At 57.2% G+C, this 53925-nt stretch overlaps 3 protein-coding genes and 1 long non-coding RNA gene across 36 annotated transcripts in view; 3 read left to right on the top strand and 1 right to left on the bottom strand.

Annotated features, from left to right (window-relative positions):
- Nucleotides 1–9453, top strand: part of CLIP3 (CAP-Gly domain containing linker protein 3) — a 26762-nt gene extending 17309 nt beyond the window's left edge. The window contains exons 8-14 of one of the 2 annotated variants that reach the window (XM_065571797.1): nt 192–327; nt 535–663; nt 2905–3039; nt 3193–3316; nt 3878–3942; nt 4534–4606; nt 6245–9453. In XM_065571797.1, coding sequence (XP_065427869.1) covers nt 192–327; nt 535–663; nt 2905–3039; nt 3193–3316; nt 3878–3942; nt 4534–4606; nt 6245–6299 — 717 coding nt within the window. In that variant the 3' untranslated portion in view covers nt 6300–9453. Of the gene's footprint in view, nt 1–191; nt 328–534; nt 664–2904; nt 3040–3192; nt 3317–3877; nt 3947–4533; nt 4607–6244 lie in introns of both variants that reach the window. The other variant, XM_065571798.1, reaches the window with a different exon arrangement.
- Nucleotides 9454–11575: 2122 nt separating this feature from the next.
- ALKBH6 (alkB homolog 6) lies at nt 11576–21744 on the top strand. 21 transcript variants are annotated; one of them, XM_065571782.1, is made up of 8 exons: nt 11671–11756; nt 12009–12041; nt 13083–13189; nt 14863–14931; nt 15801–15861; nt 17365–17516; nt 18203–18319; nt 20786–21744. In XM_065571782.1, the coding sequence occupies exons 3-8, from the start codon at nt 13136–13138 to the stop codon at nt 21056–21058; spliced, it is 726 nt and encodes a 241-aa protein (XP_065427854.1). In that variant the 5' UTR covers nt 11671–11756; nt 12009–12041; nt 13083–13135; the 3' UTR covers nt 21059–21744. The 21 variants fall into 21 exon arrangements, with proteins under 21 accessions (XP_065427853.1, XP_065427849.1, XP_065427860.1 ...); XM_065571779.1 differs by lacking the exon at nt 11671–11756 and adding an exon at nt 12189–12370; XM_065571789.1 differs by lacking the exon at nt 11671–11756 and adding an exon at nt 12189–12370 and having other exon boundaries at nt 15801–15931.
- On the bottom strand, nt 17897–27802 carry LOC135976395 (uncharacterized). 2 transcript variants are annotated; one of them, XR_010593538.1, is made up of 4 exons: nt 27465–27802; nt 26596–26985; nt 20697–20857; nt 17897–18406 (listed from the first exon to the last, which is right to left on the bottom strand). It is a non-coding gene; the product is annotated as an uncharacterized LOC135976395 (long non-coding RNA). The 2 variants fall into 2 exon arrangements; XR_010593537.1 differs by having other exon boundaries at nt 20697–22886; nt 27465–27604.
- Nucleotides 25975–51028, top strand: LOC103306542 (nesprin-2). 11 transcript variants are annotated; one of them, XM_042859248.2, is made up of 13 exons: nt 25975–26656; nt 29382–29516; nt 35602–35865; nt 36440–36590; nt 38019–38201; nt 39470–39607; nt 42129–42323; nt 43868–44150; nt 44671–44777; nt 46086–46191; nt 48006–48160; nt 48971–49032; nt 49831–51028. In XM_042859248.2, exons 3-13 carry the CDS (start codon nt 35729–35731, stop codon nt 50036–50038), a joined length of 1725 nt encoding a protein of 574 aa, XP_042715182.2. In that variant the 5' UTR covers nt 25975–26656; nt 29382–29516; nt 35602–35728; the 3' UTR covers nt 50039–51028. The 11 variants fall into 11 exon arrangements, 10 of the variants coding, with proteins under 10 accessions (XP_042715182.2, XP_065427844.1, XP_065427841.1 ...); XM_042859249.2 differs by lacking the exon at nt 25975–26656 and adding an exon at nt 26703–26839 and having other exon boundaries at nt 35606–35865; XM_042859250.2 differs by lacking the exon at nt 25975–26656 and adding an exon at nt 26703–26839 and having other exon boundaries at nt 46113–46191.
- Nucleotides 51029–53925: the final 2897 nt, after the last annotated feature.

Raw genomic sequence — 53925 nt, 5'->3', positions numbered from 1 at the left:
CGCTGACCCCAGTATGGCAGTAGGGGGCGCTGTGTGCAAGGAGCGGGGTGGGGGCTCAGTAGGGGGCGCTCTCCCCTCGGTGCCTGCGCTGACCCCAGTATGGCAGTAGGGGGCGCTGTGTGCAGGGAGCAGGGTGGGGACTCAGAACGGCCCCAGCGTCTGGCTCTGACAATCTGTTTGCGTCTCTGTAGCTGGGCACCCTGCGTTTCTGTGGCACGACGGAGTTCGCGAGTGGCCAGTGGATTGGGGTGGAGCTGGACGAGCCAGAGGGCAAGAATGATGGAAGCGTTGGAGGAATACGCTATTTCATTTGCCCTCCGAAGCAAGGTAAATAGAGCCCGGACGCCTGGGTTCTGTTCCCAGCTCTAGGATGGGAGTGGGGTCTAGAGGCTATGGGGTGGGACTGGGAGCCCGGACGCCTGGGTTCTGCTCCTCTCTCCAGAAGGGAATATGGCTTAGTGGATACTGGGCTTTACAGCTAAGTATTTTCTGAGTCCACCATTGACTGTTGGGTTTTTTTCTCCATCTTCTCAGGGGTTTTTGCCTCTGTGTCTAAAATCGCCAAAGCCACAGACCAGATGCCGTCATCGGTGACGTCCACCCCAAAAACCCCCCGCATGGACTTCTCCCGCATGACCGGGAAGGGCCGGAAGGACAAGAAAGGTAGCGGGGCAGTTCTAGCGGCTGAAGCAGCAGGGGCTGGGAGCCAGGACTCCTGGGTTCTCTCCCCAGCTCTGGGAAGGGAGTGGGGTCTAGTGGTTAGAGCGGAGGGGAGGGGGCTGGGAGCCAGGACTCCTGGGTTCACTTCTATGCCCAGCTCTGGGAGAAGTGGGGTTTAGTGGTTAGAGCTGGGCGGGGGGAGCGGTGCTGGGAGACAGGACTCCTGGGTTCTCTCCCCAGCTCTGGGAAGGGAGGGGGGTCTAGTGGTTAGAGCGGGGGGGGGGAGGGGGCTGGGAGCCAGGACTCCTGGGTTCACTTCTATGCCCAGCTCTGGGAGAAGTGGGGTTTAGTGGTTAGACCTGGGCGGGGGGAGCGGTGCTGGGAGACAGGACTCCTGGTTTCCACTCCCAGCTCTGGCACTGATTCTGGGCGTGACCTTGGGTGTGCCCTTTTCCTCCCATGTCTCATTTGTCCCCATCTGGAAGGGTACTTGGCTAATTAACCCTGAAGACCCTTTATCACCGGGGGTGGGTGGAAAGAGCTGACCTGGCCTTTGGATCTCAAATCTCATCAAGGGGCTTGACACGGCAGCCGATTAATCAGGGGCGGCTGGGGCAGGACTGTGCACCGGGCTCTTTGCTAGGAGATAAACCAGGCGCCTCCTGGCCCTGTCCTCGGATCGTGCCTGCCCCTCCGAGTCTGGCGGGGGAGAGGTCAAAGCCCCGGCAGACTGGCCGGCTCTGGTGCGGCAAAGAGCGGAGGGGAAAATGTGCATGCTATTTACATATGCAAATTAGAAAGGCCCAGCCTCCTCACAAACCAATCCCACCAGTTCTCCCCACCCATATGCCTCACTCCTCCCCCATATTCTAGTCAGTCTTCTCCTCTCCACCCCCTGCCCCCTTTCCACCCCCTCCCTCAGCCAACCTGGGCTTGGCATAGAATCATAGAATATCAGGGTTGGAAGGGACCTCAGGAGGTATCTAGTCCAACCCCCTGCTCAAAGCAGGACCAACCACAACTAAATCACCCCAGCCAGGGCTTTGTCAAGCCAGGCCTTAAAAATCTCTAAGGATGGAGATTCCACCACCACCCTAGGGAACCCATTCCAGTGCTTCACCACCCTCCTAGTGAAATAGTGTTTCCTAATATCCAACCTAGACCTCCCCCACTGCAACTTGAGACCATTGCTCCTTGTTCTGTCATCTGCCACCACTGAGAACAGCCGAGCGCCATCCTCTTTGGAACCCCCTTTCGGGTAGTTGAAGGCTGCTATCAAATCCCCCCTCACTCTTCTCTTCTGTAGACTAAATAACCCCAGTTCCCTCAGCCTCTCCTCGTAAGTCATGTGCTCCAGACCCCTAATCATTTTCGTTGCCCTCTGCTGGACTCTTTCCAATTTGTCCACATCCCTTCTGTAGTGGAGGGACCAAAACTGGGTGCAATACTCCAGGTGTGGCCTCACCAGTGCCGAATAGAGGGGAATAATCACTTCCCTCGATCTGCTGGCAATGCTCCTACGTATACAGCCCAATATGCCGTTGGCCGTCTTGGCAACAAGGGCCCACTGCTGACTCATATCCAGCTTCTCGTCCACTGTAATCCCCAGGTCCTTTTCTGCAGAACTGCTGCCTAGCCAGTCGGTCCCCAGCCTGTAGCAGTTCATGGGATTCTTCCATCCTAAATGCAGGACTCTGCACTCGTCCTTGTTGAACCTCATCAGATTTCTTTTGGCCCAATCCTCCCATTTGTCTAAGTCACTCTGGACCCTAACCCTACCCTCCAGTGTATCTACTTCTCCCCCCAGCTTAGTGTCATCTGCGAACTTGCTGAGGGTGCAATTCATCCCATCCTCCAGATCATTAATAAAGATGTTGAACAAAACCGGCCCCAGGACCGACCCCTGGGGCACTCCCCTTGATACCGGCTGCCAACTAGACATGGAGCCATTGATCACTACCCGTTGAGCCTGACAATCTAGCCAGCTTTCTATCCACCTTATAGTCCATTCATCCAAGCCATGCTTCTTTAACTTGCCAACACCTCCTGCTGTGGGCTCCTCCCCCTGTTCCCTCCAAGTCACTCATTGGAGGAGAGCGGAAAAGTTGAGGGCGGGGAGATGGCAGGATTGGCTTAGAGATGGGCAGGGGGCAAGGTTTCAATCACCGCTCTGGCACCAGGCTAACGCAGCTGCCGCTGGAGGTCTGGGCAGCCCTGGGCTGGTCTCACTGCCTCTCCGTTCAGTTCTCAGGAAGAAATCTCCCTCCGTGGGCAGCCTGGACCGAGAAGGGCTGAAGATCGAGATCGGGGACCAGGTGCTGGTGGCGGGGCAGAAGCAGGGCATCATCCGGTTCTACGGCAAGACGGACTTTGCGCCGGGTAAGGTACCCGGCTGGCGGGAGGGCAGAGGTGCCGATTGGTGGGTGGAAAAGACTGTAACAGGGTCTTTTAGCTCTGGCGTGGGAGTCCGGGGTTTGAGCCCGCGTCTCGTGCTGGGAAATGGACTCTGACGGCTTCTTATCCCTTCGCCAGGTTACTGGTTCGGCATCGAACTCGACAAGCCCACGGGGAAACACGATGGCTCCGTCTTCGGGGTCCGGTATTTCAGCTGCTCCCCTAAACACGGAGTCTTTGCCCCACCTTCCAGGGTCCAGAGGTACGTTTCTCCTGGCTTTAGCTACGTGTGAGCATGAGCGATCGCCTTTTGGTGGCTGACCCCACTGAGGGTGGCTGACCCCACTGACCCCCACTACTGCTACTTTAGCTCAAGGGTGGGAACCTGCGGTTTGTTGTGCTGGGTTCAAATCCCGCTCCCTGAGGGGCGCATGTATGTGGGAGTACAATTTCCTGACGCTTCTGACAGCTCTGATTCTAATTGGCAAGGACGCGACAGCCTCCAAATCATCCTAACGAAGCCCCCTTGAGTGGCAGATATCCTCCCCGTAGAGCAACGGGACTCGTCTGAGGCAAATGGCGCAGAAGTGGCTTCCCCCGGATTATCCGCCTCCCGTTTTTAAGAGGCTTTGGGACGGCTCTCAGGCCTCGCCTGTGCGGAGGGTTCGCCCTGATCCCAGTCACCAGTATGCGAGCAGCCTTCCTTGTCTATCACCGGTGGTTGGAATCTGGGCAACTCCCTGGCGTCGGTAAGGTCCTGCCTGCTCCACACCTCCGTGAACAAGCCTCTCTTCTCTGCCTTTTCCCTGCCCCTCCCTTGCAGGATCGGCGGCCCCAAAGACTCCCAGGGAGATAGCAGTTCGGTGAAGAAGGTGCACCAAGTCACTAGTAGGTATACTCGGGATCCTCCGCTTTTCCCTTCCCCACAGCGACGGGAGGGACCAGGGGCGAAGCCCACCCCACCTGTGACTCCACTGGCCTTGCACTGGGGGGTGACTTAACTAGTGAGGCCATGGGGACATCCAGTCTTCCCCAGCGATTCCATCTGTGCCCAAGTCATGGCCCCATGGAATCTCTCTTCGGTGCTTATGTGACCCCCCCTCCTTCCCCGGCACTGTCCTCTCCGAGCATCTCACAATCGTTAAGATGTGTTCAGCTTCACATTGTCCCTGGGAGGCAGGGCTATTTAGCCCCCTTGCACAGATGGGGAAACTGAGGCACGGACTTGCTCAACGTCACGCGGGGAATCTGTGGCGTAGCAGGTCGTGCTCCAACCCCTGCTCTACGCTCCCCTCATTCTGCCAGCGTCGTTCCCCCAACACACACTGCCCTCATCCCAGGCGAGCAACCTAACCACGAGGCCTGTGCCCCCTCCTGGGTTTGTTGCCCTGTCATTCCACCAGGGTTTGTTAGAGGGCGTCGGTTGCCCCCGGGTACAGTACTCCATTTAAAGCGACGGCGTTCTCCCTTCTCTCGCAGTGTCACAGCCAAAGCGCAACTTCACAGCAGTCAGGACCCCAAAAGACATCACGTCAGAAAACTCCATCTCTAGGTAAGGTGGGGAAGGAGCTGGGGGCAGGGCGGGTGGTTTGGGTGGGGAAGCAATCGCCACCCTGACTCCCAGACACAGAAATGACCCTCTGCGTACCCCCCCCCTTCCTGACACTCTCCTGGGTAAGTAACACGTACCTGAAAAGCAAGGGGGGAAATTCCCTGTAGCATCCCCTAGCGCTACTCCCAGCTTAGAACTGGAGCCAAAGGAAAAGAGAGAAACACCATTTCCTGTGCTGGAAGCTGTTCTCGGACAGGGGCTAGGCAGCCGGATGATCCGTGGGTCCCTTCGGCACTTTAATTTAGGGGGTCCCGCTCAGGCCCCAAGCAGAGTGCACTGGATGGAAATAGCCCTCCGGGACCCCCCCGCCCCCATTGCTGGCCCATGTGGAGCTGGTGTAAGAACCCAGCTCCCAGTGTAGGGCATGGGTTGGGGCGTAGCTGGAGCACCCTGCGCTGTGGTTATTCTCTGTCCACCAGGGCCCATAGGGGGCCGATTGGGGGTGTGGCCAAAGCACCCTGCTGTTTCTATTCTCTGCTCCCCAGGATCCATGGGGGGGGGGGGCTCAGGAACGCGGGGGGAGTGCACCGCGCTGTGGCTATTCTCTGCCCACCAGGCCCCCTGAGGAGCAAACAGGAAATGAGTGCAGCCTCAGCGCTAACTTACTGCTAGAGCAGCCCCGAGGCTGCTCTGACTTTACAATGCAGGCCGGGCAGGGCCCTGCACAGGAAGCCTATGGGGAGGACAAAGCTGGCTTAAAGCCATTGTAAACCACCTTCCCTGTCTCAAGTGAGAATAACAGCCCCAAACCCCTGGGATGTGCCAGCCAATCGGGAAAGAGAAGCCAGCACCAGTTGTTTCAGAGGATGATTGATAGAGTCGAAGCGGTTAAGGCCAGAAGGGACCGTTAGACCATCTAATCTGACTCTGCAAGCCCTTCAGTTTCACTCGATACCGCTGTATCAAGCCCTGACTTTAGCTAGACTTCGGAGTTTCAGTCTTCAGGAGCTTAACCTGTTGTGAGCCCCACACAGATCTAGCCGGGGGGGGGGGGGGGGGGGGAATACCCTTTCCCTGGCTGCCTACATAGCTGTGGTGGTTATTTATTATGTGAATTACGGTAGTGCCAAAAAACCCCAGTCACAGACAAGGACCCCTTTGTGCTAGGGCTGTACATTTGTATTGCTATTAAGTGTATTACGGTAGCTCTCAGGCACCCTAGTCCTGGATCAGAACCCCATTGTGCTAGGGGGCTGGACATTTTATTGCAAGTAAGTGTATTACGGTAGCACCCCCAGTCATGGAGCAAGACCCCATTGTACTAGGTGTTGTACATTTTTATTGCTATTAGGTGTATTATGGTAGTGCCTCGGTGCCCCAGTCACAATGGTGAGAGGTGCTGCACAGTTGTGTTGCTATCAGGTGTATTACGGTAGCGCCCCAGTCTTGGACCAGGATCCCGTGGCGCCAGGCGCTGTACATTTCTATTGCTGTCAGGGGCTGTACAAACACAGAACAAAGAGCCAGTCCCTGCCCCAAGAAACTGACCTGCTGCCTTCTCATTTCCTCTCCCCCTGCCTTCGGGGTCCCTGCTGTGAGCTGCCTGGCGAGCGCTCCCCCCTCTCTCGTCTCTTTCAGATTACTCTTCTGCTGTTGGTTCCCCTGGATGCTGCGTGCAGAGATGCAGTCCTAAGGCCTCGGCGCGCGCCTCTCCCGTCCTCCGCTCTGTCCTCTGTTCTCCAACTAACCGAAAGACTGCTCTCCCCGTTGGGCTCTCATCTCCCCCCCTCCCGCCCCCGAGTCGCAGTTCTAGTGAACCCCAGTGCCTTGGTACCATTGAACGTCGCCCCCTGTAGTCCGCGAGAAAGGCTGCACTAACCCCCCCCACCCCACCGCGCGTATGCACCCCACACCCCGGGTAGACGTGACATGGGCTCGGAAGCTCCCCTCGTTGATTTCTCCCCGACCCCCCTCCGGGGCGCAGTGGCACGAACACAAAACCTCTTTGGTACAGATTTCCCTCTGCGGTTTGATTGCTCTGAGCCTGACGCTCGGGGTAAGGCGGATCCAGGATCCCCAGAACCTGGCCCTTTGAGTTGCTCCCCAACTAAACGTAATCTAACCTGGCCTCTCTCTACATCTCTGTAGCAGCGTGGACAGGGTCAGGTTATAACACGCCGAGTGTGGAAGTAGTGATCCTCCCCAGTTTAAGCCGCCTTTTTCTCTGGGAATCATGTAATGCTCACCTTCCAGGATCAATGCTATTCGATTGCTCAGTTCCTTCCAGGGAGGAGATCTGGCTTATAGAAACCGGTCTCATGCTGGACCTTAAGGAGCAGTGAGATTTGGGGGGACCTTCCTCTCTGGAAGTAGTGCGGGCCCCCTTCTGAGAAAGCCCCTGTCCCCCGGGATTCACTCTGGGGCCCACTGTTCAGTTACCAGGGGGAAAATCAGTGCATGAGTGTATTTCTAAGGTAGATCAGCGCTTACTGAAATTGCTAAGCATTCCCCTTGAGACACAACTGCTCCAAGGACCAACTGATGTTGACTTCAAAGCTTGGAGCAGTTTGTACCGGGGTCGGGGGTCTCTTAACACGGCGGTTGTCTGGTGCTCCTCTGTCCCTCTTTCATTCTCATCGATGCGTTCCCCTCGGCGCGATCGCTCTTTGTTGCAGGCAAACCTGCCGGGCTTTTTTCCTTTTGAGCTGTTTAGAAAAAATATATATTTTTAAAAGAAAATGACCCTTAATAACTATCTTAAAAGAAAAATTAGCCGTGGATGGCATGTTGATGTTCCCCACCGAGCCAAAGGTCTGTCTAAACGTGAACGTTGTCCTGTTTAACTCTCCCGGTTAGAGCAGTCCAGTCCCAGGCCAGTTAAAGCAGTACGGTGGATTTATACTGGGATCAAGGTGCTTATATCAGTCTAGCGGAGAGAAAGGGGAATAAACTATACTGGCTACAAGACACCTTTATCCTGGTATAACTAAACTCTACACAGGGGTTATATCAGTGTAACGGTATCAGTTAAAAAAAACACCTCTAGCCCACACGCTTGTGCCAGCACAAAATCCGTGTGTGGAACTGGTGTAAGGGAATGAGGTGCCCCCTTTCCATGTGGGAATAGCTATCCTGGTGTAAGCACACTGATCCTGGTAAAACTGCGTCCACACTAGAGGGGAGTTGTACCGCGTTAGCTGGTGCGGTCTAGTGAAAGGGGGACAGCGTTTGGGGGCAGGTCTCGGGAATGCTGGGAAGCCGGAGGCATTTGGGATGTTGACAACCGCCTCCGAGTGGCTGCTTTTGGGAATGGCGTAGAGCTCCCTGTCTGAGTGGCTGGGCTCGGCTACGGGCAGCAAAAGGTACTGTGGCCTGCTCTCGTCGGGGGAGAGCTACAGATAGTTGGCTGGGTACTGCCCAAGACAGGGCATGGGTCATTGCTAGAAACCAGGAACAGCTGCATAGAATCTATCCCTCCATCCATCCCACTGAATCCTTGGATCCATCCGTCTTATCCCTCCACCCATCCTTCCTGATCCCTCTATCCTCAGATCCATCCATCCATTTTCTCCCTCCATCTCTCCGTTCTTCTCCCTCTATCCTCAGATCTATCCTTCCCTCCATCCCCCACCGCTGCTGCCATGTCCCCCAATGTCACAAACTAGGAAAGCGGGAGAAAACGACTGGTCAACCTGCTTTCTCTGGGGTGTCCTGTTAGTAAGCAGAGGTAGCCTGGTCCAGTGGTTAGAGGTGGGGAAGCCAGGACTCCTGGGTTCTATTCCTGACACTGGGAAGGACAAGGGAAAAGGAAGCCCAGACACCTGTTCTATTCCTGACACTAGGAAAGGTGCGCTGGGCAAAGGAATAGAAAGCCAGGACTCCTGGGTTCTGTTCCTGGCATTGAGAAGGAGCGTGCCACTGACACTATGGGCAAGTCCCCGTGCCTCTGTGTGCCTCAGTTTCCCCCAGCTACAAAATGGGGATGAGGATATTGACCCACCTCACTGAGGGGTCATGGAGCTTGAATAACGAAAAGGCTTTGAGCAGCTCCTCCTGGAGACACGGCGCAGTATCAAGCAGTGAACAAAGGACCTGGGCCCAGCGTACTTTAAAACGCCTCCAAATGGAACAGCTTCTTGGTCACCAGGCCAGAATCCTAACCACCCTCTCCAAATCCTCCAGCCTTCCTCCTTGTCTTTCTGTTGCATTTTGTGAGAGCTGGGAAAAGCCAGGACTCCTGGGTTCTATTCCTGACACTGGGAAAGGAACCTTGCCCCCCACACGTATCGCCATCCCTATCAGCTGTTATGAGTACGAAACACACGCATCGCCTCATCCTCTCAGCTTCCTCTCTAGCCCAATAAAAAGACCCCCCCGCTTTCTCATTTTCTTTTTACTAGCAATAAAACCTCCCCCGCAATTGCTCAGTTTCACCGTAGTCACGAGGGGGTATCCTGGGCCTTCCCCCGTTTCATCCAGACCCCGAGTCACCCCGGCCGGGCCTGCGTTTCCGATGCTAACCGTCGTCGGGGACCGCTGTCCAAATGCTAACCTGGCCCCAGTCCGGCTCGGACTCCTTTGCAGCGGTCCCCGCCATGGCCTCAGTGTTTGTATAATAGAAATCACACGTCGGATGGAGTTTCTTTAACACTATTTTTAAAATTTGTAACCCATTCTCCTTGTAAATTGTTTAGCGAGTGGCTTGTTACTCCCGCTGACGATCTCGCTGTTAACTTTGCATGCCTTGTCCCTTTCCCCGTCCATCCAGGATCTCTGGAAAACTCAGCATGAGAAGAAATCAGTATGCCTATTGCTTATCTGTCATTAATAAAGAGTGTTTCTATGTGCATTGTGTCACAGGTCTCTGGCTTTAGGGTGACCAGACAGCAAGTGTGAAAAATCAGGACGGGGGTGAGGGGTAATAGGAGCCTAGATAAGAAAAAGCCCCAAATATCGGGACTGTCCCTATAAAATAGGGACATCTGGTGACCCTACGTGGCTTCCACTCCTCAGAGCGCTGCTTGGTCCCATCTCCCCCACCAGCTCATCTTTGGAAGTAATATGAGGAGTGGCAAGGTGGCATCTCAGGTCAGCGGGGCATTTCAAACTAAAGCCTCTGCAACCTCTAAGTTTCGAATCTGCTTTTTCTCTGCAACTGCGAGGGCTAGAAAATGAACTTTACAAAAATAAATAATTTGAGAGTCTCAGCGGAGGCTTTAAGATGCCACCGTCTCGCTCTTTCTGGAGTATGGACTTAAAATCTCTCTTTCGACCCGCTCCAGCTCTGCCTCGGAGCTCCCCGGCCGCTCCGCCGTCCTTCCCGGCAGAGCATCTTCGGAAGTGAGGCCCTACCTTTGGAACGCTGATCAACCCCAAAGTTTCAGGGATTGTTCTAGGCGCCAATGAGCAGAACTCCACCGATGTGGGGCTGGGGGAGTGGAGGGGACACGAGGCCCCTATTGGAGTTTAACGCAGCCACATCTTCAAGCCCCTCTGCAGCTGGCTGAAGATTGCAGCTGTTCGTGCCTTCCAGCATAACAGGCCCCCATCTCGGCTCTGCCTGTCCTCCCAGTAGAGCTGACATCCTGAGTGACTTATCACTCCGACAGAAAGAAGAGTGGTAATGGGGAGGGGAGAGGAGGGGATGAGAGTGCACACACAGCCCTTGCCATGGGGCAGAAGAGGGTGCACACTGAGCTGTTGGCATAGGGGGAGAATGGGAGACCCTGGTATGGGAGGAGGAGGGAATGGGGGGCACACAGAACCCCTGGCTGGGGGGATATTGGGCAACAGGGGATGGATCACTTGATGATTCCCTGTTCTGTTCACTCCCTCTGGGGCACCTAGCATTGGCCACTGTCGGAAGACAGGACACTGGGCTAGATGGACCTTTGGTCTGACCCAGTATGGCCGTTCTTATGACCCTGTTATGGGGGGAATGGGAAATGGGGGACACAAGCCCCTGGCATGGATGGGGAGAACAAGAGACAATGTTATGGGGGGGCAGCCCTGGGGAGGAATGAGAGCACACAGAGCCCCCAGGGTGGGGGGGAGAGAACGGGGGGCACACAGAGCCCCCAGGGTAGGGGTGAAGGAGAACGGGGGGCACACAGAGCCCCTGGGGTGGGGGGGAGAATGGGGGGCACACAGCCCCCAGGATGGGGGGGGGAGGAGAATGGGGGGCACACAGAGCCCCCGGGATGGGGGGGAGGAGAATGGGGGGCACACAGAGCCCCCGGGATGGGGGGGAGGAGGACGGGGGGTACACTGATCCCCGGGGTGGGGAGGGGGAGAATGGGGGGCACACAGAGCCCCCGGGATGGGGGTGAAGGAGAACAGGGGGTACACGGAGCCCCCGGGGTGGGGGGGGAGGAGAACAGGGGGCACACAGAGCCCCCGGGATGGGGGGGAGGAGAATGGGGGGCACACAGAGCCCCCGGGGTGGGGGGGAGGAGGACGGGGGGTACACTGATCCCCGGGGTGGAGGGGGAGAATGGGGGGCACACAGAGTCCCCAGGGTGGGGGGGAGGAGAACGGGGGTCACATGGTGTGATGTAGGGGGTGTAGGTCGCAGGGAGACCCTGAAATAGGAAGGAGCGTGTTGGGGGGAGGAATAAGAGCACCCAGCTGGTGGGAGCGGTCCCCCCGGGCCATGCTGGGTAAGGGGTGCCACCCCCCCGCCCCCTGGCGCAGTCCCCGGGAGGCGCTGGAAGTGACGCCGGGCGGGGCAGCCCTAGGAGCGGGGGCAGCCGGTAGCTGTACTGGGGGGGGGGGGCTGTGCTGCTGCGGTACCCGCGAGCGGCGCGAGGCCACGGGGATGGGCTGACGCGCTCCCCCACGTGGCTGCAGCTGGCCGCGGCGGGGACGGGCGTGTGACGACACCGCCTAGAACCTTGAGGCTCCCAAGGCCCGCCTCCGCCCCTAGCCCATTGGCTGAAGCCGGCCCCGCCTATTGCAAAAGCCGATTGCCCCTTCGCCCACCGCTGATTGGTTGAGCCGCGGCTTCTCATTGGGGGGCGGGGACCTCGCTCTAGGTCAGACGGAAGTGGCTTTGCTCGTGCCTCAGGTGGGGGAGTGGGGCAGCAGAGGAGCGCTTTTCCCGTGAGCCTTTGCGACTCGCCCGGTGGGCCCCTGGGTTCTCTCCCTGGTGAGGGGGGCTGGGAGCCCGGACTCCTGGGTTCTCTCTCTCTCTCTCCCTGGCGAGGGGGGCTGGGAGCCCGGACTCCTGGGTTCTCTCTCTGCCTGGTGAGGGGGGCTGGGAGCCCGGACTCCTGGGTTCTCTCTCTCCCTGGTGAGGGGGGCTGGGAGCCCGGACTCCTGGGTTCTCTCTCTCTGCCTGGTGAGGGGGGGCTGGGAGCCCGGACTCCTGGGTTCTCTCTCTCTGCCTGGTGAGGGGGGGCTGGGAGCCCGGACTCCTGGGTTCTCTCTCTGCCTGGTGAGGGGGGCTGGGAGCCCGGACTCCTGGGTTCTCTCTCTCCCTGGTGAGGGGGGCTGGGAGCCAGGACTCCTGGGTTCTTTCTCTCTCCCTGGTGAGGGGGGCTGGGAGCCCGGACTCCTGGGTTCTCTCTCTCTCCCTGGTGAGGGGGGCTGGGAGCCCGGACTCCTGGGTTCTGTTCCTATCTCTGGTAGGGTGGGAGGAGGCATGGGGTTCAGAGGTTAGTTGTCCTGGGAGTCAGGACTCTTGGGTTCTGTTCTTGGCTCTGCCCATTTGACCCTAGGACAAGTTGCTTCCTCGCTCCCTGCCTCAGTTTCCCTGTACGTAAGGTGAGGATAACCCTGCCCATTAGCAGCGTGGGGACTGCAAGGGTTGGTCCATTCACAAGGCTAAAGCCTGTGTGTGCTGTAGATCAGTGGTTCTCAACCTTTCCAGACTACTGTACCCCTTTCAGGAGTCAAGCCCAAGCCTGAGCTCTGCTGCCCGGGGCTGAAGCATGTAATATAGCTTTACAGGCTCCCTGTGGCATAGGGCCCTGGGCAGTTGTCCTGCTTGCCACCCCCTAATGCCGGCCCTGCACTTGAAAACTCTCAAACCCTGTCCTGTGACCCCTTGGGGGGGGGGTGGGACCGCCAGGTTGAGAAACACTGATCCAGATGAGTTCATAGAATCATAGACTATCAGGGTTGGAAGGGACCTCAGGAGGTGATCTAGTCCAACCCCCTGCTCAAAGCAGGACAAATCCCCAAATGGCCCGCTCAAGGATTGAACTCACAACCTTGGGTTTAGCAGGCCAATGCTCAAACCATTGAGCTATCCCGAGTTGACATACCCCCTGGAAGATCTCTGCGTTCCCCAGGAGTACGTGTACCCCTGGTTGAGAGCCACTGTTGCAGAGTGCCAACCATTCCTGTTGGAGCTCTCCCGGCAGCTTGGAGACCCTGATGGTCTCGTTTCTGTTTGCAGTGTGCGCTTGGCCAGCTCTCGGGTAGGTAATGGTGCTTCTTCTGCTTCCTTTCCATGGATCTGCAACGGTTCCAGGAGGGGGACCCAGAAGACTGGACCTTCCAGCCATCGCAGGCCCCTTTTTTGACATGGAGGAGCCACGTGCCAAGATCCTGGCGCTGGAGACATTTTGTGTAGAGCAGGTAACCAGGCACGGAATGTAGCCGGGAAGTGGCAGGAGGAGGAACTGGGGGGTTTATCTGCTTGTTTCGCACTGGGGCAAAACCCTAGTGTTCATTTGAGAGAGTTGTGATCGTCTGGTTTTACTCACTTAGTTGTTGGGGCATGTGTAAGAACCATGGGCCTTGAAAGGTGTGTTGGGGTGGGAGGGAATATAGCAGTAGAGATATGCCTGCAGGTTTTGCATCTGTTGTTCTGGTATGGTCTGGTGCCTCTTGGAGTTGGTGGGTTCTGGTCTGGGGGGAACTTGCTTCTGAATTGGCAAGGTTGGGGTGAAAGCCAGAAGAGGGGATTTGGCCAAGGTTGCGATCCCCGTCGAGTATGGGTTGGAATTGTTTAGTGTTAACCTGTAGGGGTTCTAGTGTGGGTTGGTAGGTGACAACTAAAGGGGTATGGTTGGAGGGGGTTTTGTTCTGTACTGAAGCAGGTTCTCTTGGGATATTTGGGTGGCCCGTTCCAGGATACGATCTACTTCTCTGGTGGAGTGTCCTTGTTCGGTGCGGGTGGTTTTAAGCGTGTTAAGGTGTGTATCCCGGACTTTCTCCTTGGAGCTTATTCTGTGGTGTCTGAGGGCCTCACTACAGAGAGAACCGATTTCTTGGTGTGTTTGGGGTGCTTACAGGATCTGAGAAGGCTGATCCGTGGGTTTCTTGTAGATAGTTGTCTGTAGGGTTCCATCGATAAAGTGGATCATGGCATTCGGGAAGTTGATACTGGTGCAGGAGCGTTCTGCAGTTTGATGATTGACGTTGTGATGGAAAGCTGTGTGGGAGGTCAGGTCGTCTGCCCAAAGGATGAAAATATTGATGTGTCTCAGGTACATCATTGGTTCTGTGGTGCCTTTGTCCAGAAAATCTTCCTCACAGTGGCCCATGAAGACATTGACGTACTGGGGAGCCATCCTAGTACCCAGTGCCGTGCCCATGGTCTGGACAAAGTGGTGTTGAATGTAAAATGGTTAAGGGTGAGGATGACGTGGATGAGTTTGCCGATGGGGGTGGGTATCTCAGTTTTGTCCATTGTCTTGTAGATCTATGAGGCAGGCGGTCATGCTGTCGGTGTGAGGGATGTTAGTGAGGAGGGAGGTCTCTTTTGCTGTGTCTGGGCAGCGCCTGGCCCCGGTCTCGGCTAGTGCCTCTAGATACTGCTGTCATAGACATAATAACATTAAGCTTCTCCCTTGCCTTGCCCTGGAGGGAGGCCCATTCTGTGGGTTGGGAAGGGAGTTCTGGCTGCGAGGTGCGTACAGCCATTGGGTTCTCTGCTGACGTGGCCCTCACCTTTGGGATGGGTGGTGGGACTGGAAGGGCAATTAGCATGGATCCTACTGGTGGTTTTGTGTAAGGGGGCACCTGTTCTTCTGAGACCCAGCAAACTCGTTGCACAGTTTTTTGCAGGGGTGGCATATGGCCTATTGGGTAGAGCACTGCACTGGGACTTGGAGGACCAGGCTTCTGTTCCTGGGTTGGCCACTGGCCTGCGGGGTGACCTCGGGCAAATCACATCCCCTTTCTGTGCCTCAGTTTCCCAGTCTGGGAAACTGAGCATAATGATACCGACCCCCTTTGTAAAGTGCTTTGAGCTCTACTGATGAATAGTCGGTGGTGGTGGTGTTATTAGAATGTTTTAATTGCAGGTTCCGCCAACTGTCTATTATGTTCCAAACTTCATCTCGAAGTCGGAGGAGACCTATCTGCTGCACCAGGTATGTGAGATTTTCATTCAGGTTTATTATTCGCATAGCACAAGAAGCGAGTGCAGCGCTTGGCGGACGCTGCTCTTGCAGTGAAGAATTTCCTGGCTGACTCGGATAAAAGCAGGCGGTTTGTGTGTTAGTGTCACTTCTCTGCAACGGAGATCTCGGTCCCAGACCCCGAGTGCTTTTGTAGATCTGGCATCTGCATGACACCCCCCGCTCAATGTAGTAGGACCAGCATAGATCTTAAATTCCTGATGCATATTATGGGAGCACCTTGAGGTCCCAACCGAGATCAGAGCCCCATTGTGCTAGGCGCTGCACAGACCCAGAGTGAATGACAGCCCTTGCCCCAAAGACCTTGCAGCCTCAGTAGGCAGGATGGATTGTTATGCCTGTTTTACAGATATAAGCATGAAAGTGCCTTGCCCACAGGGTCTGTGGCGGAGACAGGAATTGAACCTGGATCTCCTGAGTCCCCACAGGGCCAGCCTTCCTCTAAACATTCAGAGTTCTGGGCCCCATCGCCCAGTCCCTGCGCTTCAGGCCCATCCTTACTTTCCTGTTTTTGTCCCCTCCCCTCCCCTCCCCTTGGACAGGCTCGTATAACGTGATGCCCTGGTTCAATTCCCTCCTCTGCCACAGACTGCCTGTGAGGTCTTGGGTGGGTCACTTAGCCTCAGAGCCTCAGTTTCCCCTCGTGCCCTTTGTCTGCCTTGTCTATTTAGATTATAAGCTCTGCCTGGCAGGGACGGTCTCTTTCCCTAAGCGCTAATGTAAATAATACTTTGTGCCTCCCGTACCGTTTCTCTGTAATGTTCTTCCTCTCAAGCAAAGCTTTCCGGCATCTCCGCCCGTCCCTGTGTTCGCCCCCTCAGGTTTACGCTGCCCCCAAACCCAAGTGGACCCAGCTGTCTGGAAGAAAGCTGCAGAACTGGGGTGAGTTCTCTCCAGCCCCATCGCTGGCGCTCAGGCTTGTGGACCCCCACTCCCCCTGCACCAGGGACCGGTTAGTGCACGGAACTGGGGAATTCACTCCCACCGAGGTCTAGTCTGGGCTCAGCGCAGGATGTCAGCTTTGTCTTTTGGAAACCGCGCAGGGCAGCCTGCATCAGGGAGGGAAGGAATGTCATTTGGCTGGTGAGTGCCCTGGGCTGGCTGGCTGCAGGATTGAGGAGACAAGATCTCCCCAAACCCGGCGTCGGACCCTGCCTCAGTTTCCCCACCCTCATGCAAGGCCCCAGGCCAGCTCCCTGGCAATGAAGCTCCCACCGGTGTTGGTTTTCAGTCCGTTTCCCCAAGGACATGTTTATTGTTCAAGGACAGCTCGACATCCGTCAAGTCAGGTAACCCAGGCCCCTTCTAAGGGTTTTGCTGATGTCTGAGCCATTGGTATCCCCACTTTCCTGTAACTGGTGTGGCCAGATCCGGATCTCCTGCAGAAGCCTCTCCTCCTGTAAATGAGGCTGGATTAGTCACAGGTGGGAGCTAAACCCAGGTCCCTCCCTGGGACCCCATGACCCAGATTCCTCCACCAGTGGTCTCCAAAGATGTCTCCGGCTTGCGTCCTTCCCTGTCGACCCCACTGTGTGTCCGGGGTTTAATCCGCTTCCAGGCAAAAGCACCTCTACAGGGTGGTGGGAAATGATCCGCAGCCCTCCGTGGGCAGCAGCAGTGACTGAAGGGCTGCCAGTCGCATGGGAGTTTGCAGTGGGATGGAGCATCAAAGAGGATATAGCGATTTGGGGGGGGGGGGTGCACATACACCCCCAAATGTGACTGGGCCGGGGAGCTGAGAGTCAGATCTGGGGTAAATGGACCCAGGGATGTTACTTAGCTTGTCAGCTCCTTGGGGCAGGGACTGTCTTTTTGTTCTGGGTTTGTACAGCGCCTGGCACAATGGTGGCTTGGTCCATGACTGGGGCACCACAGTGCTACCGTAATATACCTAATAAATAGGCTAATTGCATTCAGTTCTGGGCACAAATTGGAAGGGAGTTCAGAGGAGAGTAGTAAAACTGATCCAGGGGTTGGAGCGCCTAAGTGACAACCAAGAGGGGAAAGCGGAGTGACCTAGAGAATAGAGCACTAAGAAGGGACTCGAGACAGCGGGGTTCTGTTCCTGGCTCTGCCGCTGGCCAGCTGGATGACCTTGGGCAAGTCACTTGGCTGCTCTGTGCCTCGGTTTCCCCATGTGCAAATTGTAAAGCGCTTTGAGATCTGCTGATGTAGGGAGCTAGGGATTTGCTGGTTGCAGGCGTGAAGGAGGGAGAGGAATGGCTTACGGTGCTTAAACCAAGCCTGTCTGAACCTCTGGAATACGGCCTGCCCAGTGGGTTGGGCGGGGGATGTCGCATAACACTTGCTTAGTGCTTTTCGACCATGGATCTCCTAGCTGGATCTCTTCATCGCCAGCTCCTCTCTGTATTCTCTGCCTCCCAGGAGGGCTGCCCCATGCCAAAGGGATGGTACCGGAGAAGCTGCCCGCCTGGCTGCAGGGCTATGCCGAGAAGATCTCCTCCCTCGGAGCGTTTGGAGGAAAGCTGGCGAACCACGTGCTGGTGAATGAGTACCTCCCTGGGCAGGGGATCATGGTAACTACCCACGGGCCAGCTGCTCCGTTACTCGACCTCAGGGTGGCTCCTGCCCTGTGGGGGCAAAGGAGGAGGGGCAGACGCAGAACCTGACCTGATCAGAGGCGTGTCTGTGGGAGCAAATCTTGCAGCAGTGGCAACTCGTGCTGGCTGGAGATTTCAGGGGGACGGAGTCTAGATAGCCAAGACTAGGTTTTCCCTGGAGAGTGATGGTTAGCACGGGGGTGGCTTGGGAGTTGGGATTCCTGGGTTCTGTCCCCAGCTCTGGGAAAGGAGTTGTGGCTAGAGCAGGGAGGCTGTGTGTCAGGACTCCCGGCTACCAATGTCTTCTCTTAATCCCAACACCTTTCGATAGCCCGACCTCGCTTTGAGAGAGCAGATTGTTTCCACAGCTGGGTTTTTATCTTGGGAGTGGAGCATGAGCACCAGTGACATGCAAGCCGAGGGCATGCACACCCCGCCCACACTCCTGGCTTTGCCATGTGCGCTGGCTACAAAGGTTGGCAACGTCAGAGAGGCATCTTCTCAGCAGCAGGGCCTGCGTGTGATGGGTTGGTCCACGTGTCTTTGGTGTTTAGAGCCGTGTCTTTCTGCATTTCATGCTTGATACTGGCGAGGAGAGCTGGGGGAGGGTGTCTGTGTGTCTGTGATCCATCCCTTTAGTCTGACATGCCAGTTCCCTTCAGCCTCATGAAGATGGACCTCTGTACTTCCCCACCGTCACCACCATCAGCCTGGGATCACACACGCTGCTGGACTTCTACCATCCCGTCAGCAGGGGGCAGCACGCGGACAGCGAGCAGGTGAGCACAGAAGAAATTGCAAACAGAGCCTGGAGAATAACTGGTTTGTTCGTTTTGTTTTGTTCCCCCTTTGGTTTGGTGGCAGTTCTGAAAAATCGAAAACAAATGCAGCGTGGGTCAAACCGAATCTGGAATTTGTAGATGAATCGTAAAAGTTTGTCTGGGGTTTGCTCCAGAGTGGGAATTTGTACCTGGCTCTCCTACGTGCTGTAACCACCGAGCTGGGCATTATGGGGGTGCTAGTGGTGGCGGCTATGGAGAGCTATGCCGAGAAGCTATCTCCTTCTCCCCGTCCCCCCACCCCCTCATTTTATGAATGGCCAAAACTACTCGCAACAAATTTACCAATAGTTTCTGATCGACCAATATCGCATCTGTCGTTGAATAAATTATTTGTCTGACAACGTTCACCCGGCTCTGCTAACACGTCACATCTAGATGTGCCTGGAGAGGTTTCACCCGGCCCCTGAGATCTGCATGTCTGAAAGAGAACTGAGAAAATGCCAAGAATTCTGTTTGTTTGTATTTTGAGTGTCGTCACTTTCCTGCTTTCTGATTTGTCGTTAGTTAGGCTCCAATCCTGTTGAGGGGTATGCACATGCCTAACACCCAGGGACCAGAGAGGAAGGATGGCCAAGTGGTTAGGGAGTTAGCCTGGGCTTTGGGAGACCCAGGTTTGATTCCCTGCTCCACTAGAGTCATCCTTTGTGACCTTGGGCAAGTCACTTAGCCTTTCTGGGCCTCAGTTCTGTAAGGTGGCGATATTATTTGTATTATGGTAGCGCCTAAGCGTCTCAGTCATGGACCAGGAGCCCCCAGTGTGCCGGGAGCTGTACATTTTTATTGCTATTAGGTGTATTACGGTAGTGCCTAGGTGCCCCAGTGCTGGACTAGGAACCCCCCATTGTGCTGGGAGCTGTACATTTTTATTGCTATTAGGTGTATTACGGTAGTGCCTAGGCGCCCCAGTGCTGGACTAGGAACCCCCCATTGTGCTGGGAGCTGTACATTTTTATTGCTATTAGGTGTATTACGGTAGCGCCTAGGCACCTCAGTCATAGACCAGGAGCCCCCATTGTGCCGGGAGCTGTTCAAACCCGGAACAGAAAGGCAGCCCCTGCCCCAGTAGAACCCCCTGCTTCCTGTAGAGGGTTGTGAGGGTAAATCCATTTCTGTGAGGCACTCAGCTGCTGCCCATCATTGTGGTATCGAAGGACCTGAGCTGGACAGAGACTGTCTGTTCACTCTGTGTGCTCAGCGCCGCGGGCAATGGAGCCCGATCAACGGATTGGGGTAACCAGTTCCTGCTCATTTTAATCTGAGGGCCAGATCTCTCGGGCAGCCTTAAAACTCTCTGCCTGAGGCGCGACGGGGAAACCAATAACCATGTTGTGTTCCCTGCGGTGGGATCCCTGAGGTGCATGAAGCTAAGCTGGGGCAGGGCTGGTCTGCGCACGGATCTTGCGGTGCTTTAACTCATCCGGCTTAGAAACTGCTACAGCCGGACACACGTACACCTCCCTTCTCCTCCTCTCTCTCTCATACAGTTTATGGGTGATGCACTTATAGGTGCGCATGGATGCACCCCCTGCCCACCTTATGGGAGATCACAGAATCAGAGGACTGGAAGGGACCGCGAGAGGTCGTCTAGTCCAGTCTCCTGCACTCCTGGCAGGACTAAGTATTATCTAGACCATCTCTGACCGGTGTCTGTCCAACCGGCTCTTAAAAATCCCCAATGATGGAGATTCCACAACCTCCCTAGGCAATTTATTCCAGTGCCTAACCACCCTGACAGGAAGTTTTTCCTACTGTCCAACCTAAACCTCCCTGACTGCAATTTAAGCCCACTGCTTCTTGCTCTGTCCTCAGAGGTTAAGGAGAACAATTTTTCTCCCTCCTCCTTGTCACAACCTTTTTATGCACTTGAAAACGGTCATCACGTCCCCTCTCAGTCTTCTCTTCTCCAGACTAAACAAACTCAGTTTTTTCCATCTTCCCTGATAGGTCATGTTTTCTAGACCTTTAATCATTTTTGTTGCTCTTCTCTGGACTTTCTCCAGTTTGTCCACGTGGACATGGGTTCTATCCCCAGCTCTGGGAGGGGAGTGATATGTAGTAGTTAGAACACGTGGGAGACGCCTGAGAATCAGGACTTCTGTTCCTAGCTCTGAGAGTGGAGTGAGGTCTAGTGGTTAGAGGTGGTGGGGGCAGGGGCAGCTGAGAATCAGGACTCCTGGGTTCTGTTCCCCAGTCCTGCTGCTGACTCGCTGTGTGGTCTTAGGCAAAGCCCTGTCGGTGCGTCCATTTCCCCATCTGGAAGACGGGGGGTGGTGCTGTAAACGTCCAGGGGGGTTGTGTGGCTTAAACTACTAACATCCTGCGGGTGCTTTGAGATCCTCCCGTGGAAGCAGGTGCAGAAGGGGCCAGGTTTGGTTCTGAACGTGCTCCGCTGTCCTTTCTCAGGTCCCCGCGCCCCAGACAGAGGAGCAGCGCCACTTCCTGTCCCTGCTGCTGGAGCCGCGCAGCCTTCTGGTCCTGCGGGAGGACATGTACGTCCGTTACCTGCACGGGATCCGACCCGCCACCTCCGACGCCATCACGGAGAAAGTGGCCAACGTGGCGGCCTGCAGCGCGGCGCTCGGGGACGAGCTGCGCCGGGGAACCCGGGTGTCGCTCACCATCCGCCACGTCCCCAAGGTGCTGAAAACGGCCATTTTCCTGGGCAGGGGGAAGTGAGGGGAGGAGTTTGCTTCCCTCCCTCCCGCCCAGGCTCTTGCCTGAGAACGGTGCTGTGAAACGTGCAATTAACAAGGGGGTAGGGAGGCGGACATGGAAGGCTGCAGAGACCCCGTTCTCCCAGCGCGCCGCAGGATGGGAAGAGCCGAGCCCAAGAGCGTCTCACCCGCACGGGAGGAGAAGAGCAGCCTCTGGGGTCATCTGTACGAAGGCGCGGAGACTTGGACCGGATGCAGCATGGTCTAGTGGTTAGAGCGAGAGGCCAGGGTGTCAGGACTCCTGGGTTCTATTCCTGGCTTTGGGAGGGGAGTGTGGGGTCTAGTGGTCAGAGCAGGGGGCCTGGGAGCCAGGACTCCTGGGTTCTGTTTCCAGCTCTGGGAGGGGAGTGCGGGGCCTAGTGGTTAGAGCAGGGGATAGGAAGCCAGAACTCCTGACTTCCTACGCCCCACTCTTGCTCCTGCTTCACCGTGTGACCTTAAGGGACTCTCCCTCCACCTCCCAGTGCCTTAGTTTCCCTGGCTGTGACATGGCAGGAGTTCTATCCATTGGCAAAGCACCCTGAGCACTTCAGAAGCGTGCGGTGGGCTCGCCTGCTCCTACCTACGTTCAAACCCATTCATTTAAACGCGGTGAACTCTAATAAAGGCAGGGGCGGATCATTCCACCTCGCTGCTGCTTGAGGAATCGGTTACGTTTCTGCTTCCGAAGTCTCTTGTGCCGCTGTGCTCGTTTCCCCGGGCTGAGATCTCGGCTCAGCCGGCCGCTGCCCCTGCTTCCCGTTCACACCTGTGCGCTCTGCCCCTGCCTTAGCCCCTGGGTGCGTGGGCGGTGAAATTGTGCGTTTGTTGCGGGGAGGGATTGGGCATCAACTGCTGCAGTTAAGGGCTTGTTAATCCACCTCCCATCAGTGATGTGTTTTCTAAGCCGGAGCCGATGGGGAACTGGAGTATGGTTGGAGCGCCTCCAGATGGTTGGGAGGTGGATATCTGGGGTCCAGTGGGGAATCCAGCACAAAAACCAGGAATATCAGGGGAATTGGTGGCTGGAGGCTAATGGTATTTAGATAATTTTGAGCTTCGGGCGCGGTCTTGGGAGCCAGGACTCCTGGGTTCTATTCCGGACTCTAGGAGGGGAGTGGGGTCTCGTGGTTAGAGCAAAGGGGCTGGGAGTCAGGCCCCCTGGGATCTATAAGCCCGGATCTGAGAAAAGAGCATGCTCAAAGCCCAAGAGTCAGGACGCCTGGGTTCTATGCCTGCCACTCACTCGCTCTTGAGTGTTGGGTGAGTCACGTCTTTGCTGCGTGCCTCAGTTTCCCCGTCAGTAAAATGGGGCGAAATGTCGTACATCCATCTCCCGGGGAGGCTTCATTCACAAACGTACCTGAAGCGCTGGGAGATTCTCCTGATGGCAAGTCCTGCCGAAATGCACCGTGCTGCTCCGAGAGCCAGGTATGGAGGAGCCAGACCCTAGCTGGTGTGAACAGGCCTATGCTCCATTGGCATCCATACGGATTTTCACCCCCTGGGAATCTGGCCTTTGCCGCACACATCCGACTTTCTTAATACCTTCGGAGGTGAGTGGCTAAGAGCCCGGGTTGGCCCATCTGTGCACCCCACCCCCTCGGTTCTCCTGTGCGCCGGCTGTATTCGGGTATGAAGGCTGTTGGGTGACACGCTGGAGCATGCTGCTCGCGGTGGGGAAAACGTGGCGCCCCGTGGCTGGAATGGATGAGCACAGGGCCACAGCTGCCTCTCCTCTTGTCTCGGTGCAACCAGTGGGGTTCAAAGAGACCGCGGAGGGATCTCCTTGATTGCAGACTCTCCCCGCTCTGTGGATGCAGCGGAACCAGCTCTGGGCTTTACCACTTTTGATTTAGTTGGGGATTGGTCCTGCTTTGAGCAGGGGGTTGGACTAGATATTCTGTGATTCTATGGGAGGAAGGATGGCTGGGCCAGGGGTCAAGGCACGGGCCAGGGGTCAGGGCACTAGCCTTGGGCTCGGCAAACCTGCGTTCAAGTCCTAGCTCTGCCACCGCCTTCTTGTGTGACCTGGGCCAAGTCACTTAGCTGCTCTGTGCCTCAGTTTCCCCATCTGTATACTGGCAAGGTAATGCCACTTCTCTACCTCACAAAGGAATTGTAAGACCCTCAGCTCATACAGTGGTGGGCACTATAAACAGGGCCGGATTTCCAATTAGGCACCGTAGGCAAGTGCCATGGGGCACCGGAATTCTAGGGGTGCCTTATCTGTCTAAAACTGTTTGCAACATGAAGGTCAGCTGTGGAGAGGGGGGGTGTGAAGATGCAGTGCCTCGGGGCATGTAAGGTGTGTCATGCGATAGAAGTATGATAAATTGATTAGCCTTTCGTGCCCTGCGGGGGACTCCCTGTCTTGTCTGACATCTCCCAGGAAGACAGGCGTCGCCCTGAACCCTATAGATCTACAGCGGTCTTGGCTCCTTTTGGTGGTCTCCTCCTCTGGGGTGAAATGGGGCAGAGCGGAAGGTCTGTGGGTCTCTCAGGGGCCGGATTCTAGCTTGGAGAGTCACAAGTGTGAATGAAAGGAAAATTGCTCAGTTCTCATAGTCTGTGGCCAGAAGGGACTGGTTTTTGTTTTTGTTTTTGTTTTGTTCTGTGTTTTATGCAGCGCCTAGCACGATGGGGGTCTTGCCCATGGCTGGGGCTCCTTGCCACTACCGTAGTACACCTAATATGCTTGGCCCAAATGGGTCCTGGTGCGTCAGTGGGGCTATATAGGCTGTTTAGCCCAGTCCAGAGAGTCCCACCCAGCCGTTCCTATATCCAGCCCCTATCTGGTGGTCGAGCTAGAGTGGATTAAATGCTGTCCAATCTTGATTACTCCCCTCAACCCCCTGTTCCTGGGTCAGTAGTTCCTACGGTTAATTCCCTCTCTTTAAAAATTTGCATCTTGTTTACTGTCTGAATTCATCCAGGTCTACATCAGCCTTTGTCTGCTGGTTTACCCAGCCCTCCGCTCGCAGAAATCTGCCGCCTGTGTCGGTACTTCTAGACCAGCATCAAGAGGCCTCTTGACATTCCTTTGGATAATTACACTCGAGCTGCTCTGTGCAGCACAAATGGCCCTTAAAGTGGGAAAAGCAGCCTTCTCCCACCCCCACCCCTGCAGGGGTCTTCTCCAGCCCAGGTAGAACTAGCATTAGGGCCCAGCAATCTGGCCTAGGGGGCGGCTCGGGGGGCATGGCTGGAGCACACTGCGCTACGCCCACTTCTCTGCTCCCCAGGGCCCAGTGAGTATGTGAGTTAGAGCAGCCTCGGGGTTGCTCTGACTGTTGCTGGGAGCTGGGCAAGGCCCAGAATGTGGGGAGCGCAAAGGGGGCTTCAAGCCACCTTTTTCCCCACATCCCTGCCCCAAGTGCAGGGATGGGAGAGCCATGAATCCAGCCTGAAGCATGCTGAATTCTGCATGCTCCCCATGGTTGTCTGCGCTGCATAGGGCATGGGTGCAGCTCCACCCTGTCAGCCTGGCTTTTTCCTTGCTTCCATGTTTCATTAGTCCAGGGAGCAACATCTTTTTGCAGGCAGGCTCTCTTCCCCCCCCCCCCCCCCCCCCCCAGTCCCTGAAATGACAGATTGTTTTCTTAACGCAGCAGCCAGATCTTCCCCATCTGTGGGGAAAAAGCCCATAGGAGACCACAGAGATAGCGATAGCACTCAGGAAGTCCTGGCTCCCAGCCCTCTGTTCGGGCCACAGACTGGTTGGGACGTACACTCACGTAAACCTACTGTGTTCCCAATGTATGCCTTAAACTGCTCAATACCCACATAACCCACCTACTCTGGTCCACTGCACCAGACCCATTGGCTGTTCACAGAGTAAGGTTATTGGAGCAATCTCGGTCGGGATCTGGGCAGTGCGATGGAAGCCCTGATCTTGGTGGGTTTCTGGGCAATGCCCATCATGATGTGGGCCCTGATCTTAGCTGGGGTCTGTAGCCGGCAGAACTGCAAAAGCAAATGCCCGGGCTATGAAAGTCGCCATTGAGTGAGTTCACAACGGGACTTGAACTCAGGACAATCAAAATCCACAGCACAGTGTGCTACCCCTTGAGCTGAAAGGGGAACTCCTTCAGCTGTTCGCTGTAGTAGACTATTATCCTTCCCGTTGTCACTAGACGGGGCTGCCATACCTGCTGTACTTGCATATTGCAAAATCACTTTTTTTTTTTGTTGTTAAATCATCTGTCTTCCCACAAACATCTCATTAAATGTCCCTCCAACTTTCCAGGAAATTTCCTTTGCAGGTACAAGAGCCTGCTTCTTAATTTTCAGACAGATCGGCGTAGTGAGAGCACAGTTAAGAGGGGTGGAGTTAAAAAGATCCTGCCTCTTTAATGGTAAGTTTCAATAGTTTAATGTGGCAGGATTAGAGTCTCCATTGTTTGGCTGTAATGCAACCAGGGTTCCTTCTCATCCCTGCTGATGGGGACAGTCCGATTAAACCCTTTAGGGAAATCCCAGTGCTTTCTGGAGCTATTTGCTTTTCTTCCAATATCTGCCATCAGCCAGCCTGTTTGTGAAGGAAATTCGACCCCCTAAAGCCTTCTCAGCTCCCTCTAGCCTGTAGGGCTGAGATGGTCTTGAGGCTAAAAAGCAGGGCTGTGACTCGGATATTTCCAGTTCCGTGCAGGGAAAGTGCGGGTTAGATCAGGGGGACTCTCCTGGGAGAGCCAGGACTCCTGGGTTCTATTCCTGGCTCTGGGAGGGGAGTGGGAGCTAGTGGTTAGAGCCTTCCAGCTCCCCTGCTCTAACCACTAGCCCCCACTCCCCTCCCAGAGCAGAGGATAGAACCCAGGAGTCCTGCCAGGGGAACTGTGAGGCAGGACTTCTGGATTCTATCCTCCGCTCTGGGAGGGGAGTGGGGTCTAGTGGTTAGAACAGGGGGAGCTGGCAGGCAGGACTCCTGGGTTCTATTCCCATCTCTGGGAGGGGAGTGGGGTCTAGTGGTTAGAGCAGGGAAGCAGGACTCCTGGGTTCTATTCCTGGCCCTGTCACTGTCGCAGCATTTTTTTGTTTTTGTTTTTTAGACAAGTCACTTCCCCTTTCTGCCCCTCATTTTCCCCATCTCTAGCCTGGGGCTACTGCCACTGCGCTGGGTGCTTCCCTGACCCCAGAGGGATTGCGTTTCCCGGCACCTCTTTCCCTCACCCCTCCTTAACCGAGCAGGCCGTGTCTGTCTGGCGTGGGCAATCCAGCCATGGAATTCGGTTCCTCTCTGCCCCTGGAGGCGTCTGCAAACAATGAACTGGGGTAGGGGTGGTAACGTCCCAGTGTAAATCCCCTCCCTGGGCTGAACCGGTTAAGGCTGAAGGGCCCGATCCTCTCTGAAACCAACCGAGCTGCTTTGCCTGCACCGGATTTGTTTGAGCAAGCCGGGGTGGGGCCGGGCTTCCGCTCCCGATTACCTGTCGGGGGAAGGTCAGGTTACTTGGCACCTCTCCACCCTCCCTCTCCGGCCGTGCGGTGCCGCCTTTGTGCCATTCGCCCAGCCCAGCTCACCTGCTCCAAAAGCCAGGGGAAGAACCTGGAATCGAGCTCGCCGCCCATCTCCTCCGGACAGGTGGGGAGATGCCCAGCCGGGAGGGGTCTCTGACTCACCCGGCTGCCCTGAGGGCAGGGTGGAGGAGGGAGCGGGACCTGTTAATGATTGATCCGTGCTGGCGATGCAAAGGGTCCCCAGTTCTGGGTTGAACTGCAGATCCAGTGGGCCCCGGAGGATTAGAATTAAGCGGTTGCTTATCAGGTACGGTGAGGGCAGCCACTGGGCGAGGCGGCGGGCTGGAGCGCCCTGCGTTACTGGCCCCTTCCATCTCCGGCCTCTCTGAGGCTGCTGCAAAGGGGAGGCAACTGGTGCTGATCTCGCCTGGTCTCTGGGCTGCAAATCTCCATCTGTCAGAGGGGGGGGGGATAATTGGGACTCAACAGTCAGGTTATTTGAGCAGGGAGTCTGTCTCTATGTAGCGCCCAGCACATGGGGTCCATGCAGCACCTCACACAACGGGGACCCCCCCAGTCTTGGTTGGGGGAGGGTTGTGCTGTGATGGGTGCAGTGGGGCCCTGAATGGGGGCCCCTGGTCTCGGGAGGAATCTGTGCTTCATCTAGCACATTGAGGACCCCGGTCTCGGTTGTGTGTCTGGGTGGGGGGGGAGGGGAGTTGTGCTGTGCCAGGCGCAGTGGGACCCTGGTCTTAATGAGGGTCTGCTGCACCTGGCACAATGGGAGGCCCCCGCTCTCAGCAGGGTGAGGGGTCTGTGCTGCACCTATCACAGTGGGGGTCCCCCGATTTTGGTTGGGGCGGGGTTGTGCTGTGCCTGGCACAATGGGGGCCCCTGATGTGGGGCGGGGGGGGGGAAGGTCTGTGCTGTACCTGGCACAATGGGGCACCAGGCTCAGTCGAGGATCCGCGCTGTGTCTGGCGTACTGGGGTCCCTTTCTCGCTGCTGGGGCGGCGAGGTGGTACCATCGTAAACAACCGCAATGGAAACACGAGGCTCCGTTCTTCCCTGGCAAAGCTGCCCCGACTCCCCTGGGTTTAGGGGGTGCTGGGATGAGAGATTCCTGGCTGGGGAAGCTTTACGAGGCGCTGGATCCGAGGGGCAGGTGTGCACTCCACGGTCAATATTTATTCTGTCGTTTTTAACCCTGGCTGCCAGGTTGGAGACGTGGCCTGGTCGATGACAAAGTACAAAGTTTGTGGCTTCCATGGGGTTTACAGTATATCCCTGCCCGGGGTGGTGGGGGCAGCGTCACGGCACTGACTCCTGGAGCACAGTCTTAAAGGGACCTGCTGCCAAATAGATCTGGCAGAAAATACGGCTTCAGCGACCCAGGATCGCGCCTGACGGTCGTTCTTTCTATTATCATAGCATCTCTAGGCCCCGGTGTGCTAGGAGCTGTACGTGCAGGAGGAGAGGCTCCTTCCCCGAAGAGCTCACTGCCTAACCAACGTAGCGTTAGCCCCACTTCCCAGATGGGGAAAGTGACTCCCCCCTGGCCGAGCTGGGACTGGAAGGCAGGTCTCGAGGGCCCAATAATCACACGGCTATCTTTGTTTCCTGGTGGCTTTGCTGGCAGTCCCGGGTGCCCCGTGCCTGGCCGGAGCAGGGGCCTGCTAGAAAGAGTCTGTCACTGATTTTTAGCTTCAAAACAAATGTTGGGTTTCAACCTTCTGTCTCCAGGACCCCAACCTAGCAGCCAGGGGCTGAGCGACCCCGCCTGGATAAGTGGACTGGTGTAACGTCACTCGCCCTGTGATTATTCAATGCTCGTTTCTGGTAGCAACGGAAATGTGCTCAGTACGGTGGAAACGCAAGCCCCGAACCTGCAAACAGGCCCTAGGAACAGACCCCGGGCCCTTCTGCTGAGCCCCATTAACCGCATGGTCCACGGGGGGCAGGGCTAGGCTACGCTAGGAAATTAGGTCTGCATAAGGGTGGCTCAGGGGTGTGAGAAATCCACCCCCGAGCGCCGCAGTGAAACCGAACTAAGCCCCGGTGCAGACAGCGCTATAGCTACCGCCTCTCGGGGAGGTGGGTTACCTACGCCAAGGGGAAAAGCCCTCCTGTCGGCGTAGGGAGCGTCCTCATTGAGGTGCTATGTCAGTGCAGCTGCAGCATTTGAAGTATAGACTTGTATCAAAGCTCATCCGCTTTGGGGCAGTGACTGTGGCTCGCCGTGTGTCTGGGCGGCGCCCGGCCCGACGTGGGCCCCGGTCCCGGTCGCCGTGTGTCTGGGCGGCGCCCGGCCCGGCGTGGGCCCCGGTCCCGGGCGCCGTGTGTCTGGGCGGCGCCCGGCCCGGCGTGGGCCCCGGTCCCGGGCGCCGTGTGTCTGGGCGGCGCCCGGCCCGACGTGGGCCCCGGTCCCGGGCGCCGTGTGTCTGGGCGGCGCCCGGCCCGACGTGGGCCCCGGTCCCGGGCGCCGTGGGTCTGGGCGGCGCCCGGCCCGACGTGGGCCCCGGTCCCGGGCGCCGTGGGTCTGGGCGGCGCCCGGCCCGACGTGGGCCCCGGTCCCGGGCGCCGTGGGTCTGGGCGGCGCCCGGCCCGACGTGGGCCCCGGTCCCGGGCGCCGTGGGTCTGGGCGGCGCCCGGCCCGACATGGGCCCTGGTCCCGGTTGCTCTAAGCGCCACTGTAATATAAAAAATAACCTTGGAACGATCATGCTGTCTCCCAGTGAATTCAGCTGCCACCCGTAGCACGGGGGACCGAGTTGCCTTTCAGATTCAGAGAATTGGCGTTTGGCAGCTAGAGCAAAAATAATCCGGTTTCCCTGGTTGCTGCCTTCCAGGGCTCGGCGTCGGGATGGAAACATCTTTTTGAAACTCTCCTCATCTTGCCCCACTGAAAGGAATTTGTAGCAGCTCAGCAACCATCCTCCTGTCTTCCCACCTTGGAATCTAACTGTGACCGGCAAAGGCTTTTGGTAAGAGGGGGCTGGGGAGGGAGAAATATCCAGCCCGTATTTCTTATTCTTCAACAGATAAACTGCAAATTAGTTTCTGGGACACAGAAGAAGGGGAATGGGGGGGAGGGGAGGTAATTCCAATCCTACAGTTCTTATCCGGGGTAGACCTCAGAGTGCTTTCCAAGGCAGGGCTGGATGGGGAAACTGAGGCACGGAGAAGCAAAGTGGCTTGCCTGCCGTCGTCATTTGCAGCTGTGTAATCACTGCCCAGTTAGAATGGTCGATACCACTCCTGAGGGCCTCCTGCCAGCCTGGCCGATTCCCAGGAGCGCTCAGACCTTGCCCCCTCCACAATCTTCCCACGTTCTCTCTAAAATAGGGACAGCCACAGGATCGGGTCAAAGTCCAGGGTTGGCAGGATCTGGGATTTCCTGCTGGAGTTCGCAAAGAGCAGGAATTTCTATGGACCCGGAGGGCCAGGGTGGCTCAGAAAATCCCAAGCGGTTCCACTTTATTTTATATCCCCGTGGTGACTAGGGGCTCTGGCGTGCCAAGACAGTCCAGCCCCGGAGAGCTTTCAGCCTAACTACACAAAGGGCGGGAGGAGAAACGGAGGCACGGTGAAAGGAAACGAGTGGCCTTTGGTCCTTGGCAGAGCCGGGACTAGAACCGAGGTCTGTGGAGTTCCAATCTAGGGCCTAACCCACGGGCTCACGCTGGCTCTTTTGTCTGCATCCCTGTTTGTTTGCATATCTCCACCTCTGCCTTCCGCTAAACCCCAGTCCAGGGAAGGTGCTCGGCCCACGGAAACCCTGTACTTGGAGCTGGGGAGTAGCCACACCTGGTTTTCAGTAGCCAACGCTGAGGACGCTTTGGACGCGGTAGTAATGGTGTGGGATCAGGGGCTGTAGGGTGCTTCAGGAAGGTAAAGAGCTGGGGGTCCTGGCAGCCTTGTGCGCTGGGGAAGCGGCCAGCAGCACTGGTTGCATACGCAGGGGACTGGGAAGCGCTGACGTTTGCCCTGGTTCTCAGCTGCCCCGATCCTGCATTCAGGGCACAGCTGGGGGAGAGGCAACTGTACGTCTACTCTTTGCATCCTGCCCAGCCACGCCCCCGATCCGCCCCCTATGGGCCCTGGGGGCAGAGAACAACCACAGCCCAGTGCGCCCTGGCCACACCCACAGATCCAGCCCCTACACCAGGGTCTGGGCACAAGACCTTTATACTAACCCCATGCCAGCCGTGGGGGGGGGGGGGATTGTTTCCACCCCCGTGTGGCACAGGGGAGCCTCAGCGTGACTGAGAATCGGGGCCCACTTAGGCCATCGTTAGCTCCTTTGCAGGCTTACAACCCCCCCATGGAGTGGGGTTCAGAATCATCCCCGGGCAGGAGGGGGGGTGAACTCTTGATCCGTCTGCATTTTTATTTTTATTTTTTTTGCTGCCTCTTCAAAGGTCCGGAGCGTGTTTGCAAAATTCTTGCTCTGTTTGCTCAGGACTTAAGGACTCCTCCAGCAGGTTCCTTTTCCAGAGGGTGGCAGTACCATGGAGTGGGAAAGGCCCATCCAGACAGGACATTCAGGGTGATATTCGGTGACCAGATGTCCCGATTTTATAGAGACAGTCCTGATATTTGGGGCTTTATCTTATATAGGCTCCTATTTACCCCCCCCCCCCCCCCCACACACACACACACACCCTCTGTCACCCTATCTGGTCACCCTAGGTGATATTGAAAGCAATCCATGTCCTGTTTTATTATGGGGCAGCACAGGAGGGTAGTGGGTGGACCGGTAGGTGTTGGGCGTCAGGACTCCTTTCCCAGGTTCTTTTTCCAGTTATCAGACGATGGTGCTGTCCAGTGGTTAGAGCAGGGAGGCCTGGGAGTCAGGACTCCTGGGTTCGAACCCTAACTCTGGCAGGGGAGTGTGGTCTAGTGGGTTAGTCAGGGATGGGAATCAGGACTCCTGGATTCGATCCCTAACTCTGGCAGGGGAGTGTGGTCTAGTGGGCTAGTCCGGGACCAAGTACCGGGGCTATGAACTGCCAAGCTTAGAGGAGCCGGGGTGCAGCCCTGTCAAAAATCAAGCACTGTGGAGGTCCCTTCTAAAGCGTTTAGCGTAAGGGGCTGCGAGGCGGGTGAATGCTGGGTTCTAATCCTGGCTTTGCCCCTGACTTTTTGTGCCTTCGACATGTGGCTGAAGCTCACGAGACGACGGGCACCCCTCCGATTAAGGTGCCTGGGTGTCATCCATCCCCGTAATCTATCCATGCCCCCCCACTGTTCCCTTAGCCGGCCGTGCAATGCTGGGCAAGGGGGGATCTTTTCCTGCGCTTCTTAGCGAGTGCCCGACACTCCCAGGCCAGGCTTCAGCTCGCGAACCAAGCAGGTGGCCTGGAAACGGCCGAGCTACAAGCAGGGGTGGGGCGAGTTATGGCCTCCTGAGGCACAACAAACAAATCCCGTGTGAGTTGGCACAAGAGCAGCTAAGGAACAAACAAGGAAACGGGGAGGAGGGCGGTTGGCTCGGCCCAGGCTGGAGCCGCTGGGCTGCCGGGTTTGGCTTTCGGTTCTGCTGGCTGGCAGAGGAGGAGGCAGAGGAAAGGCGGTTCCCCGCTGGCAGTGGCAGATCCCTGGGTGGTCAGTTTGGGTTCGGTGCAGCAGGCAGGCAGCACTGTAGGACCGAGATCTTTGAGCCAGCGGGGAGGCGGGTGCCGCAGCTGGAGTTTAGAGCTGGCACTGATTGGGGGCTGGTGAGACCGCTGCCCGTCCCGCTGCCCAGCACTGTCTCCTTGTGTCCCCCTCGGGTCTGTCTGTCTCCACCTGGTCTTGTACTTGGATCGGCAACTCTCTAAGGAGGGGCCTGTTTGTACAGCGCCTAGCACAATGGGGTCCTGGGCCGTTGCTGGCATGCCCTCTGCCCTACCGTAATACACCCAATAGCCATCAAAATGTACCATACCTGGCACAATGGGACCCCAGTCCAGCACTAGGCTGCCTAGACGCTACCGTAATACACCTAGTAATACTATGTTTTCCCTTTGGCCTGAGCCCCTTAGACAATATTTGGGGGCCTTGCAGGGTTATTTCTATTAGGAGGAAAAAATCAGTGATCGCCAAGGGGTTTGTTTACACGGAATGTGCAGAAAGTCCCATGTCCCTGAACACAGTAGGAAGAAACGGCAGCAGGCAACTTCCTCGCTCAGAAATCCCCATGTCTGCCCATCCAGTGGGCTCTGTGCCCAAGAAGCCCTGTTCCTCTGCTACTTCTAATGATCACGCTCATAATTCTTGCTTCAAGGCATCAGTCAGTTGCTTGCAGGGTCAGGAAGGTTTTTCTCGCCCCCATCACTCCCCTGATGCACAGTTGTAATCTGGAGGCAGGGAGGGCTTATTTCACCTTCCTCTGAGGCATCGGGGATTGGCCACAGCTGGAGACGAGACACTGGATGAAGTGGACCAGCGCTGGGGGTGTTCTTAGATGCCTGAGTGGTGGGTCTTGCTCACATGCTCAGGGTCCAACTGATGCAAATTCAGGGCCAGGAAGGAATTTCCCCCAGGTCAGATTGGCAAGTACCTTGTTTTTTGCCTTCCTCTGCAGCGTGGGCCACAGGTCATCTGCTGGGATCATCTGGGCAAATCTCACTTAATCAATTCTCTGCCATGGTGTGGGCCTCGGGCTGGGTCTCTGTTGGCCTCTGCCTACGGTTTGCAGTTTGAGCTCAGTCGAGCTCCGTGTCGGGGTATTTGGGTAGAATGGAATGTCCTGTTGGGCGCTCTGCGGGAGGCCAGGCTAGATGATTTAATGCTCCCTTCCGGCGTGAAACTCTGTTCCCCTGGCGCTCTGCCTCTGCCAGCCACGCCCTACAGCCCGTCTCCTCACCCTTGTGTTGGCAACCGTCCATCCACCCTCTGACCTGCGAGTCTGCGGGCACCCCTGATTGTCAGCAGCTGCTGAGGGGGCTTGGATGACTCCTTCGGTAGGTCCTGAAGCAGCGTGCGGGCCAGGCCGCTTTGGCTTTAATGAGATCTCAGACGGTCGTGGGATGCAAAGCTCCACTGGTGGTTGACAGGGTCCCCTGTCTGCAGACCAGCCGTAACAGTAACAGGAGCCGTTCCATGACACGATCCCACGGCCGTTGAAACTAGACACATTCAGACTGGAAATAAGGCGTAGATTTTTACGGTGAGACTAATTAAGCATTGGAACAATTTACCAAGGGTCGTGGTGGATTCTCCATCACTGAACGTAGGAACGGTCATAGTGGGTCAGACGATCAGGCCATCTAGCCCAGTATCCTGTCTGCCGACAGTGGCTAATGCCAGATGTTTCAGAGGGAGTGAACAGAACAGGCATTATGAAGTGATCCATCCCTTGTCCACTCCCAGCTTCTGACAGTCAGGGCATGGGGTTGCGTCCCTGACCATATTAGCTAATAGCCATTGATGGACCTATCCTCTGGGAACTTACCTAATTCTTTTTGAATCCTGTTATAGTCTTGGCCGTCACAACATCCCCTGGCAATGAGTTCCAAGGTTGACTGTGCGTTGGGTGAAGAAATATTTCCTTATGTTTGTTTTAAACCTGCTGCATATTGATGTCATTGGGTGACCCCCAGTTCTTGTGGTGATATGAAGGGGTAAATCACACTTCCTTATTCGCTCTCTCCACACCAGTCATGATTTTTTAGACCTCTCTCACATCCCCCCTTAGTCGTCTCTTTGCTGAGCTGAACAGTCCCAGTCCTTTCTTCAAATTGAATTGACGATTTTTAAACCAGGGCTGAGTATTTTCCTAAGAGATCTGGCCTAGGGATTATTTTGGGGCAGGACTTTGATGTTGTGAAGGCCAAGACTATATAACAGGGTTCAAAAAAGAACTAGACAAATTCACAGCGGATAGGTCCATCAATGGCTGTTAGCCAGGATGGGCAGGGAGGGTGTCCCTAGCCTCTGTTTGCCAGAAGCTAGGAATGGGCGATGGGATGGATCACTTGATGATTCCCTGTTCTGTTCATTCCCACTGGGGCACCTGCCATTGGCCACTGTCAGAAGACAGGATACTGGGCTAGATGGACCTTTGGTCTGACCCAGTCTGGCCGTTCTTATGTTCTCTGGCCTGTGCTAAGCGGCGGGTCACGCTAGTTGGTTACAATGGGCCTCTCCTCCAGCCACCTTTACCACACCCCTACCACTGCCTCCTCCCACCCTATGTTCAACTCGGTCTCCCCGCGTACCATTCCTGGGTCCAGGTCTGCTCTAATTTGATGTGCCGCAGCCATGCCATCTGCAAATGCATGGCTCCCTGACCTTGCTGGCCGCCCTCTTATGCAGCCAGAGGCAGTGCAAAGTGGCTGCAAAGCTGCTGTTAGCCCCGCCACCTGCCCCATGGAATACAGGCCCTGATTGTCACTTACCCCGTCTGCCCATGTGGGGGCGCGGCTGGTGGCTTTAAACTTCCTTTGCACTCTCTGTATTCTAGGCCCTGCCTGGCCCTTTTGCGGCGGTTAGAGCAGCCTCGCAGCTGCTCTAAGTGATGGGGGGGAGAGACTAGCCGCTGTGCGGTGGCCGTACCCCCTGATCCGCCCCCAGGGGGCAGAGAATAGCCTCCGTGCAGTGTCCTCTGGCTACACGCCCAATCTGCCCCCTATGGGTGCTGGGGGGCAGAGAACAAGGGCAGTGCACCCCAGCAATGCCCCCAATCCATCCCTATGGGCCCTGGGGGGGCAAAGAATAGTCCACACCCCTGAGCTGCTCCCGATGCCGTCTCCATACTGCCTGGGGAGCATTGGGGGGGGTGTCTGTGATGGATTTGCAGAGACTAGTTTCCACCTATTTCGAAGCTCCTCGATGCAGTGATGCCCTTCCCTCCCTCCTTCGGGAATGCCTGTGACTCAGGGGCCTCCCAGCGTGGCTGTAATTTACGAGAGCAGAGCGTTCTCCCCCGAGGGGGGGCTGGATTTTCTCTGCACCTGTTGCCCTTAGGAGTTCCTGTCTCCCCAGCAGGGCCCCGCACCTGGGTTCTGGGCGGCCCTGCCGTGCGGCTCTCCTAGTGCTGCGAGCGGCGGCCCTGTTATTCAGGTGAGATCTGTTTGTGCCCAGACAGGATTGGCCGGACCCGCTCCCGGGAGGGGCAATCATGCGCCCCCTGCCGATGCCCAGGCTCTGTCCAGATGCCCAGGCATCCCCGAGACGCTCGCGGGGATTGTGAAGTGGTGGGAAGCCAGAAATGCAGAGGGACAGCGTGGCCCAGAGCTTCAGCCCGGCTCTTCTGAAATCTCGGATGCTCTCCATGCACCAGGGGGAGCCGGTGCCCGACGAGGCCGGCTGCAGCATCTGCACCGCCTCCGTGGAGAAACGGATCAGGTGAGGCTGAGATCCAGGCTCTGGTATTTGGGGCGGGGGGAGACGCCGCCCAGTATGAGGGCATAGGGGAGTGTCGGCCGTTCTGTGTCCCACCACCTGCCAGATGCCCAATGACCCACCTCTTCCCAGAATCCTTAGAGGATGCAAAGGATTGTGGGGATTTGGGTCCTGGGGTTACTTTTTTTTGCGGGGGGGAGGTCATTTTGTGGGCAGCAGGAAAAAGAGAGGATGAAGGGAGCTGGGAGTGGGGCTGGGATGTGGGGGGGAGGAGGAAATGGGGCCTGGTGGGATGCAGAGGGGAGGGGGGCTGGGCTCTGGTGGAGTGGAGAGGGGTGGGGGCTGGTGCAGGTGAGTCTATATCTTCTAGCGATGCCAGATGTCCCCTGCGGCTGTGCCAAGCTGCCAGGCCCTTGGCTTTCCCCGTCCCTGGTCAGTTACAGTCGCTCTGCTGGCGTGGCAAGGGAGCAGGTGTCGCTGGTTCATGACACGGTGGGTGGCGGCAGGGGGGTGGTGTGGCAGCAGGGGGGAGCTTGGATCGCCGTACGCTGTGAGGCTCCTCTCTGTCTCCCTGCAGGGCCGAGCAGGCCTGCCGGCTGCACGAGCGGGTCCTGGACTCCCTGTCCCGCTTCCAGGACTGGCTGCGGGGGGCGGAGCTGTGGGCCGCCTCCCCTGCGTCCTCCCAGGTGCCCTTCGCTGTGGCCAAGGAGGAGCTGAAAAAGTTTGAGGTGAGGATGGGAGTGAGGGGAGGGGCAGTGTGGCCCAGCGGATGGAGCACTAGACTGGGATTCAGGACACCAGGGTTGGGTTCATAGCTCTGCCACCCTCCTGCTGAGTGTCTTTGGGCCAGTCCCTGCCCTGCTCCGTGCCTCAGTTTCCCCTCCCATCTTTTGTTTATTTAGACTTGGGGCAGGGACCGCCTCTTGCGGGACCCAGCACAATGGATGGGGATGTAGGTGCTACCGTAATACACATAATAAGGCCCAGCACAATCCATATCTGGATGCAGATATAGGTGCTACCGTAATATACATAATAAGGCCCAGCTGATGGGGCCCCAGTTCTGGGATGCGGATGTTGGTCCTACTGTAATATACATAGTAAGACAAGGCATGATGGGGATGGTAGATGCTACTCCAATAGGGTTTATAGACACTACCATAATACACCTAATAAGGCTCAGCACAATGGGGCCTAGATCCTGGATGGCGACTGGTAGCTACAACCGTAATTAACCTAATAGGGCTCAGCACGAGGACAGTAGGTGGTAGTGTAATACACCTATTAAATAATACTGGAAGAAATTGAATGATTTCTTCTGCGCAGTGATGTTGGCACAGCCAGGGTGGGGCAGGGTTGGCAAGAAGTCTCTTGAAAGAGACCTCAGGGGAGACACTCAGTAGCAGAGGTGTCTTTGAGTTGTGTTTATTGAAATCCTTTTATTTCAAAGGTGGCAGGAAAAGTTGTATACACCGAAGATCAAACACGGGGAACGTTTATAACCTCCCAGTCCTTCCCCTTGGCAAGAGGCTAACGAGGTCTCCAGTTTCCATAGTGCTTCAAGGATCTCGGCAGCCCGTTGCAAACGTTTAGTTTCGTCTCACGTTTCTGCCCCTCTGAGCCGGGCCTTGTAATTTCCATTTGACAGATAGGGAAACAGAGATTAAAGGGACTTACCGCAGAGATACATAGTGGGAGAACTGGGAACAGAACCCAGGAGTCCTGCCGCCAAGCCCCTTGCTCTAACCACTAGCCCCTACTCCCCTGCCAGAGCTGGGAATAGAACCCAGGCATCCTGCCTCCCAGTCCCTTGCTCTAACCACTAGCGCCTACTTGCCTCCCAGAGCTGGGAATAGAGCCCAGGATGTGCTCTGCAGGTCGGCACAGTGGGGGGGGTGGGCCTGTAACACATGCTCACCAGAGGGTAACAACTGCAGTACGTGAACACAGCACAACTGCTAATGAATTGATCCTCACAGCCCCCTCCCCAAGACAGGGGAGAACTATTCAAATTTTACAGATGGGGAAACTGAGGCACAGAACAACACGGCAACGTCTACGGCAGGGGCCAGCATCCAAGCCAGTCCTAGTCCAGGGCTACAACAACAACAAGGCCGCCCTTCCTCACCAGTGCTGGTGTCCCTTTCTCCCTCCAGGTGCTGCAAAGGCAGATCCAGGAGAAGTTGCACCATCTGGAGTCCTTAAACCGGCAGTACCGGCAGCTGGTTCAGGCCAACGGCATCTGTTTGCAGGGCCGGCTCAGGGCCGCAGTCCAGGAGAGCAACCAGCGCTGGGACAACCTCCAGAAACGAGCTGCTGCCATCCTCAAGAGACTGAAGGTACCGGTTGGCAAGTCCCTGGGAGGGAGGGAGGGAGGGGCACTGGCACGGCGGGGAGGCATCTCGAGGCACCATCTTTGTGTCCAGGAATAACCAGCAGAGAAATGTGCCTGTGGTGTCTCCCCCGCCAATAATATTTGGGTGGGGAAGGAGACAGGATGGGCGTATAAACCTGCCCCTTGTTACACTGGGGATCCCTTCCTCAGCAGGAAGACCCGGACAGTGAAACAGATCAGATTTACACAAGAGGGGGATCTGGCCCGGAAAGTGAAATTGCTCAGGCCCTGATTCGCGCCACTCGGCTGAGCAAAATGCAAAAGAAGTCGTTCTTCCGCTCGACTCCGCGCCTCAACTGGAGTATTGTGCCCAGTTCTGGGCGCCACGTTTCAGGAAGGATGTGGAGAAATTGGCGAAAGTCCGGAGAAGAGCAACAAAAATGATTAAAGGTCTAGAAAACATGACCTATGAAGGAAGATTGAAAAAACGGGGTTTGTTTAGTCTGGAAAAGAGAAGACTGAGAGGGGACGTGATAAGTTTTCAAGGTTGTTAAAAGGAGGAGGGAGAAAAATTGTTCTTAACCTCTGAGGACAGGACAAGAAGCAATGGGCTTAAATTGTAGCCAGGGAGGTTTAGGTTGGACATTAGAGACAACTTCCTAACTGTCAGGGTGGATAAGCACTGGAATAAATTGCCTAGGGAGGTTGTGGAATCTCCATCATTGGGGATTTTTAAGAGCAGGTTAGACAAACACCTGTCAGGGATGGTCTAGAAGATAATACTTAGTCCTGCCGTGAGTGCAGGGGACTGGACTAGAAAGCTCTCGAGGTCCCTTCCAGTTCTGTGATTCTATGAGAAAGATCAAAGTGTCAGAAACTCAGGGATACCACGCAGGCATCTGATGAATTAGTAGTAGTATTGGTTCACCCTTTGTATCGTGATAGCACCTAGAAGCTACAGGTATGGACCAGTACCCTGTTGTGCCAGGCGGCGTACGAACACCGAACAAAAAGTCTGTCTGCCCCCAAGAGATCCTTGGGCTTAAGGCGAAAACAAAGAGGGACGTGTAAAAATGACCAGCCACTTCTGCAAAGGTGTCAAGAATTCAAAATCCTGGCCCTTTATTATAATAATTAATCATCTCCAGCATCATTAGCATTAGGCAGAAGGACACTGAAACGTGAATTTTCTGATGTCCGACTTCCTGCTAAACCTGCTGGCTCTGTTTGACTGTTTGTTTTTTGTTTGTTTGCTTCTCCCCCCCCCCTCAGTATTTTGTCAGCCAGCGGGAGGAGTTTGAGTGGGAGCGGGAGAACGTGCAGGTGTGGCTGACGGAGCTGGATCTGCGGCTCACGGATGTGGAACATTTCTCTGGGGGCAGCTCGCTCGAGAAAATGATGGAGCTGCAGGTAAGCTGAGAACGTCCTCTTGTGAAGGATGAGGGATCGCAGGGCATGTATATACCGTATTGGCCCCTTGCAACTCCCAGATGCGGCCGTGCAATGCACACGTCTGTGCAGCCTCCTCTCAGAATGATCCCGCACCGTGTGCGAGAGGCGCTGGTCTGCAGGGAGCAGGGGGAGGGCTCAGTAGCAGGTGCGCTCATCTTGGAGTTGGTGCCGCACTAGGGGGCGCTGTGCTGCAGCAAGTGAGGTGGGGGGCTCAGTAGGGGGTGCACTCCCTTTGGAGTTGGTGCTGACCCCTATGCCCCAGTGTGGCTCTAGGGGGCGCTGTGCTGCAGGGAGCCAGGTGAGGGCTCAGTAGGGGGTGCTCTCTCCTCTGAATCCGTGCTCACCCCAGTGTCCCAGTGCGGCGGATAAACAGCTGCCACGTCCCACCCCAGAGGTGGCTGCATTTCCGCACAGGGGGAAATGACCCTTGCGTATTCTTCCCCAGCCCCTCTGATGGGAAGCGGGGAGGGCTCAGAACTCATGAGCTATCAATTAATGTCTGTGATGAGCTTTGAATGGGATGAGCAGTGAGTGAGCAAAGTACCCTCATTGTTCTGTGGCCGACTGTTTGCAGGCGGGTCGCACCGGCGAAGTGATAGGGGAAAGTGCACGTGCAGAGATGCATGTCATCTGTTTACACAGAAAATGTTGGTTCACCGAAGGGGAAATTTTATTTTTAGAGAATGACGTCCGGCCGAACTGGTTTCGGGTGACACGTTTCACTTAACCTGTCAGGTGCTGAGATGCCAATACATTCAGAGAAACGGTGGCGATCTAAGGGTTAAAATATAATACATAGACTCCGGAGGATAGCGTGGGGGTCAAACCAGGCTAGTTCCAGTGTGGGAATATTTTCTCCCAGTGATGCTCTGGCATCTGCCTTCCAAGGATCTCCAAGCACCTTCATAACTTCAGCCCCCGGGGGATACAAGTCGATAGCTTCCTCTGAGTTTTTTATAGATGGGGAAACTGAGGCACGGAGAAGGGAAGTGACTCTGCCAGTCTTACAGGGAGGCTAGCTAGGAATAGAACCCAGGAGTCCTGACTCCATGTCGCCTCCTTCAAACACAAACTCGGACTTCCCCAAAGCTTGGAGTCGTGTAGATCAGGGTAGGTTGAGTTGGTCTCATGTCTACGGGGAAGTGAACTCTTCTATCCAGTGTCATTTTTGTACCTCCTCTCTCTTTCTGCGCACGCACAGAGCAGGGTTCGTCCCCGCCAGCAGGGGGCAGCAGACAGACACCCCACCCCTGTGATCGTAAACGTTAAAAGTCCGTAAGCGATGAGGCGGGTGGGTTTTCAGAGAGGAAACTGAAATATTTGCTGCGATCCCCTGGATCAAAGTGCTGCGCAGGGACGGAGAGCTGCAGGCTCCCTGTATAAAACACTTTCCTGGGCCCCCGGGAGCTGGGGCTTGGGGCAGAGCTGTGCACCCTTTCACCTTTAGGTCACCAGTTCCCATCGGGCCATGGTCAATAGGGATTGAATCTTGATGAGTGTTTCCCCTGGATGGGCCATTTGCCGGCCTGGGTGAGATGAGTTTGCCGGGCCTCAGGCCAGTAGAAAACTAGCTCTCCCTTTCTTCCAAGAATCCCTAGCTCTTTCCTCAGCAGATCTCAAAGCGTTTCCCGAAGAAGGCAGTATTGTTCACCCCCTTTGACAGATGGGGAAACTGAGGCACAGAGTGGGGGGCGTGGCTTGCCCCAGGTCACCTGGCAGTCTACATCTCCTGAGTCCCAGCCCAGTGATCTCAGTCAACAGGCTGTATTCCACCCACTGCTCTGTCCGTGTCTGGGTGGACTTTGTCCTTCGGTTGAAGGCACCGAGCCGTCTTAAAATATCCCAAGGCTGACTGGTCTCCCAAACCCTCCCCTCGCCTCCAGCTCTGCACGCTGGGGGCGGGAGGGAACAGGTGCTGATGTGCATTACCAGCCCTCTGCTTGCTCAAACCGGCCAGCCTCTGCGTGGAAACCTGTGGGAACGCCAGATCGATCCCGAGATTAGCTTCTCGCTTCCGGTTAGCGATCGCACCTGTCCCTGGGCCGCTCGACAGCACGTAATAAACCCAACGGCTAAGCTGCCGCAGCCCTGTGACCTTGGGCGCCACGGCGCTCCGTTCTGGCAAGCTCAGAAGGGTCAGGAACTGGAGGGGCGACCACGCCCCGCAGGTGTTGGGATGGGCCCTTCATTTGGTCTTGCCCTTCTCTCTGGGGCAGCGTTGAGACGGTGGCTCTAGGGGGCGCTGTGCTGCAGGGTGAGGGGCTCAGCGGGGGGCTCTCTCCCCTCGCAGCACTAGGGGGTGCTGTGCTGCTGGGGTGCTCTCCAGTGCAAACCCCAGCACGGCAGTAGGGGGCGCTGTGCTGCTGGAAGTCTTCGGGGTAAGATGGAAATGGGAGGCCAAGCCTGCTAAGATTCCCAGGGCAGTTTGCAAGGAGGGGCCAGCCCCATTGTCTTGGCTAACGTCTCCCCTCTGTCCCAGGAGTTCCAGGAGGCCGTGCAGTCCAACGCGGAGCGCCTCGACTGGCTGCTGGTGTCCGGCGAGCGGTTGATCCAGAGGAGCGAGCCGCAGGACGCCGAGATCCTGGAGGAGGAGCTGCAGGAGATGAGCTGTTACTGCCAGGAGGTCTTCTGGCGGGTGTTCCGCTTCCGCCGCCGGCTGGTCAGCATGAGGCTGGTACGTGTGGGGCGGAGCCCGCGCCACGGGGCACGGCGGCTCAACCAGCACCGGGCACCTGGGCGCTCTCAGCCCTGCCCAGACTAGGGATGGGAGATTTACCAGGAAAATCCTCAGGGCCACCACTGTGAGGAAGACATTGTGGGGCAGTGCTCCCTGCTCACTCAGTGCTGCCTGTAATGCCCCACGGTGGCACTAGGGAGCGCTCTTCTGCGAAGAGGGGTGGGAGCAGAGAATGGGGCACGCTCCTCTTGCAGTCGGTGCTGGTCCCAGTGTGGCACTAGGGGGCGCTGTGCCGCAGGGAGTGGGGTTGGGAGCTCAGTAGGGGGCGCTCTCCCTATGCACTCAGCGCTTACCCCAATGCCTCAGTGCAGCACTAGGGGGCGCTGTGCTGCAGGGAGAGGGGTGGGGAGCTCAGTAGGGGGCAGAGCTCTCCCCATGCACTCAGCGCTTACCCCAATGCCTCAGTGCAGCACTAGGTGGCGCTGTGCTGCAGGGAGTGGGGTTGGGAGCTCAGTAGGGGGCGCTCTCCCCATGTCCTCAGCGCTTACCCCAATGCCTCAGTGCAGCACTAGGGGGCGCTGTGCCGCAGGGAGAGGGGTGGGGAGCTCAGTAGGGGGCAGAGCTCTCCCCATGCACTCAGCGCTTACCCCAATGCCTCAGTGCAGCACTAGGGGGCGCTGTGCTGCAGGGAGAGGGGTGGGGGCACAGAGGGAAGTACGCGCCAGTCTAAGTCAGCTGATTCCAACTGGCATGCTGCAAGAAGCAGAGCGGGGGGCTCTCGCCAGACCCCAAAGCCCAGGTTTGGTGGCAGAGGCTGCATTTGTTGTGCTGGTGAGGGGAGAGGTCTAGGCACCGGGCGCTTATTGTGGTGGTTTTTTGGCAAGAGTTGGGCTACGAAACGCCTGGGTCATGGCCACATTTCCTTGTGATCCGTTGCGTCTTTACCTTCCCAAGTTCCCCCCGCTGCGTTTTCAGCTGGTCAAAGGATTCTTCGCTTCCACTCCTCAACTCTTGTGCAGCATTGCTCTGCAGCTGTTAAATGGCTGCTGTGTGTTCCGCTCCAGAGGTGGCTGCATCTCAGCACCGGCTGGGGGAGCTCTGTATAAACAGCTGCCGTGCCCCACCCCAGAGGCAGCTGCATCTCAGCACTGAGGGATCCCTGTATAAACAGCTGCCATATCCCATCCCGAAGGTGACGGCATCTCTGCCCTGGGGGAGGGGTTTCTGGATAAACAACTGCAGCTGTACCCACAAAGCTAGATGAGGTGATTTCTGGGTATCCGTTTCCAAAGTGCTTGAGGATTGTCAGGTGAGATATTATCATTTACAAGTTCGTGTGTGCTTCTCTGCCCTCTGCTGGTAGAATAAAAATTATTTGAATGTGTGTCATAGCCCCTATACTGCCAACAATGACTGGGGATTCTCCTATAGCTCAGGTGTATTGGAGTTGCCCATTGCAGGAGGGTTAGTTAAAGGCTACTGAAGGCCTCGCGAGCTGCTGTCTCTTTCCTGCTGACCCTTCCTGCTCACCCACCCACCAGGTCTTTGAGGATGAGTGGCTGTCAGACCGAGACACTGACGTGGAGTCTGACTGCTTCGCAGACGCATCCCCGGAGCCTGAGGTTGAGGGAGAAGCCAGGGGGCCCCCTCCCGCTGCTTGGATCTACCAGTCCACCCCGCACAAGGCTCTCTGCTGCCGGCGCCGCCATCCGTTCGGGGCTGCCTGGGGGGACAGCCTGGACCTGGAGTGGGACCCCTCGGTGGACGTGGGCGGGTCCACGTCTCATGACGAAGAGGATTCATCGTACTGCAGCGCCATCACGGGTACGGGCTGCCATGGGTCGCGGACCCTGGCTGCCCCGAATTGCAGTGGTGGGGAGAGGAGTCCTTAAAGGGGCAGAGCCCCCCCAAACTGCCCCAGATGATGGGTAGGAGGTGGCTTCTCACCCCCCTCCCAGAGTTGGGGATGGAACCCAGGAGTCCTGACTGCCCCCCCCCCCGCTCTAACCCACTAGACAACACCTCTCTCCATAAAGATTCCTTCCCATATGGCAGGGGTGGGCCACCCTCAAAGGGACTGTCCCCCTCACCCCCAACAATGACCCAGCTGCCACCTCCCTCCCATGCCAGCTGGGGCAGAGCTTTAAGGGCAGCAGCTCCTGGCCCTGGAGATGAGTTGGGGGTGCACAGACCCCCCCCCCCCCGCCCCCTTGCCTTAAAGGGGCAGTCCCTTAAAGGGGGGTAGCCGAGCTGGGCCAGCCCAACATTGCTGCAGCAGCTCCTGGGGGTCACGGGGGATCTTTTAAAGGGGCAGATCCCACCAGCCGCCGTTCCCTCTCTCCAGGTGTGGGCCAGTGGGAGGAGCCGGGCCGGAGGTGCAGCTGTCAGCTGGGCACGCCCAGCAGCTGGCCGGCTGGATGCGGGAGAGGCACCGGCCACGAGGACCTGAACGTAGGTAGCTACTGGAGTCCATCCCAGGGGGGCCTGGGCTCGATACAGGGGTCACTGCGTGACATGTACCAGGGGTCTGCTGGCCTTAAACCCTGTGAAAGTACGAGCAGGGGCTTCCTGGGACCCCTCTGTAAATGGCCGGGGGAGGGGGGGGCGTTTCGGGTGTGATGAAACCGACCCCATCGGGGAGCATGGAAACAAAGCTCTGGAAGGGGTTTTACGCAGCAGTGGCCCAGGGGTGAGGGATGGACAGCAGAAGTGTGGGGGGGGCCCAGTCCCAGGTCGCAGGGCCACCCCACCCAGCTCCGGACAGGGCCAGTGGGGGAGGGGGGAATGCTTCCCCCCTCACCCCCACAGCTCCTCTGCTGAGTTCAGGTTCTCAAAAGGGCAAGGGAGGCATGGACCCCCATGTTTAAAAAGTGTATGTGGGGGACAGTCCCCTTTGGTCCCCCCCAATCGCTGGTACCTCTACGGGGGCCCGGGGGTCCGATTAATTCCCAGGACCAATTCTCAGCCCTTAGGCTTGTGTTTCCTCCCTCCCCACGTAGGATCCGTCCATGTCACGTTCCCCCTCTCTGCATTTCATTATTATCTGCTTTACAGCGCAGCCCCCGTAGTGAAATTCCGGGCCCTGCGCGGTAACCGAGATCGGGGCCCCACGGCGCCAGGTGCTGCCCGGACACAGTAGCTAAGATCGGGGTACCAGACCAGCCGTACCTCCGAGAACTCTCATTCAGAGTGGGATTAGCTCTGTTTGAGAAGTGGGGAAACTGAGGCCCGGTGAGATGCAGGGGCTGGCGCAGGGTCTCACACAGCTGGGACTTGAATGCAGGTTTCCTGAATCCCAGCCTAGCACCTTAACCGCAAAGCCGCTGCAGCCTCTGTCTAGCCCTAAACCAGCCGTAGCCCGGTCAGTAGCAGGGTGACCTTCCCTCGCCTAACACGACCCCCTGCTGCTAACGGGCTTCACTGGGAACCAGAGACAAGGTGATTCCCTATTTGTAAGAGGGAGTGGGGTCTAGTGGTTAGAGCAGAGTTGGCTGGGCGCCAGGACACCTGGGTTCTATCCCCAGCTCTGGGAGGGAAGTGGGGTCAAGTGGTCAGAGTAGGAGGCAATGGAGCTCAGGACTCCTGGGTTCTATCCCAAGCGCTGAGCGGGGAAGGTGCAGGGGGAGGGTAGGTGCTGGGACGGTGTCCCTCCATTCCCTGTAACCCAAGCAGGAGACACCCTGTCTCCTGGCGAGGAGCTGTCAGGGTTGATAGAGGCGGCTTTGGCCAGTGGGGGCTGAGTATGGCTATCATTAACAGGCCGTTCCCTTTCGAGGGGAAACGCAGGCGCAGCTGGGCTCCCAGGACGGGCCTTGTCTCTCCCTGGCGACCAGAAGGAAGGTGGAAATTGTCTGGGACAGTTCTGGTAAGTGACTTGTTTCCTGGCCCGTCACAGTCCAGTCCAGCTGACCACTGCCTATCCATTACCAAGAAAGCCCCTAGGTAGCTCCCACTAGCTAATGAGGGGAGACTTGTGGGGTCATAAGAAAAGATGCTGGGACTGGACGACAGGGAGTGGATCACTCGATAATTGCCCTGTTCTGTTCATTCCCTCTGAAGCACCTGGCACCGGCCACTTTGGTCTGACCCAGTATGGCCGTTCTTATGTTCTAAAGCTGTATAAATAACAGGAAATCTAGTTCAAACAGGAATTAATTCAGGGCCGTTCTCTGGTCCGCGTTCCACAGGCCAGACTAGACTAATTCAGGGCAGTGGGCCCCTCCGGCCTTGTGATCTCTGAATCTATGGGGAAAAAATCAGAATTTTGGGCAAATCAAAACATGGAAAAAAATCTTGCTTCGGGTTGAATGATGTTTCGTGTCCGAGCCTTGTTTGAATTGTTTGGGATTTTTTTTAAAGTGAAATCGAAGGGAGTTTTGAAACCCCAAGTCGTTCGGAGCGAAAGAAACCAAGACACTCTTTTGCTTCGAAACCGTTTGGGCTTTTTCAGAGTTGTGTGTTTGCCGCCGGGGTCTGGTTGTGGTTTGGTTTTTGCGACACGAACAAGTCGGCCAAACCGTCGCTGCTTTGCAAAACGTGCCGAATCTGCATTTGTCACCGAAAACTGAAACACTTCTCCCAGCTCTAGTCCTAATCCGCCTGAATAGACTCCCCGAGTCCGGCTGGAAACAGACCGGCGGGAGCCGAGTGATTCATAGATTCTGAGGCCAGAAGGGACCATTCCGATCAGCCAGGCTGCAGCCAGCCCAGATCTGGAGGTTGACGTAGAGCATCTGATCTCGGTGGAGAGCGATGGAGAATCCACCGTGTCTCCTAAGGGGCTGCTCCAATGGTTAATTCTTAGTTTATCCAGCTTCCCCTCCCAGCACCTTGATCTCACTCTATCGGTGCTCCTATAAACGAGTCTTCTGCTATCAGATCTCTCCTTCCCGCATAGGTACTTACGGTGAAAGGTACTTTATGCACCAGGTCAGGGCTTTGGTCCTTTATGGGCTTGAATCTGGCCTTTGGTTGTCCGTACCCCGGCTCTGTGGCTGGCGTGAAATGAGCTGTGAGGGCTCAGTGCATTTCAGCGCGGGGCGGTTTTCTGCTGCATAAAACATCCAGGCTCAGGACTGGTGAAAGATCCTGCCCGGCCAGCCCCCGAGATCTTTCTCAGACGCTGCTCTGGAAAGACATCGCTTCTGGGGATGAGCTCGGTCTCCAGGGCCCTTGAGTTCTGGGCCCCTCTGCTGGGAGGGGGGGGAACTGGACTGAGACCTGACAAACTCATTTCACAGTAGGGAAGCCACCCAACAGCCATGAGCTGCTAGCATGTACTGAGGTGGGATTGTCTTCGGGGTGCTGGTTTGATACCAAGGGCTTCATAGTCCAGGCCACTGGCTCTGTAGCCCCCCATTATTAACTCCTTTGAGCCACCTGCTGATGCCCCACACATTACTTAGCCGAGGGCCTCACAATCTGTAGCGTATGTATCCTCTCAACTCTCCTGTAAGGCTGGTATCCCCATTGCAAAGAAGGGGAAACTGAGGCATGAAGTGGCTAAGTGATTTGCCCAAGGAGCTTGTAGCAAAGCAAGGATTTGAACCCAGCCCTGCCGTCTCCCAGGTTGGTATCCTAATAACCGGGTCATCCTTCCTCCCCTCCCCTCCCCTGGGCTGATCTCTCTCTTGTAACCATGCCCCTGGCAGTCACGCCCCCGCCATCCTCTTCCCTTAGGGAATGCCCCTCAGCGGGGCAGCCGGCATCCCCAGGGCCTGGCCCTGGGGAACGAGGCCTGCCGCCAGACAGAGACGGTGGGCTTTGACCCTGAGCGGATTGAGAGCTGGCTGGGCCAGACCTGCGTGGAGCAGGGCAAGCTGGAAGTGATGCAGGTGAGCGCTGTTGCACCCTGGAGGGGGCAGGGGGGTCTCGGGTCAGGCACCCCCACATCCCCAGTGCCTGCGGGGCTTAGATCTCTCCCGGCCCCAAGCTCCATGCGGCTTTCCCTCCCCTGCTGGTGCTGATCAGGTGGCCTGGGGGGTCATCCCCGTGACCTCTGCAGGGATGGGGCACCCTAGGGGGAGCTGATGCAAGTGGGATTTGGGCTAGGGGGGGTGTCCTCCCCTCTGGTCTCACCCCTGCCCCTTTCTATCCACCCTCACCCGCAGGGCTCGGCGCGATGGGGCCGCCCCCCAGTTTCCCCTCCCCAAGCAGCAGGGCCGAGCGTGGGTGGTTGCGGCAGTGGCTGGGAAAGACAAGGACCTGGCTGGCCCTGCCAGTCCCAGCGTCCAGGCCAAGCAGTAGGGCTCAGCTGGGATGCCGTCAGAGTCCCCAAGCTAAGCAGGGACATGCCTGGCCACTCCCAGGAGGGGAGGCCCCCTTGTACTGCCGGTAATTAGAAAGAGCTATGCCCACCCAGATCACGAGCCAAGCATGGGGCTAGACATAACTCCCCTCCCCTGGCACTGGGGTAGGACCCAGGAGTCCTGACTCCCAACCCCCTGCTCTAACCACTAGACAGCACCTCTCCCGCTGTAAAGTTTCCTTCCCCCGCGTGAGTTAAGGAAGAAGGCCCCACGTGCAGTGGGCTCGAGGCTGGTACCTCGGATGCGCTGGCCATGCAGAGCCCATAGCTGGAGTGGGGGTGTTGGGCCCCATCCAGCCCTGACTAACGGCCCCCTTCTCCGACCTTCCTTCTGCAGCCCTGCAAGAGAAGTCAGGCCGGTCCCGGCTCTGAGGACGTGGCAGTCATCATTGAGAAGGGGTAGGGGGCTGCTGCTTTGAGCCAGAGAGGCAGGAATGCCACAGCCAGATGTCCTTTGCCCCGACTGACCCCCCCCTCAACCCCAGGCCTGGCATCTCCCCACCTCCCAGCCCTGCCTCCCCCAGGCCTGCTTTCCTGGGAGTGGGGTGGGTTAGCCCGTTGCACCAGCGCCTCCAGCCGTCTGTTCCAGGTCACCACCCCGTGGGTCCTTGCCCACCTGCAAAGGGTTACGGAGAGCAAGGGCAGATGTTCCCAAGGGGTGTCTGGAGCAGTCTGAGCGCAGCCCGGTTGTGGCTGGGTTGCCCGGTGGGCCTGGGCGAATGAGGCTGAGACGGGAGGGGCAGAGGTGGTGCAGGGTGTGGACCTCTCAGCGGGCCATCCATGAAGCCAGCGCAGACTTTCTCCTTGTATCTAGCTAACCACCCTCCTTTCCAGGCCCCGCCAGACCTGCCCCTCTCCCACACCCTGGCGCGAAGGTCTCCAGACGCATTTCTGTCTGAAACAGCTGCCCGGCTCCCTCCCCACTCCACTGACTTTGGGGTTCACCCCTAGGGAGGGGCTTTGGTCCCCCAGCCAGGGGACAGAGCAGTGCAGAGACAGGGACGCTGGGAGCGGCGAATCCCATTGGAGCCCATTCCGGTTTCCAGTGGCTGGGAGTTCCACAGTCCATGCTCCCCTTTTCCCTGGGGCTCGCAGGGTGGGGGGTTGAGCTGCAACGGGCCTCTCCTATGACTCTTGTTCTGTTCCCCGCCGCCCCCCACGTGCCAACTCCAATCCTGGCATCTCTCATGCCTCCAGGACTATGTCCCAGCCCTTGGCTTTCTCAGATCAACCTCGGGCGGGCTCCAGGATCCTGGTCAGAATGAAGAGGCTGCTGCTGTCTGCGGCTGGACTACTCCTGCTCCTCCTGGCCGGCACCTCCCTTCTCTCCCGCGCTGAAACGCCCTGCTACGTCCGGTCCTTCCATTTCATGCTGAAGTACGTCAACGGGCCCCCTCCTACGTAGACGTGCTGGGAAAATGCCAACGTGAGCCCACGGCTTCCCCAATGCCGGGGGCAGCTCCAAGGGGTAGGGGGGCCATTTCCCACCATTCAGTGCCGCCCTCGCGTGGATTTTCCTTGGGCATCTGCCAAGCCACCTGCTTCTGAGGAAGATCCCAACCTCCCAGCATGCCCAGATATGGAAGGAGCCTGCCCGTGAAGGAAGCACTTTCGGATCCTTCCGGGGACTTTGGAAGAAGCTCATCAGTACTTTCAGAGACCCCCAGAGCTGACCCACACGAACCCAGAAGCTTACGGCTGAAAGGAACCTCGAGAAATCAGCAGGTCCCACCACTGCACCGATCGAGGACCCCTTGTGGTCGTTGGCCTTGCTCTGCCAGCCCAGCCCAGCCCCTTGGCAGGTCCACCGCTCCCCAGGGAATGGGGCAGCTTGGACAATTCTCCATCGCAGCTGTTCTTCGACAGCAAATCAGGACTCGACCCAGCAAAACGTCCTGTGAGAAGTGGCTGCTGCTTGTGGAAAATTTTGACTTTTTGTTCAGAATCAAAGAATACCCAAAACTCAGAATATCTCAGTTCAGACATGCTACCCAGGTGCCTCATGGGAGTTGTAGTTTGGCAGATTCTTGGCCCCATTCTTTATTATGGGTTGGGCTCCCCAGCCAGCCTACATCTCCCATAATGTGTTGCAGCTGTGGGACTCCCATGATGCACCCACACCCATCTCCAAGAGGCAAGACCATGGAGCATGATGGGAGATGTAGTCTGGCCAGGGAGCCTAGCCCATAGAAGAGAATGGGGACATGCGAGACCTGAACTACACCTCCCATAAGACACCTGGACAGCATGGACTGGGTACTGCCTCAGGCCCCTAGGGGACTGGAACTGAGGCCGCTGCAGCCTTGAAGATGGATCTAGTAACTGGTGCACCCAGGCCCATCCAAACCGGAGTCTGTGTGAATGCCAAGATTAAGTAAATGTGTTTTGAAGTGAATTTATTCATGTGCCATGGAACTGGTTTGCTGGGACCTCAGACCTTTGGTCATTACCTGTCCACCATCAATTGGGGCTCACCTACATTTCCATGCCTAGCTATGCCACTGGGGAAGGCGTTGTAAACTGGTACTGCTGCAGCCCTGCGGGTGGGCACAGGACCTGGTACCGTTGGATCCGAGGGGATATGGTAACTGGTGCCACGCTAGTCACACCCCATTGTGCCACAGGTACCATTGGAGCTCTGCAGCCGGGTACCATGGTGCCAGGTGCCATACAGACACAGAACAAAAAGCCCACCCTGCCACGGAGTTGCCAGTCAAGCCATGCCCATGTCCTTATGGGGCTCTGATCCTTCCACAGCAGGGCAGGTGCTGGTAGAAAGGATGGCCCAGTGGTGAGGGTGCCCTTCTTGGTCTTTGCAGACAGTGGCATGTGGGTGAGTCATTTAGCCTCTCCCTGCCTCGGTTTCCCCTCTGTGCAGTTGTGAGGCTAAATGCAGTAGCGGTTGTGAGGTGTTCAGATATGGCCGTGGGGGGGCTGTGCGAGTCCTTTGGAGGGACAGCACTTATTCCAGCGAGGCTGGGGGAGTTCCATTAACCCAGGCCTTGTGCCTTCGGGAAATACTCACGCTTCCCTGGGTTGGTGCAGCTTCTCCCCTGCCTTGTTGTGGGTCTCTTTCCGTCTGCTCCCCGCATGCTGGACCTGGCCAGCCCCTTGTGTCTAGCGCAGGCCATGTTCCCGCTCCACCACCTATGGGCCATGGGGGGTCGAGCATAGGTGGTGCAGTGGCTATGTGTGGGGTCTGGGAGATGGCGGGGAGTCTCCGGGGGTCCTTTCTAGCTTGTTTAAGGCCCCTTTGCCCTGCCAGGGTGGCACACAGAGAGGGAGCTGTGTCTGACATTTATATGGCTAACAAGCCTCCACAATAAAAATACACACCTGGGCAACAAACCCTCCTGCATCAGGGCGTGAATCAACCTCTCCCTGAGCTGGGTCAGGAGCAAACCTGCGCTGGGGGCTGCTTATTCCATTACTGCTGCCCTGGGGGCGTCCTGCCATCCTCCCACACAGCAGATGCCCTCTGCCACTGGAGAGGGGAAGCTGGGTGCCAGGGGAAAGTCCTGGTTTCTGGGGGTTTTGTCAGCTCTTGCCAGGGGAAGGTGGTTTCCGGAGAGCTGGGAGCCAGGAGTGGGGCTGGGGCCTCGGTGCCTCCTTGATGGGCTGTGTACAGGGCCGGCCTAACCCATCACTGGGCCTGAGGTGACCGTGCGGGTCACGGTGCCCCTCAGTTTCCCCTCGCCAGCAGCTGCTTCTCATCATGACCCCAGTTAGGAGAGGAGGCAGGGGGGAGTGCTGGGAGTCAGGACGCCTGGGTTCCTTCCCGGGCTGGCTCTGCCATTGATTTGCCAGGTGGGCAAATGGCACCTCAGTTTCCCCATGTGTAAGACTGGAGGGAGGTGATGTGATTGACCTAAGGGAGGCCACGGCGTTTAATCCACTGAGGTGGGAGCTCCCTGTGTGGATGGCGACAGGCAGAGGCGAAGGGGTGAGTGTCAAACCCAGAGCGGGGTCTTCGTCTGAGATAAAGCGGGGGGGTCATCTCCTGCCCCAGTGCGGTTGGGAGGGCCCAGGGAGCCAGCACTGAGGCTACTTTTGTTCTTGTGAGTTTGAGTCGTCTCAGTTTCTGGACAGATAATATCAGCCTCCAGGAGACTCGAGTCAGGGGCGGGGCAGAGGTGGGAGTCAGGACTTCTGGGTTCTATTTTGAATGCTCGGAGGGGAGTCCAGGACTTAAAATCCCAGCTGGCCCCGTTCTAAGCACTCCCCTCCCAGTGCCGGGGAGAGAACCCAGGAGTCCTGGTGCCCAGCACCCCCCTCCCCCTGCTTTAAACACTGGATCCCACTCCCTTCCCAGCGCTGGGGAGAGAACCCAGGAGTCCTGGCACCCAGTACCCCCACCCCCCTGCTTTAACCACTGGATACCACTCCCTTCCCAGCGCTGGGGAGAGAACCCAGGCGTCCTGGCTCTCGCACCTCTGCTCGATTAGACCATAGCGCCCAGGGGTCCTGAGCCGCCCCCCCCCCGCTCTAACCACTGCCCCAGCCTGCCCCAAGCACCTGGTGTTGGTCCCCGAGGCGGGCTGGGAACATCCCAACTGCCCCCCCCCGCCCCCGCAGGCAGGTTGCCATGGGAACGCGGGGGGGGGGGGGGGAGGCTGGGCTTTGGCAAAGCGGGGGGGGGGGGGGGGCGGAGCGAAGCGCAGGAGCCGGGAGCCCCGCGCCCAGCCCAGCCGCTGCTGCAGCCCTGCAGCCGGGCGGGGGCAGGTCAGTGCGGGGGGGGGGGGGAGGAGGGAGGTAGGTGCGGGGGGGGGAGGAGGGGGGCAGGTGCAGGGGGGGGCAGGAGCAGGGGGGGGAGCGGCTGGGTGAGGGGGGGGCAGGAGCAGGGGGGGAGCGGCTGGGTGAGGGGGGACAGGAGCAGGGACAGCCGGCCGGGTGGGGGGGGGGGAGACAGGAGCAGGGGGGGAGCGGCCAGGTGGGGGGGGCAGGAGCAGGGGGGAGCAGCCGGGTGGGGCAGTGGGTGGGTGCCCGCGCGCCAGGCTGGCACACTCCGGTTTGGCTTAGAGGGCCGACTGGCGCTGAATTGGCTGGGGAAATGGAGGCAGGTCCACATGGATCCCCGGGTCACCCCCCCCTCTCCCCCATGGGCCAATCTGGGCTGGTCCTGATCCCCACCCTGGGGGGCTGGGCCCCCTGTTTTGCAGTCGTGGAGGGGCTGCGGGGCTCCCTGGTGCATGGGGGGGGGCTTTGCACCCAGTTGGCAGCTCAGTGATTTACAGGGACAGGCTGCAGGGTGGGGGTCCCATGTCCCTGACTCAGGCCCCTGCTTGGCGTACC

The sequence above is a fragment of the Chrysemys picta genome, chromosome 17, assembly GCF_011386835.1.
Source record: "Chrysemys picta bellii isolate R12L10 chromosome 17, ASM1138683v2, whole genome shotgun sequence".
In the NCBI taxonomy this organism is placed as follows: Eukaryota; Metazoa; Chordata; order Testudines; family Emydidae; genus Chrysemys; species Chrysemys picta.
The sequence above is the reverse complement of the archived record's forward strand: the minus strand, read 5'-3'. Positions and strand labels throughout refer to the sequence as shown.

Bases quoted from the DNA above. Each gene is read 5' to 3' on its own strand.
- ALKBH6 (XM_065571787.1), top strand. From the start codon at position 13,037: ATGGTGCTTCTTCTGCTTCCTTTCCATGGATCTGCAACGGTTCCAGGA. The intron at 15,862-17,364 runs GTGAGTTCTCTC...TCTGCCTCCCAG, and splicing joins AAGAAAGCTGCAGAACTGGG to GAGGGCTGCCCCATGCCAAA. The intron at 18,320-20,785 runs GTGAGCACAGAA...GTCCTTTCTCAG, and splicing joins AGCACGCGGACAGCGAGCAG to GTCCCCGCGCCCCAGACAGA.
- LOC103306542 (XM_065571772.1), top strand. From the start codon at position 35,729: ATGCAGAGGGACAGCGTGGCCCAGAGCTTCAGCCCGGCTCTTCTGAAA. The intron at 48,161-48,970 runs GTGAGCGCTGTT...TTCCTTCTGCAG, and splicing joins GCAAGCTGGAAGTGATGCAG to CCCTGCAAGAGAAGTCAGGC. The intron at 49,033-49,830 runs GTAGGGGGCTGC...TCATGCCTCCAG, and splicing joins GCAGTCATCATTGAGAAGGG to GACTATGTCCCAGCCCTTGG.